This window comes from Hypanus sabinus, chromosome 8 (genome assembly GCF_030144855.1).
Source record: "Hypanus sabinus isolate sHypSab1 chromosome 8, sHypSab1.hap1, whole genome shotgun sequence".
NCBI classification, from domain to species: Eukaryota; Metazoa; Chordata; class Chondrichthyes; order Myliobatiformes; family Dasyatidae; genus Hypanus; species Hypanus sabinus.
The window spans coordinates 41,061,873-41,133,961 of NC_082713.1; the positions used below are offsets into that span (position 1 = coordinate 41,061,873).

Genomic DNA, 72,089 nt, shown 5'->3' on the forward strand with positions numbered 1-72,089 from the left:
CTGTCCAACACGCTCAGCTTTGTCTGAATTTGTTCACGCACTGAACAATTCTCCAACGTCACCACTGAATCAGACGCTATTGACGCTCGTTTGAATCGAAATGCTGCCTGCCTTGACTAGGGACACGTGGAAGTGTTTCTTTCAAGTCAACACTTTTTCCTGCATACGGATGACTACATTGATGCTGCCACCTACTCACACAGATTCATCAGTTCAGTTTTATTTTTCAGTTTGTCATCGATGAGGAATATAAACTATTCTTGTTTTCATTTCTTCAGTGAAGGGTCTGGGATGACCTGGTGAAACTGCTCTGCATTTCACTACTCCCACATCCTTTTCCCCAGTTTTTTTTTTGTCTGTGTAATCTCCCTTTTAATGTCCACGTTCCCTCATTATCAGATAACCGTATTTACGTCTTATCCCCATGGTAACCCAGGTTTTTTTGATCCGATCAGAAAAACACAACCAGCAGCTTCGCATGCTTCCTTTTGTCTCCGATCTGAAAAGCTGTGCTTTCCTTTCCTTTCCTCGCACAGCATTGTTCTGGACAGCTAATTATAGAGTATTATTTTGCGCACGTTTGTAGTCCTCAGTAAAACATTCCTGAGTTTTCTGAGGGAACACGGATCATCTACCGCCCACAGTAAACACAAACACCGTTCCAGCCATGTCGCTCCGTCACGGACGCGCGTTCAATGACGCACCTGCGGGCCTCACGGTGATTGGGTGCCATCGGTTGTCGCGAGGATGACGTTGCCTGTGGCCTCCACGTCAGCGGGGCTTAAAATGGCCGAGGCGGAGAGTGAATCTAAACAACCGCTGGTGAGTGAGTGATCAAGCGAAATATTTAAAGGGCCAGCGGAGGAATGAAGCCAGGTAGATTGCCCGATGTCTGGGATGGATGTAACTAGGGTGGACGATGGTCCGCAGGCCCTCAGGGACCTGTCTCGCCCACCCCCGGAGGCGCTGGCTGTTGCCGGGTTACCCTTTCCATGGCTGCACCCGCTGCAGCTCCCACCGGCGGGTTTATCGCGACAGTGAGATTGCAGAGCTCGGCCTCAGTGCTCCCCACTGTTCTTTCCAGCAGGAGTTTTGGGAAAGTGAACAGAGATCCCAGTGACTCCTCTCAGCCCCACGCTGTGAATTGCCACGGCACCTGCCCAAAAGTTGACTGTCAGGTCTGTTCCGTGAATAGTGCGTTTTGGTATTCAGGATTCAAGATTGTGTAATGTCATTTCCTGTACACAAGTGTAAAAATAACAAAATAGTTGTTATTCCAGATGCAACGCAGCACAAAACCACAAAAGATAAAGAACTCCATAATAACAAACATGCAATAAATATAAGTACATGAGATAGCTTATATACATAGAGAGATTGTATGTTCATAAAGTTACGCTAGGCTGTACATAAGGTGACTGACAGGAAATAGTAAAATAATGCTGGAAGTGAGTGGAGGTGTTGTTCAGTCTTACTGCTTGGGAGAAGTATCTGTTTTTGAGTCTGCTGGTCCTGGTGTGGATGCTACATAGCCTCCTTCCTGATGGAGTGGGACAAACAGTCCATTCTCAGAATGTGTGGGATCTTCCAAGATTTTACTGGCCCTTTTCTGTATATATGTCCTTGATGGTGGGTGGGTCGATCCCAGTGATGTATTGGGCAGTTTTGATTATTCATTGTAGAGCCTTCCTGCCCACCACAGTGCAGTTTTTATACTGAGCAATAATGCAGTCTGTTAGAGTGCTGTCTATTGTGCATCTGTAGAATGATGTGAAAATGGATGTACAAAGTCCAGCTCTCTTCAGCCTCCTCGGAAAGTAGAGATGTTGGTGAGCTTTCTTGACTGTGTGGGATGTACCTGAGTTCTGTTCTTTAGGAAGTTGCACAGTTGTGTTTTCAGACTGAGGAGTAGGAGTTTCTTCATCAAGGTCTGTTGGGCAATAATGTTGAAATCCAGAAAGAGCATTCTGTCATGTGTGTTAGGGCCGGCTATGGTAGAGAGGTTCTGTTGGTCAAGTAGACAAGGATGTGACTTTAAAAACAGCGATGCAGCTCCAGCGTATTGCTGGGGCATGCTGCGGAGGTAAACTTTGAATTAAGGTGTAGGATAAAATATAATTAAATAGTTTATTTATTTATTGAGGTACAGTCCTTCGAGCCACATCGCCCAGTAATCCCGCAATTTAATCCTAGCCAAATCATGGTCTTTAGACTGTGGGAGGAATCTGGAGCACCGAGAGGAAACCCATGTGGTCACGGTGAGAATGTACAATCTCCTTACAGGCAGTGGCGGGAATTGAATGCAGATCACCTGTATTGCAGAGTGTTGTGCTAACCATATCCCATAGGATATGAGAGAGAAACTTTATGTTTGGAGAATTCAGAGCAAGGATTGTTATCATCAGCAAGAATAAATGACACATGACCAAACACAATCTTAATGTGGACAAATTTGATAACTAACTTAAAAGATCTTCTGTTAAAATAGGAATGCTCTGTCTGTGTATGCACTACTATTCAGTTGGTTGGTGGAGGGGAGAGGGGAGTGGGGATGAGGGTTGGGGGTGACTGGGTTAAGCAGTCAAAATGTAATCGGCAACTGGTTGTATTGAATGTAATCTGTTGGTGTTGCAATAAAAATTAGTGATTAAAAAAAAGAACAAGGAATGTTCAGGTGTGATGTTTTCCTTCTCACAAAATGATGCAGTTGCTTGAGCAATTCCAATTTTAGTGAGACGTTGATGGTAAATACTACAAAACCTGTGCTGGGTGGATGAATAGAAATGAGATGCTAACCAACAATGACTAGCCGTAAATAATTTTGGGGTTGATAGATTGCTTCTTGTTATATATCTATCATTAAAGTCTGGATGCGCCGAGGCATCTCCACAGCGCCCTAGCTAAGATAAGTGTTGCAAACTCAATACAGGTTAAAAATTATGCAAATTCCTACACCATTTTTATGTCCAGTGTACCATTTGGATTAACATAAGATAAGCACAGTAGGCTTATCTTTTAGTTCTTGTTATTTTCAGTTATTCGGGAAGGATGAGTGTGAGGGCAGGTTGTTGTTCTCAGCGTCGGATGTGGGAGATCCTGGACGTCCACATCTGCACCAGGTGCACCGAACTGCTGCTCCTGAGGGACCGAGTTAGGGAACTGGAGCTGCAGATCGATGACCTTCGCCTGGTCAGGGAGAGTGAGGAGGTGATAGAGAGGAGTTACAGGCAGGTGATCACTCTGGGGCCATGGGAGGCAGATAGGTGGGTCACGGTCAGGAAGGGGAAGAGGCAGGTACTAGAGAGTACCCCGGTGGCTGTACCCCTTGACAATAAGTACTCATGTTTGAGTACTGTTGGGGGGGACAGCCTACCTGGTGGAAGTGACAGTGGCTGGGTCTCCGGCACAGAGGACGGCCCTGTAGCTCAGAAGGGTAGGGATAGAAGAAAGAGGACCATAGTAATAGGGGACTCAATAGTCAGGGGTTCAGACAGGCGGTTCTGTGGAGGTGATCGGGAGTCCCGGATGGTAATTTGCCTCCCTGGTGCCAGGGTTCGGGACGTTTCTGATTGCGTCCAAGATATCCTGAAGTGGGAGGGTGAGGAGCCAGAGGTCGTGGTACATGTAGGTACCAATGACATAGGTAGGAAAGGGGAAGAGGTCCTGAAACGAGAGTATAGGGAGTTAGGAAGGCAGTTAAGAAGAAGGACTGCAAAGGTAGTAATCTCGGGACTGCCACGCGACAGTGAGAGTAGGAATGAAATTAGGTGGAGGATGAATGCGTGGCTGTGGGATTGGAGCAGGGGGCAGGGATTCAAGTTTCTGGATCATTGGGACCTCTTCTGGGGCAGGCGTGACCTGTTCAAGAAGGATGGGTTACACTTGAATCCTGGGGGGACCAATATCCTAGTGGGGAGGTTTGCTAGGGCTACAGGGCAGACTTTAAACTAGTAAGATGGGGGGGGGGGAATCAATTTGAGGAAACTATGGGAGAGGAGGTTAGTTCACCAGTAGAGCAAGTAAATAGACAGTGTGTAGGGAGGAAAGGCGGGTGATGGAGAAGGGATGCGCTCAGCCCGAAGATGTAGGGGAGAAGAAAGAAAAGAATAAATTTGAATGCATTGTTAGGGATGAAGAGAGAGGAGGAGGTGGAGAGTATCTTAAATGTATCTATTTTAATGCTAGGAGCATTGTAAGAAAGGAGGATGAGCTTAAAGCGTGGATTGATACCTGGAATTATGATGTTGTAGCTATTAGTGAAACATGGTTGCAGGAAGGGTGTGATTGGCAACTAAGTATTCCTGGATTTAGTTGCTTCAGGTGTGATAGAGTAGGAGGGGTCAGAGGAGGAGGTGTTGCATTGCTTGTCCGAGAAAATCTTATGGTGGTGCTTTGGAAGGATAGATTAGAGAGCTCCTCTAGGGAGGCTATTTGGGTGGAGTTGAGGAATGGGAAAGGTGTAGTAACACTGATAGGAGTGTATTATAGGCCACCTAATGGGGAGCGTGAGTTGGAAGAGCAATTGTGTAAGGAGATAGCAGATATTTGTAGTAAACACAAGGTGGTGATTGTGGGAGATTTTAATTTTCCACACGTAGACTGGGAAGCTCATTCTGTAAAAGGGCTGGATGGTTTAGAGTTTGTGAAATGTGTGCAGGATAGTTTTTTGCAACAATACATAGAAGTACCGACTAGAGATGGGGCAGTGTTGGATCTCCTGTTAGGGAATGCGATAGGTCAGCTGACAGATGTATGTGTTGGGGAGCATTTCGGGTCCAGTGATCACAATAGCATTAGCTTCAATATAATTATGGAGAAGGACAGGACAGGACCTAGAGTTGAGATTTTTGATTGGAGAAAGGCTAACTTTGAGGAGATGCGAAGGGATTTAGAGAGAGTGGATTGGGTCAAGTTGTTTTATGGGAAGGATGTAATAGAGAAATGGAGGTCATTTAAGGGTGAAATTATGAGGGTACAGAATCTTTATGTTCCTGTTAGGTTGAAAGGAAAGGTTAAAGGTTTGAAAGCACCATGGTTTTCAAGGGATATTAGAAATTTGGTTCGGAAAAAGTGGGATGTCTACAATAGATATAGGCAGCATGGAGTAAAGGAATTGCTCGAGGAATATAAAGAATGTAAAAGGAATCTTAAGAAAGAGATTAGAAAAGCTAAAAGAAGATACGAGGTTGGTTTGGCAAATAAGGTGAAAGTAAATCCGAAAGGTTTCTACAGTTATATTAAACGCAAGAGGATAGTGAGGGATAAAATTGGCCCCTTAGAGAATCAGAGTGGTCAGCTATGTGTGTAGCCGAGGGAGATGGGAGAGATTTTGAACGATTTCTTCTCTTCGGTATTCACTAAGGAGAAGGATATTGAATTGTGTAAGGTGTGGGAAACAAGTAAGGAAGTTATGGAACCTATGACAAATAAAGAGGTGGAAGTACTGGCACTTTTAAGAAATTTAAAAGTGGATAAATCTCCGGGTCCTGACAGGATATTCCCCAGGACCTTGAGGGAAGTTTGTGTAGAAATAGCAGGAGCTCTGACGGAGATCTTTACGGTGTCATTAGAAACGGATATTGTGCAGGAGGATTGGCGTATTGCTCATGTGGTTCCGTTGTTTAAAAAGGGTTCTAGAAGTAAGCCTAGCAATTATAGACCTGTCAGTTTGACAGGTAAATTAATGGAAAGTATTCTTAGAGATAGTATTAATAATTATCTGGATAGACAGGATCTGATTAGGAGTAGCCAGCATGGATTTGTGCGTGGAAGGTCATGTTTGACAAACCTTATTGAATTTTTTGAAGAAGTTACGAGGAATGTTGACGAGGGTAAGGTAGTGGATGTAGTCTATATGGACCTCAGCAAAGCCTTTGACAAAGTTCCACATGGAAGGTTAGTTAAGAAGGTTCAGTCGTTAGGTATTAATGCTGGAGTAATAAAATGGATTCAACAGTGGCTAGATGGGAGATGCCAGAGAGTAGTGGTGGATAATTGTTTATCAGGATGGAGGCCGGTGACTAGCGGGGTGCCTCAGGGATCTGTTTTGGGCCCAATGTTGTTTGTAATATACATAAATGATCTGGATGATGGGGTGGTAAATTGGATTAGTAAGTATGCAGATGATATTAAGATAGGAGGTGTTGTGGATAATGAGGTGGGTTTTCAAAGCTTGCAGGGAGATTTATGCTAGTTAGAAGAATGGGCTGAACGTTGGCAGATGGAGTTTAATGCTGAGAAGTGTGAGGTTCTACATTTTGGCAGGAATAATCCAAATAGAACATACAGGATAAATGGTAGGGCATTGAGGAATGCAGAGGAACAAAGAGATCTAGGAATAACAGTGCATAGTTCCCTGAAGGTGGAGTCTCATGTAGGTAGGGTGGTGAAGAAGGCTTTTGGAACGCTGGCCTTTATAAATCAAAGCATTGAGTACAGAAGTTGGGATGTAATGTTAAAATTGTACAAGGCATTGGTAAGGCCAAATTTGGAATATTGTGTGCAGTTCTGGTCACCGAATTATAGGAAAGATATCAATAAATTAGAAAGAGTGCAGAGACGATTTACTAGGATGTTACCTGGGTTTCAGCACTTAAGTTACACAGAAAGGTTGAACAAGTTAGGTCTCTATTCATTGGAGCGTAGAAGGTTGAGGGGGAATTTGATCGAGGTATTTAAAATTTTGAGAGGGATAGATAGAGTTGACGTGAATAGGCTGTTTCCATTGAGAGTAGGGGAGATTCAAACGAGAGGACATGATTTGAGAGTTAGGGGGCAGAAGTTTAAGGGAAACACGAGGGGGTATTTCTTTACTCAGAGAGTGATAGCTGTGTGGAATGAGCTTCCTGTAGAAGTAGTAGAGGCCAGTTCAGTTGTGTCATTTAAGGTTAAATTGGATAGGTATATGGACAGGAAAGGAGTGGAGGGTTATGGGCTGAGTGCGGGTAGGTGGGACTAGGTGAGATTAAGAGTTCGGCACGGACTAGGAGGGCCGAGATGGCCTGTTTCCGTGCTGTGATTGTTATATGTTATATGTTACTGGGGCACTTCAAATAAATATTAATTCACTCTCTTGACCTCAGAAGTTCAGGTCCAGTGCCATAAGTAGTTGTCAAAAGCTGGGGTCTTCCTTGGTTGCATTGAATAGCCATGACTTCTTCTGTGCCTTATCATGCCATTTGTTCTCCCCGAAGAGTCGCAGAACCTGCCTTCTTTGCTGTGGAATCTCACTGTTGATCTTATCCATCCAGTCCACCAGACCTGACTTCATATGTTAGGATAGGCATGTCCCTATTTCTTCTGGGTATGAGGTCTACTGGCTACCCTCACCTCAGTTAGGTTGCCGATTGAAGCTGCTGTTGCATGCAAACAGCTACCTGGAGCTGCGGGTGAGAGCTGTGTCTAGTTGTGCCCAAAAATGAGTGAGCTGCCATAGCATTGTCACGACAAGCTCCTTCGCCAGAAGTGATACCCCTTGTGGAAACCAGATGTATTCCTCCATCAATAGCTACTAGGAACTAATATACAGTTTTATAGTACTGTAGTAGCGTTGGTAATGTTCTGATTTGTTTTGTAAACAGTAGTTTGCCTTTTTATACCTTTTTAAAGATTTCTATGAAATTTCAACTAATTGTGGCAGCTGCTTTATTGGGCCAAAATATACTGGTCCCAATGAATCCCAATTAATCGGAATCCACTGAATTAGGGATATGCTGTGGTATGTTGCTCAGTAAAGCTTTGTGTTAAACTGTAGAATCTTTTATAGCCATGGCAGCTGGTTTTCCTTTTGCTTTTCTCTGTTAAATTCTTTGTTTTCAGACTTTTTTTGGTGGAGTGATGGTCCTGTTCTTCAAAATTCTAGTAACAGCAATTATTCAGAGGAAAACAGAACTCTCATTGTAGATTGCATTTGTATCTCCATCCATTGTTGGTCTGTTAACAAATCTTGAATTATGTAAAGTGAATTATAGAATTTTGAAGTCTTGGGCTGTACTTGGAATTGTGTTTATGTTGGTGTAATTCATCAGAAAAGCATGAATCAAGGAGGTAACCTAATTGCTTCTATGCTGGCATAGGAATGGATTTGGGAAATAGGGAATTAAAAACCGATTAATGGGTTGTAAATAAATAATATGAAGTTAACCTAATTCTGGTACTACAGTTTTCAGATTTGGCTGATGTGTCAATATCAAATGATGTCCCAGTGGAGGGGCAAATCACAGTTCCTGTTAATTCCCAGTCACAGGAAGACGACTATTCTACTCTGGATGAACCAGTCAAGGAAACAATTGTAAGTATAATTTCACTTCTTTTACTGATAATGGTAACTTATGCTTGGATATTGCTTCGTCTTGTTCAAGTGACCACATAAGAGCAGCCATTTAGCTATGGGGAATATTTAAAATATATCCACCCTTCACACACACAGAAAAATACAGCAAGCATCATTGGGAAATGGTCATTTACAATAGGTCTTGCTTTTTTCCCCCCCTCTATTCTTATCCAAAGATCCCATTTGTGAATTTGCAATTGGCATTGTTGTTGTGGTTAGCTAATTCATCACAGACAACAGTAGAAAAAGTGTTACACTCCGCACTGCTCTTGTCAGTATTTGAGAGTTAACACTTTCTGCACAAGTTTTATTATCAGCTGTGTTCTCAATAAAGTGCAAGCAGACTTCTTCCACTGAGGTTGGGTGGGACTACAGTTAGAGGTCATGGGTTAAGGGTAGCAGGTTGAAAGTTTCAGGGGAACCTGCAGGTAAACTTCTTCACTCAGAGGGTTGTGAGAGCATGGGATGAGCTGCCAACACAAATGGTGCATGCGAGCTTGATTTCAATGCTTTAAGAGAAGTTTGGATAGAAACATGGATGTAAGGGTATGGAGGGCTATGGTCGCGGTGCAGGAGTATGCGGTTTAAATTGTTTGGTATGAACTAGATGGGCCAAAGGGCCTACTTCTGTGCTGTACTCTTCTATGACTCTATGACTATAACTGGTCTTTTATTTTTTATGAAGTGTCTCCAAATATTTTTTCCAAACATAATTAATAAAAAAAAATTACAGTAATGATTCTGTTTGTAGAAAATTTCAGTTGTTTGTAAATAGTGCTAGCTTTCATTTATTTGTCCCATCTGCCGTTTTCACCCCTAAAACTCAGTCAACTAGAATAAAGAGTTTTTTGGGCATGTGATATAAGTTTAATATAAGTTATATTTCTATGCTTTTGGTTTTCCTAGTGCTATAACTAATAGCCGGCCCCTGTTGATTGGGGTTGACCATGGATGTTGTGTCCTAGCTGTCTATGCAAGCCGAGGCTGTACGATATAAAGAGCAAACTGTCACCCATTTAGCAGGCTCCTACTCTCCAAGCAGCTGATGAACCCAAAGGAACATAGTTCTGCACCAGCAATGTGGCAGGAGTTGCCAGTCAGCTTTGAACTCAACATAGCACGGCCTTAGGGACACCAGCTCTGAATTTTTTCTTCGGGTTTACTCCCGAAGCCTACCCCGTAAGTGGGTGTAGCTGCAAGGTATCGAAGGAGGTGAAGAATCAGCATACAGAAGGGAGATTGAAAACTTGGCTGAGTGGTGTAATAACAACAACCTCTCACTCAATGTCAATAAGACCAAGGATCTGATTGTAGACTTAAGGAGAGGGAAACCAGAGGCCTATAAGCCAGTAATCACTGGAGGGTCAGAGGTGGAGTGGGGTGGGGGTCAGTAATTTTAAATTCCTTGTTGTCTCTATCTCAGAGGACCTATTCTGGACCCATCATATAAATATTATTATGAAGAAAACACAACAGCGCCTCTACTTCCTCAGAGATCTGCAGAGGTTTGGCATGTCATCGAAAACCTTGGTGAACTTCTATAGATGTGTGGTGTAACGTGTGTTGACTGGCTGCATTCCAGTCTGGTACGGGAACACCAATGCCTTTGAGCAGAAAATCCTGCAAGTGGTAGTGGATTTGGCCCTGTACATCACAGTGTAAACCCTCCCAACCTTTGAGCACATCTATATGAAATGATGCTGTACAAAAGCAGCATCCATCATCAAAGATCCTCGCCACCCAAGCCATGCTCTTTTCCTGCTGCTGCCATCATGTTAGAAGGTACGTGAGCCTCAGGACTTGCACCACCAGGTTCAATACCAGTCACTGCTGTTATGAATGATGAGCAACTCTGATGGGCAGAATCGCAAAATCACTATTATTTCGGGTCTGATACCCAGGAAATGAGAGAGATAAACAGCTCATGTCAGTAATGAGAGAGAGACAACGCAGGGATACACAAAGGTGGAATGTCTCCTCCTAACAAAAGCGGAACGGAACCACTGATTACTGCTATTGTCTCTTGGAGAAGGAATTGTGTATTGAGTACTGTTCTATTCATTGAAGCCCCTCAGGGGGCAACCAGAGTGGGCTGGTTTGATGGGTTACATCATCCCAACCTGATTGACACCTGAGACCCCGTGAGTGAGGATAAATGTAGGGTCTGGGGAACACCCCTCAGACACACCAGGAGAGACGCTACGAGACCGTTGGGGGCTTGTGTGTGTGGCCACCCTTGCCTGGGTGATGAGTCCTCCATTGAACGGTCTAGCTAAAGGACGGAGGGGTCATACGTGAATGGCCACAACAACGACGGATCAAGATCGTAAAAGGAAAGTCGGCAAATCAATAGCTGTTACACTCTCTCTCTCCCTCCACAATTGCAACACAGTGATCAACAACTACCGCAGCCTGCATGAACTGAACTGAACTTTATATTTCCATCGGACAATTCATTATCCCCTAGACAACGATAGAGCTTATTTCTTATTGATTATTATTATACCCGCACTTTTAGGTTTAGTATTGATGACTTATATTATCTGTATATTTGCATTGATATTATTTTTGTGTATTTTTACTAATAAATACTGTTAAAAATAGTATCATCAAATTTCAACGGATACTCCTATCTTTGCTGGTAAGATACCCAGTTACGGGGTTCGTAACACTACTCCCAACCAACAGGCTCTTGAACAAAAGGCAATAGCTGCACTTATTTAAGGACTCTGTTATATTGTTATTTTATGCTTGTTATTTATTACTATTTATTTATATCTGCATTTGCAGTTTGTTTACAGTTAACAATTCTTGATGTTTACAGTTACTGTTTTATGGATTTGCTAAGTATGCCCACAGAAAAGAATCTTGGCATTGCATGTAGTGACATGTATGTACTCTGATAATAAATTGTACTTCTAACTTTTGAACTTGAAGGTAGCGGAGGTTTGAGATCAGAATTTTTCTTCTCCAAGATGAGTTGCCAACCATTGTTGATGAGCCCCATTTGCCCAAAATGATTAGCTTTAAGGCAGTAGTAACCCGTCTTTGCCTCTTCTGTCAATAGAAACAGTTCTGCTGGGCTTAGTACTTAAGCCATCCGTGAAGGGCAGGAGCTGGACTTGGTTGTCAGAGGTTATTTGAGACTCACACCGCTAGGAGCATCTAATAGGGAGCAGGAGCTTATCCCCACTACATTCCCCAGCTATGACAACCTTAAGACAAGTATAACTAATAGACAACAGGATTTTACTTTGATATGCCATGGTAATTAAAGGATTACTAATTTGATCAATTTGATTTTTAAATACTGGATTCCCTACACGACAGAAATGATAATTTTTTTCCATGAATCTTGGTAGTTGAAATTCCTTTAAATCCTACAGTTAAAGATAGTGCAAATGGGTTTTGAAATGAAATTGGATGGAGCTCAGCTTCCTGTGTGGAGGCATTTAGGTAGATTATTTATCTGAAGTAGTAGAAACCCAGAAATGACTTGGGAGCTGATATTAAAAAAAAAAGATTCATACACAATAAGTCTAAATTAAATTTATAAACTACATTATTAATTTATCAGAAAGTTAACTGCTTATGTTGTATATTATTGTCACATGAAATAATCTTTAATGTTTTGCAAAAATTGTTCTGGTTGATTGGGGGGAACAGACAAATGTACCTTCAAATATTTTCTCAGGTTTTGCTATTGGAAAGAGAAGTTAAATTGTCTTTCTTCCTGTGTAGTGGAGAAAGTAAGAGTATTGGGATAAACTGTGATGCTGGAACTCAAGTATTGCATGGAGCCTCTGGGAGGTACTTGATGCTTATTAAGCACAGGAAGTGACTACAGCTAGGTGAGCTCCATTTTGGGAGATTAAAAACTGAACAGGATTTTGAAGGATATGTACCCTGAAAATGTTAAGTATGGATTTGGATAATTAGGGAGCTGATGCTGTACTGAATGGGCCAAAAATATGAGGAATGTGATATATTTTTAAAAGGCATCTTTATTAAGCTGGAAATTAAGTGGTACACCACCAGCTGAGAACTGAAAGAAGTGCCTGTGAAGTTGATGTGGTATTGCTGGAGACTTGTTGCTAAGAATCTACTGGTATTATTTCCATTTCAGCCCTGTAAAGGCATTGGAGACTATTACTCGTTCAGGATTGTGTATGGAAAATAATTTTGGAATCAGGTGAGGTAGAGTTGATTGGTAAATGATGATTTGAGCAAGAGAAACCATACATCCAAATTCTGTAATCACCTATAAATTTGTACTGATTGTTAAAATTCCGTTCTTTAAAAAAAAGAGCAGCTAGCATCTCACTGATGTTTCTCAGCTAGTTTGTTTGAGATGTGTGTTTCTTGCATTATGTCATTTCCAAAGCCCTTCATTGGCTGTAAACACTTTATGAAACCAAGGAGCCAAAATATATGCAAAACTTTATTTTCCTGTTTAAGGAAATGTATTTAAGTATTGAATAGTTTCACTATGAGTTTATATGATATCTTGTATTGTTAGAATTGCACTGTAGGTTTTTAATGTTGGAATTACAGTATGTTATTAACTTCAAATCAAATTGCTCTGGCTAAGGCAGGATAAAATCTAGGCTATTTTCTTTAGCAGAGAGGTCAGTAATTGGGGTAGATTTGTTAATTGGTGGAAGAATAAGAGGTAGTGTTTGCTTGGCAAGTGATGAGGGCCTTGGAACTCATTGTTGGAAAGTTTGTTGGAGGCAGAAATCCTCACTACATTTTAAAAAGTACCTGGATATGTAGCTGAGAAGCCATAACCTCTGGATCAAAAGCTGCCAAGTTGCTGAATAGATAAAAGCAATGCCCATTTTTAGCTTGGTGGGCGAAATGGCTACTTCATATTTCAATAGTCTTTATGATTGTACCTTTTCTTTTACTAATATAAAAATAGATTTTACTTTTTATGGATTTTTAAAAAAAATGTAAGCCATTTTGTAATGAACATGTTTTTCTTAGACGTAGCTATGTTTGACTTATACAGTATGTATTGGTATGATTCCAAATATTCCTTGAATTAAATATTCTGTTTTCTTATGTTTCTCAGATGAGAGATCTGAAGGCTGTTGGGAAGAAATTTGTTCATGTCATGTATCCTAGAAAGAGTAGTACTCTCCTTAGAGACTGTGAGTACATTTGAACAAAATCATCTGAATACATTGGGGTATGTTCAGGGGAAAGGAAACTTCTGCACTGATTGTGTGGGTAAATGTAATGTCCAATCATACACACAAAGTTTACTTCCTTCTGAAAGGATGTTACATTGATGTTACTGACTTTGTGCTGAGTGGGTTTGGGTAAGGGGGAATATAATGGGTGAGTGGAGGTTGATTAGCATCAATAATATTTAGTGCTTTTTGGAAAGCAACACCATGGAATATGCAGTGCAGTAGTCATCCAGCTCAAAGAAACTGGATGTGAAAAGGAGCTATGAAAGCTGCGTTTATGGGTAAGCTAGGTAACTTAAGGGAGAAGGGAATATATTATTACGCCAATAGTATTGGATGAAAATTAATGTGGTAGTACTTAGTGGAGCATAAACATCATTGAACATATTTTGGCCCAATGTCTTTTTCTGTACATTCTATAAAATTATATGAGTTAATGTGGTGCACATTATTATTGAGACCAACATGCATAATTGTGTGAAAACTTCAAGCATTTGTATAGCTGGATTACTTAATACTTTTGTATTTATTTTATCTCAATGGCTGTCTGGAATCTGTATTGTGTGAATTAATTAGTAGAAATTGGGTAACAGGAGAATGCAGATAGTTTGAAATTTGCTCAAAGAAGTTATAGAGCTAATTTTGTATGAATCTCTAGAATGAGAATTTACTGGGTATTTGGCTCCAAACTAATCAGCTAAGTTAAATAAAAAGAAAACATGTTTTGGATATGGAAATGTTTGGGATCAGAAGTAAAATATTTATCTAGGTATCATCAATTTGTTGTTGGATTGGCTCCTTGTGTTTGAAAACAGAGTTTGGAATCTTTCCAATGACGAAATAGGCGATATCTTTAATATCTAAGTTGTCAGAGAGATGATTTTGATTTTGACTAGTTTATTAAATTGCTGATTTTATAGAAACGATATATGATTTTGAGTAACTCTTCTGTTTCTTCATTACAGGGGATCTATGGGGTCCTCTCATACTATGTGTTTTGTTAGCAATGTAAGTACTACACTGGTATAAGTCTTTGGATAATATATTAAATGTAGACTCTGTCACATTGGAACATGGATTGGCAGCAGGAGTGGGCTGTGGGCACTTTACCTGTTCCACCCTTCAAAATGGTCAGCCCCAGGTCTCAACACTTTTGTGCCAATTTTTCAAATCCCTCAATTCTGTGCTTTTAAAAATTATCTACTTCCTCTTCAAAAACCCCCAATGATTTAGCAATCACAGCCATGTGCAGTAGAGAATTCCAGAGGTGCAATACCTCCTACAAAAAGATATTCCTGTTCAACTCAGTTTTAAATATCAATTCCTATAAACACAGCTCCTTATTTGAGATTCTGCCATTACAGGAAAGATCTTAGCACTTACCTTATTTTTCTCCCTCAGGCTTTATATGTTTTAGTGTCACTCCTCATTCTTCTAAACTCTAAATAATATAATTTCCTTAACCTTCTCATCTCAGGAATTAGCCAAGTGAATCACTTTTGGACTGTCTCCAGTACTAGTTCTTGTTTCTTAAATAAAGGCATCAAAACATACATATTACTCAAGCTGTGGCCTCGCCAGTGAACTGTACAGTTGCAACAATACTACCCTATTTCTGCAATCTTATCCTCTTGTGGGGGCTAAAGGCCAAAAGGAAATGTGCAGGTTCTAGGAAGCTGAGTTCAGACAGGGCTTTTGAGAAATATAAAGAAAACAGGAAAGAGTGTACAGGGAATCAGGTGGGCTAAACAGGAACACAGAATCATTCTGGTGAGTAGGAATAAAGAGATTCCCAAGGTATTTTATACATATTTTAAAAACAAGATGATAACTAAGAAGAGGGTAGGACCACACAAGGATGAAAGAGGGAACTTTTGTCTAGATCCAGAGGAAATTGGCGAGGTCCTAAACAAATTTGCATTGGTATTTACCAAGCAGAAGGATGTAGAGGATAGTAAAATCAGTATGCCTATATCCTAGGGGTTATTAATATCAAGAAGCTGTTAGATCTCTTGAAGAGTATTAAGATGGATAAGAGCCAGTACCTGAAGGGAGCTATCTCAGGTTATTGAGAAAGGGTAGAAAGGAGATTTCTGGGACCTTGACAGAAATCTTTATATTCTCTTTAGGCACAAACAAGGTCTCAGGTGACTGAAGAATGGCTAATGTTGTCCTCTGTTTAAGAAGGACAAATCAGGAAACTATGGCTAGTGAGCTTTACATCTGTCGTAGAAAAGCTATTGGAGCTGCTTCTCGGAGATAGGATCTACTAACATTTAGAAAAGCATAGACTTTCCTGGGATAGTCAGCATGGCTTTGTGTGATTACAAACTTGGTTGAAGTTTTATCAGGAGGTGACAAAGATGATTGTTGAGGGTAGGGTATTGGTTATTGTATATATAGACTTCAGTAAAACTTTTAGCATGGTCCCTCATGGTAACCTGATCCAGAAGATCTAGGCAAAAAAGGACACATGGAAGCTTGGTACATTGGATTTAAAATTGGTATGGCCGTAGAATTCAGAAGGTGTTGGTGGAGGGGTATTATTTTGAATGAAAGTCTATGACCAGTAGTGTTCTATGAGGATTGATGCTGGTACTTTGTTTTTGGGTGAAGGTGTACTTGGGCTGATTGATAAGTCTGCAGACAACTTGGAAATTGGCAGAGTTGGAGATAGTGAAGAAAGTTATCAAAGGGTATATAGACCAATTATTAATGTGGACAATGAAATAGCAGATGGAGCTTAATCAGACAAGTATAAACCGTTGCTCTTTGGGAGGTCAAATTTAAGAAGAAAGTATACAATAAATGGCAGAATTTCTAGGAGTATTGAAAAGGGTTTAGTGGTGCAATTCCTTAACTTCATGAAAGTGGCAAAAAATTAGAGTGGTAAAGAAAATGTATGATCAACTTGCCTTCATCTGTTGAGATGCTGGATATAAAAGTTGCTAAGTTATGTTGCAGCTGGATAAAACTTTAGCTAGGCCACATTTGGACAACTGTATGGAGTTGCTTTACGATAAGGACATGGAGTCTTTGGAGAAGGCGCAGACAAGGTTCACCAGGATGTTACCTGGATTATAGAGTATCAGCTATAAGGAGAAGATGGGCAAATTTGGATTATTTTCTCTGGAGAGTTGGCAGAATCAGTGTAGTCAGTTGGAGTGCTTCTTTCCTTAGAATGGAAATGTCAGATACTAAAGAACTTAGCTTTAAGGTCGGGGGCGGGGGTGGAGTTTAAAGAAGATTTTACATGTCCTTTTTTTTAAAAATCATGGCGTGTTAGATAGGGGCAATGCACTACCAGGGAGGTGGTGGAACAATGTATAATTGCATAAGTATTCACCCTTTTCAAGTCAGTATTAAATAGATGCACCTTTGGCAGTAATTACAGCCTTGAGTCTTTGTGAATAAGTCTCTATCAGCTTTGCACATCTGGACACTGCAATTTTTTCCCCATTCTTCTTCACAAAATTACTCACACTCTGTCAGATTGCATGGGGATCATGAGTGAATGGCTCTTTTTAAGCCCAGCCACAAGTTCTCAATTGGATTGAGGTCTGGCCTGTGACTAGGCCATTCCAGGTCACTAACTTTATTGTTTTTAAGCCATTCCTATACAGCTTTGTCTTTACGCTTGTGGTCATTGTCTTGCTGGAAAACAAACCTTCTCCTAAGTCGCAGTTCTCTTGCAGACCGCATCAGGTTTTCTTCCAGGATATCTTTGTATTTTGCTGCATTAATTTTACCCTCTACCTTCATAAGGCTGCTGCAAAGATATATCCCCACAGCATGATGCAGCTATCACCATGCTTCATGGTGTGCTTTTGGTGACGTGCGATGTTTGACTTGTGTCAAATGTAGCACTTAGTTTTGATGGCCAGAAAGCTCAATTTTGGTTTCATCAGACCATAGAATCTTCTTCCAGCTGACTTCAGGGTCTCCCACATGCCTTCTGGCAAATAGCTGAAATTTCATGTGAGTTTTAGTTAACAATGGCTTTCTCATTGCCACTCTTCCATAAAGTTGCGAATGGTGAAGCACTTCGGCAACAGATCTTGTAAGTGCAGTCTCTCCAATCTCAGCCACTGAAGTTTGCAACTCCTCCAGAGTTGCCATAGGTCTCTTGGTGGCCTCCATTACTAGTTCCCTTCTTTCATGGTCACTCAGTTTTTCAGGATGGCCTGCTGTAGGCAGATTTACAGCTGTGCATGTTCTTTCCATTTCTTGATGATTGACTTAACAATACTCCAAGGGATATTCAGTGACTTGTAAATTTTTTTGTACCCATCTTTTGACTTATGGTTTTCATTGACCTTTTCATGGAGATGCTTGGTGTGTTCTTTTGTCTTCATGGTGTAGTTTTTGCCAGGATACTGACTCACCAGCAATTGGACCTTCCAGACGCAAGTATATTTTTACTACAAACAACAGAAAGTCTGCAGATGCTGGAAATCCGAGCTACACACACAAATTTCTGGAGGGACTCAGCAGGCCAGGCAGCATCTATGGAAAAAAGTACAGTCAATGTTTTGGGCCGAAATCCTTCGGCACAACATGAGAACAAAAAGCAGAGGAGTAGATTTGAAAGGTGGGAGGAGGGGAGAGAGAGAAATGCTAGGCAATAGGTGAAAGTTGGAGAGAGAGGGATGAAGCAAAGAGCTTGGAAGCTGATTGGTGAAAGAGACAGAAGGCTATGGAAGAAAGAGGAAAGGTGGTGGAGCAGCACCAGTGGGAGGTGATGGGCGGGCAAGGAAATAACATGAGAGAGGGACAAGGTGAAGGGGGTGGGTGGGTGGAGGCATTACTGGAAGTCTGAGAAATCGATGTTCATGCCATTAGGTTGGAGGCTGCCCAAACAGAATATAAGGAGGTGTTCCTTCAATTTTTTTTTACTACATTCAGTTGAAATAACTTGACTGCACACAGGTTTCCAAAAACAAATCGCCATTTATCTTATTGTGTGACTTCTGAAACCAGAAACCAATTGGCTGCACCAGTGATGATTTGGAGAGTCACATTAAAGGGGGCGAATACCTATTCAATCAATTATTTTGTGTTTTATATTTGTAATTAATTTAGATCACTTTGTAGAGATCTGATTTCACTTTTTGACATGAAAGTGTATTTCTGTTGATCAGTGTCAAAAAAAATCCAAATTAAATCTGCTGTGATTCAGTGTTGTAAAGCAATAAAACATAAAGACTTCCAAGGGGGTGAATACTTTTTCTGGGCATTGTACATAGTTTATTGAGGTCGAACAAGTTAAAGCAATAGCAGTGCAGAATGAAGTGTAAAAGCTGCAGAGAAAGTGCAGCATCAGTAAACAATAACTTGCAAGATCATAACATGGTAGGTTGTGTGAGATCACGAGTCCATTTTATTGGGTAAGGGGTCCATTCAAGGGTCTGATAACAGTGGTATAGAAGCTCTCCTCGCTTGGTGGTGCAAGCTTTCAAACTTTTGTAACTTCTCCCCAGTGTTGTTTTCAAAGTCCAAATATCCTCACTGCAAGATGCCCCCTACGTATTTTCACATATCAATAAATTTCAATACCTTACGTATTATGTGCTTTTCTGGGTGATTATTATAAATTGTAATTAATTGAAGGACAAAACTGTATCCTTGAGGCTCTCCTCTGTTTTGTTTATCACCCTCCCTGCAGCTTTTTTGTATATGCAGCTGAATTTGTTGTCTGACCTGTTCTGTGTCAAGTATTTGTGTTCTGCATGTGTCATCTGCGTGCCTCTCTAGTTTAGCTTATCATTTCTGCCTTGCGCAGGTGCTGTTTATATCTCCAACTATTGAACTCCTTCCAGGGAAAATTTCCTTCTACATTTCAATTCTATGGCTGCTACGTCAATTATGTCAGCATTGCTATTAATTGCATTCAGTTGCTTGCTTGAAAAGCTGCAGGATGCTTGTGGGTCCTCTGTTTTAATTAACTCTTAACCACATCCATGATTTACAAAAACTCTTTGATTTCTAAAGGTGCAACTGGGGCTGTATTGTGATCTCTTATCTCTCTTGCAGGTTGTTACAGGGGAGCTCTGTTGAAAATAAATATGATGGAGGCCCACAGTTTGCTGAAGTGTTTGTCATTGTCTGGTTTGGTGCAGTCATCATTACATTGAACTCCAAGCTGCTTGGTGGCACAATGTGAGTTTTTTTCCTCCAGGTTTTCTAATCTTTTATAAAATTGCCAAATGTCACTTGACTGCTGTTCCACACGCACCAACACTTCTCAAGTAGTCAAATAGTTGTTCTTTTGGTTCTTGGGAATGGAGATTTTGGATATGATTTCCCCCCCACCCATCCACATACCCTCTAAGAGCATTGAGGTTCAGAAGTATCATCTGCACTGTATCACCCTAAGTGCTGATTAGGGATTCATTCTTTGATTTTTTAAATCTGTATTGCACAATAACACAACAGGGTGAATGCTAATTTATAGGGGTATCCTACATTATTAATTCCATGTTTTTATTTTGGTATGACACTATTTCAATGACTTATTTTCTGATCTTTTACTGTTTTAAAAAGTGAAATTTTATGGGTTTTTCATTTATTTGTAATGGCTTGGGTACCATTTAAAATATCACATTAAGCCTTTGTTTTTTGCTGCAGTAAGACTCAGTATTTTTGTAGTTCCTTTTTTTTTGTGGCTGAACTATGACAAGGAGGAGCATGTGCTTTTCCAAAGCAAGCAGGATTTCAAATGAATGCTCTTGTGCATCTGAGAATTACCTTTGTACAGGCCTTGCTTGCCAGTTCTTGCAGTATATGAGTTGGTATAGGAGATCAGCCTCAAAATAGGGAATAAATTACTTGGGGCAGAGTTATCTAAGCCCTCAAGAAAATATTTCTGCTCTGTTTTTCCTGTCACTATTGAAACATTTTTATCACATCGGGATTTTATTTCTTCATCTCTTCCTTACTGATCTCACATCCTTTACTTTCTATAATCACAGCTTATCCAAATATAAATCTTGAACATTTTCTATACCTACAATCTGATTCTCATCATCGGTGAATTTAAAACCTACTCTTTGATTTCTAAATTTATTTACAGCCATACATTGTTTTCTTTCTCCACCAATTCCTCAAGCTCCATTTGATCATCTGATTCAGATGCATCCTTTCCAGCCTTTTCCATAGTTGGGCGAGCTTGCCATCCTGATCTGAAATGCCTTTTTGTAGCTGCTCTACTTCTTGATCCTCCACTTCTTGTTTCTGATCAATTTGGAGTACTGTCTCTGAATGCTTTCTTTGTTAAAGGTGTTTCTGTTTTGTTGCATTCACTGGTTCAGAGCATCTACCAGTGCCATTAATGTCAACAAGGTTCATATATCCCAGACTGGCAAGCTGCTCTTCCTTTGAGTAGTTAACTGAGCAAGATCTGGAAGTGTTCTAGTTGAAGGTTAGATGTACATATACTTTTAATTAGTGATCTATATAATAGGGAAAAGAGTGTTAATGGATGATGGTACTTCTGCAGGAAAGATAGAAAAACAAAAGATGTCAATTAGTGTTATAAGTTGATGTTATCCCATAATGTTTGTGTCAGTAATAAAGTGAGTATGCACAGTTCTGATTTGTACATTATTTCATGACATAACATTAGTAGATAATACGTATTGATTCAAGATTGGATTCAGCCCCAAGTGATCCGCTTAAGGGTTTAGACAGTAGTGTGAATATAAGCACATAATCTAGGTTACTTAGGTCTGGTCCTGAGGGTGTGCTGCATTGTCAACTTTGGTTAGCATAACACCTTACAGCACAGGTAACCCAAGCTCAATTCCTGCCGCTGCCTGTAAGGAGCTTGTACGTTCTCCCTGTAATTGTGTTTCCTCTAGGTGCTCCGGTTTCCTCCCACAGGCCAAAGGCGTACCAGTTGGTAGGTTAATTAGTATATTGTAATTGTCCCAAGATTAGGCTAGGAATAAACTGAGAGTTTGCTGGGCAGCTGGCTCAGAGGACCAGGAGGGCATATTCCCTGCTGCTCCTCAGTCAGTAAGTAAATATCTTATAAATGAAACTTTAAAATCAGTCATGTTAGATGATAAGAAAGAAACTACCAGAGTTTTGTACTCTGCTTGTAATTTTATTCCATTAATGTTGATATTGTGTCTGAGGATGAAATTCTGGTTGTATGGTCCCTTTGTTCAGATTATCCTGTGATTGATTATTGATTGATTAGCTCTATTTGCCGCATGTATATTGAAACATCAACAAAGTACAGTAAAATGCTTTGTGTCAAATCAAATCAGCGAGGATTGTTACTGGTAGCCTACAAGTGTCGCCCCACTTCTGGCACCAACATAGCATGCTCACAACTTACTTACCCAGTTTCTTTGGAATGTGGGGAGAAGCTGGAGCATTCAGAGGAAACCCACGCGACTACAGAGAGAATGCACAAACTCCTTACAGACAGCAGTGTGAATTGAACCCAATTGATTATTGCTGGCATTGTAAGGCGATGTGCTGTCTACTTTGTTGACCTACCCCCAACTAATTGCCTTAACCAATATTACTGAAATTCATCATCTGATCACTTTGTCTTGAGATGTACACTCAGTGGCCACTTTATTAGGTACACCTGTAAACCTGCTCATTTCTGCAATGTCTAAAAAGCCAATTGTGGAAGCAACTCAATGCATAAAAGCATGCAGACATGGTCAAGTGGTTAAGTTGTTCAGACCATACATCAGAATAGGAAAGAAATGTGACCTTTGAATGTGGAATGATTGGTGGTCCCAGACAGAGTGGCTTGAGTATCTCAGAAACTTTTGATCTCATGAGATTTTCACACACAACATTCTCTAGAGTTCATAGAGAATGGTGCGATAAACTAAAAACATCCAGCAAGTGGAAGTTCTGTGGGCGAGAACACCTTATGAATGAGAGAGGTCAGGAGAGAATGGCCAGAGTGGTTCAAGCTGACAGGAACATGACAGTAATTCAGATAACCACGCGTTACAGCAGTGGTGTGCAGAAGAGCATTTATGAGCACACAACACATTGAACTTCCAAGTGGATGGGCCACATTAGCAGAAGACAACGACTATGCACTCAATAGCCACTTTTATTAGGTACCTAATAAAGTGGCCACTGTATGTCTGTTTGGAGACTGTGGGTTAAATTGTGTACACTGCCACAGTGTGGCTATAAGTAGGTACTGTACCATACAACTTTTTTTTTATTCTGCTTTCTACTGCCACCAATCGGCATTAGCATAAAACTACCCTAGCCATATTGTCTGTATCTTTTTTTTGTTTTTTTCTTCCAGTAGCAAACATCTTTGAGCAAACATCAATTCATCATCGCAGTAATCTTAAAAGATTTCTTCTACTTGATAAATGGGCGTGCAGCACATAAATACATGGAAGTTGGATAGATGAACAAAATGTGGTACAGTGTGGTGAAAGTAATGATACATGGAGATACTGGCAGATACGTAGCAGATGAAATCTAATGCAGAGCAGTGCTAAATTAATTTTGGGTAATGATAAAGGATACACTCTTAAAGTTGGTAGAGAAATGGAGAAATATGTATGAAGGTAGGAGGGCATTTTAAATAAAACACCTGGGTTTCTGGATTTTGTAAAGTTAGACCGAGTACGAAGGGGAGGCGATTACAATGAACCTTTTTTAGTATGGAAGTTTAGTCACAAATTGGGTTCAGCCACTGCAGTTTAGGGAAGATAGGAAGGATTTTGAAATATTTACTTGACTGGCTCCAAAAGCTTGGTTCATGTTTTAGAGTACAATTGGAGAAGCTGGATTGTTCTTGTTACATAAAAGTTGAGAAGAGATGTGAAAGCAGTGATATTGAATAATGAAGAATTTTGATAAGAGAAGTTGATCCTTTTGGTGGAAGACTTGTAAAAACCAGAGATTACTTATTTAAAATGTTTAGCAAAAAATGGCACTGTGAAGAAGAAAAGCATTTTTATGCAATGTTGGAATGCTTTGACAGATTGGTAAAGGCAAGTTCAGAAAGGGATTTTAAGAGTCAATAATTGAAAAAAGATGGCAGGATTATGGGGAAAGGGCAGAGAAATTGGATTACCTGTGTTGGTATTGCTGAAGGTTTAATAATTTCCCAAGCTGTTATCATTGTTATGATTCTTCAGTCAGGAACTAGTGTTTTTGCTGTGTGTTCCCATCCCAATTTCCACTGCCTTTTATAATCAAAAGTATTCCAATGCCAAGATTGGAGAGATAATTTAAAAATTGATCTTATAATTTTAAATGAATGAAAAGACTCTTGGTAAAAATGTAATGGATACTCTGAAAAAGGTTGAGAGTGGAGTTCTAATAAGCTTATTGTTCTTAACTTCCTAGCTCTTTCTTTCAAAGTCTCTGTGTGCTGGGCTATTGCATATTACCACTCACAGTAGCTTTGATAATCTGCTCTCTCATTCGGCTGGCTCCGCACTCAAGTACATCAGAAATCCCAATATCAGTGGTCATAATTCGCTTTATTGTTGTGCTGGCTGCTTTTGGCTGGTCAACATTTGGTAAGTACTTGCCTTTAAGTACCTGGACATTATAAAAAGTTAACAGATATATTGAGCTTTGCTAAATAAGCTTCAAAGTGGGAAATCAGTCCTGATTTGACTCTCTGTGGGCGTGTATTTTGTTATGGTTGCATCACACAACATAGAATCAGGTCTGATTTCCCACTTTGATGCTTTTTTCCCCACCTTGACAGGGTTCCCAGCAGTTGTGTTATTTTGGGGAGGGGAAGATAAAGATCATAAGTAAACTAAAGAAAATAACTACTATCAAAATTTATTGTATTTTAACTGGTTTCTTCTATCAAAACTACAATGTTTAGTCTGGAAAGCTTGGAATGGATGATGGATTTAAAACTGATGAATAAAAATTTGTCATTCAAACCCCAATTTAATGTGCAGTGAGGGAAAAGAAATTTACAATAAATCAATAATCCAGTTGAATTATCAAAACATTCCAAAAAAGATTAGATTTTAAATTATGGAAAGTAACTACCACATTTTTGGCATTTGGACTAAAAGTTTAATTTGAGAAGGAAATAATTAAATAATAAAACTGTTCCTTTCACAGAATGAAATGCAGAATTGACTTTAAATTTAATTCTGATTCTTACAAAATAGAAATGTATCGGGACTGAGAGCGGAAAGGTGAGATAGCCAGTATGGGGGTGGGGGGGGAGGGGGTGGGGAGTGCCAAGAAAGGAATCCGAGGTGATTGATGGAAGGGTGTGAGATGACAAGTAGATAGTGCCAGGTAGGGAAGGTAAGTTGGAATATTGTAAGAGGTGAATGACGATGGAGGCAAAGAAAGAGACAGAAAAAAGAGGGAGGAGATGATGTGAAAGTAGGAGATGGGAGACCAATCAACTTGGAGTCCTTGCTTGCCACTCCAGTTTTTTATCTCTATACTTGTCATCTGGCCTCTTCACTTTCAGTGCTATAATATCAGCAATTTATTTTCTTCCACTAATGCTACTCAGCTTGCTGAGTACTCCGAGAAGGTCATGTGTTGCGCCTGACTACACTTAAAGGAAAGTGTTAACTTGTTATATGTTGGAATGTTGCAGTGCTTGTGATACTTTCCCAGCAGTTGATCCATCATTTGAAGACAGTTCAGTAAAGTGATAGATTTGAGGAAAAAGATGAAATGTATTAAAGAAATAAATAATAATATTAGGTATACAGAAAAATTATATGGCAAATAAAACACAAGCTATTTACTTCACTGCCAGGACTAAAACTTGGACATTTACCATTTGCTATCTCTGGGCACCATGGTAGCATAGTGGTTAGTGCAATGTTATTACAGAGTTCAGAGTTCAATTACAGTGCTGTCTGTAAGGTGTTTGTATATTCTCCCTGAAAACTGGGTGGGTTTCCTCAAGATGCTCTCATTTCCTCCCACATTTCAAAGACACACTAGTTCGTAGGATACTTGGTCATTGCAAATTGTTCTGTGATTAGGCTAGGATTAAATAGGCAGGTTGCTGAGTGGTGCAGTTCATTGGATCAAAAGGGCCTGTTCTGCACTGTATTTCTCAATAAATAAACAAATCTTATCATTTTTTGCATGGTTTATCTCTTGATAGGGCTTTTTGGTTAAGGTTCAATAAAAATAAAATTAGTTATCGCTTTTTTCATTAATATGTATGTTCTCATTTCTCTTCTTTTCTCTTCTAGCCTCAACAGCATTTCTAGCTGATAGCCAGCCACCTAATCGCAAGGCCCTTGCTGTTTACCCGATATTTCTTTTCTACTTTGTGATCAGTTGGATGATCATCTCCAATGCATCTGCATGAGAGGCAGTTATCTTGAAAGTGAGGACGATGAAATATAAGTGATTTCAAATCATTTCTCTATGGTTTTTGGAGACTGGTTATTTGAGAGGCAGCTCGCTATGCAGCAAGGAGATCAAGAATCATTGATATTTAGTTTGTATATTATTGAATGTACAGTGATTCTTACAATCTTTAAAAGAGGTGATTAACTGAACTCTTGTGGACTCTTGGGGAAATTTATTAATTGAAGCTGTGGAATTGAACTGCAGTTAGAGACTCCTAGAGATCAGAATTATATTATTCTTTTGGTTCTATGCATATTATCTTTTTCCTCAGATGTGAAGGAATTTAACATGATTTGAAATCTAGCCCCAAAGCATTTTAATTTATTGTGTTAATTGAAGGTGTATTTAAAAAGATTGATTTAAATTTTCTGTAGGAATTTTCTTGGAGATTTCCCAAAATACGTTACAAGTTAAACATAAAGATAATTAAGATACAAGTTTCCATCGTGATCCAAACTAAGGTAACTAACTGACTGCAGCTGATATACCAGTATGTAGTATTATTGGCCTTGCAGTGAATAACTAAATAGTGGGAAGTCGTCCATAATTAGTTTAACATCTAGTGATATCAATGATCTAAGTGTTGGGATAGGGTTTGAAAAGTGATAAATCTGGTAAGCATTACTACCTTAGTTCATACACAGAATGGAAATTTTTACAATGAGTTGGAGGATCTTGGTTGCACATGTTATATCCTGTGAATATTTGGTGCCTTCTAAGGATGGATAAATGGAGAATGGAGCTTTTCATTTGGAGGTGCCATTGTGGATGGGATGGGAGCAAGGATGAAAAAGTATGAACTTTTCCTGGATACAGAGCCAGGTTAAATAATTGGAATGGAGGTTTTATTCAACACCAATGGAATAGAAATTGGAAAATTTCATCATCCTTGCCTTCATGGATTGGAATTTTTAAAAATCTGTACAATTTTAGACATACAATTTAATTGTCATCTCTTCTGAATCAAGTGAAAGTTCTCTCAGATGAGAACCTTGAATAATATAGAGCAAAACCTACTCCACTGGTCCAATAAAACCATTTTGTTGGCATTTTTTAAGACAGTTGTGCTGGTTTAGAAAAGAAATCACTGAAAGTTTTTCCTTTCACTTATGGGGTCACAGTGAAGAACTGAGTAACACACCCATCATGCATTAATGGTTTACAAGTCACGTCTTCTTGTTGCAAGGATCAATGTTTAATTAGTATTGGGGTGCCAATTCAGTATCTCAACTTCATGAGTAAAGCACAATGCTAATCTAACTTTGAAGTTGGAACTTCGTCAGAGATTTTGGGAATGAGAGAAATGCCACACAGATACAAGACATCTCTGAACTGTGTTGTTAGAGCAGAACAAGTCTGATGTAGGAGATTCTAAGATATGAAATGGAAGTTTTATCACTTCCTTCATTAGTGTACAAAATGGGCCATATGTTAACATTCCTAACTATTTTCTAGAACATACACTACATGTTTTGATTGTATGCATTGATTTATTTTGTCAGTTGTTTCAGTATTCTATAGGCACTAAATAGCAATGTCTTGTTAATTACTAATATCAGAATAATTTGGAACGGGGAAGCTTGGTGAGTAATGTAGGGATTGTTAAATTTTCTTGCAGCTGAACTACTGAAGGATGTAGAAATGGCAAACTCCTAATAGAAAGGAACATACCATATAAGGACACAATTAAAAAATGTTTAAAAGTACATCACGGTTGTTAAATAAACAAATTATTTGTTTTCATTCTGCCATTGTATGTTGAAACATAAAAAAACTGTGCTCTAAATGTATTAGTAAATCCTCAACTGAAGTATAGACAACTGGAATATGGACACTCCAGACAGGAATAATATGAAGGCCTTTGAAGGGATACAGAGGAATATATCTGGATGTTTCCAAAGAATAAATGATTTAACCCGTGGGAAGTTGGAAACCTTAAGGCAGGCAAAGTTACAAGACAGCCTATTAAATGTTTTTTAAGATGATCTCTGTTTTGATGGAATTAGTGGAGGAAAAAAATGGTTAGGATGTCAAAGATTAAAATTCAATGCCAAAATGTCTAGAGGGGATTAGGAAGGACATGTTATTTGGATCTCGAATACTTTATGTAAAATGATAATAGATCTTACTTCTAAAATATGTTTTAAGAAGTGTTAGTTAGCTACTTGGTAATGAGGAAATAAGGTAAAGATCAAAAACGGCTGTTGGAATAAGCATGATGCTTCTTCAACAGTCCACTGGCACGTCTCCTTTCTACATAATTCCATAATCTCTAAATTTGTATAGATCTAACTTTAGAACAGAGACATGGCAACATAGGAAGAAAGCTCATAACTAGAGTTACATTCCTTTGGAGGGTATAAAACCTCTATTCCCTGAAACCTGTCAATGTGTGGAAAACAGCTAATTGAATGTATGTTGTTAATCAAGAGCTTGGAAACTAGAAAGGTCCATTACATCAATTTTTTTTAACTTGATGAACTCCAAATTAATTAACATTCTTGTTTAGCAGAACTCTGACCTTCATCTTCAATAGTTCAACAGTATTTTTTAGGAGAGAGATCCAGATATCCCCTTTGCTTTACATGGGAGAAAGAAACAGCTTTCTTAGTTCAATCCAAATCTAATGTCTTTTTTTACCATATTGGAATTTTAAATGAAACTTAAAGGTAAATTTCAATATTTTCCTGGTTACATGGCAGAAAAGCCTACACTTTAATAGTCCAAGCCCAACTGAATAGTAATAAAATGTATTTAAAAAGGAAGTTCTCATGAAGTAACCCCTTAATTTGATATAATTTTGATGGGTGTACATTCCTGGAAGCTCATATCTGCTTGCTCCTTAAGAGTTTTTAATTTCACTCATCTAAAATATCTTCGTTGTCTCTTGGCTCCAGTTATAAATGTTTTTGAATTACAAAGTTTTGCTTAGTGGAAATCAGGATTTCTCTCCCTAAAAACCCCTACTGAATTGTTAAAGATGAAGGTCAGCAAAGCTTTGTTAACCGAGAATGTTAACTGTGTCACTGAATATTTGTGATCACAATGATGTTAAAGACTTAGAATTGACGGTAAATAATAAAATATTTTTGCTCTTAATGCCATTGAATGTTGGAATTACACTTCCCTTCATCAGTCATATGTTTGATAATTTTTCAGCTAAATAGCAGTTGTGACCAAGTTGCTTTCTAGTGGAAGAAAAATCTGGGAAAAGAATTGCATATATTTGGTGACTTGGACAAAAGCATATATGCAGATAATTTTCTTCATCAAACCAGACCAAGTTATCATAGAGTACAAGGAGTTATTCTTACAACACAGTTTCCAAGATGTACATATTACACATAACCTTATATTGCAAGTCACCCAATTTATCAATAATTGGGAATATGTTCAATAAAATTATGGTGTGTAATATTCTTAACTAGTGACACTTGAACTTCGAAGAGCCAGTCCATTCATTTGCAGCCAGTGAGATTTTTGAACTATTATGTCATATTATTGGATGGACTAGTTTATACTTTTTGTTTTGGTGCTGGTAAGTTATGAGTATGAGCATATTGATATCAGTATGCTGGGGACAATATTGTGGATGAAAACTGAGGACAGCCAATAAAGTTGATGAGTGAGGTGGCATGTGACAGGGTTGGTTTAAATTTCCAGACATTCTATGTTATTTTTCCTTCTATATTTTCCCAAGGAGGAGGGATAGTTAGGGATCAGGACTTTGCTTTATACAAATACAGAATCAACATAAGAATCTATGAGTTGTATAACAAATGGGGAAGATGCCCCTGGTATTTGTAGAGAATCTTTTTGAATATCTGAAGCCTTAATGCAACTTGACATTTTTGTTGTAAATACTTGCACATTGTGTGTTTATAAATTTACTAAACCAAGATGGAAAAAAATTTCCTCCATCTTATTTGTCTGCTTTTGCTGTAATGATTGCTTTTAACAAGATTGAATCTTGGAATTTTCTTTTTTTGGCGGGGGGGGACTGCTTGCACTTGTGTTTGGAAAAAACATACAACTGCTTTAATACAGACAGAAATGAGAAAAGAAGCTTGCTGTTTTCCATTGCAATACATCCGCAAGAAATTCGAAATCGTGCCATCTGGATGTGCACAGCACATAAAAGACTGTTCACTTTCACTCCCAGTTCCCACTGATGGTTCATTTGCATAATATAATGTTTAAAATGATATTAGATGATGCAGATGGAGAAGAATTCTCAGTGTTCAGTTAAGTAGATTTAATTTGGCACATATGTTATCTTCTTGTCACTGGTTAAGGAGGGGAAAATTAATTCCTGCTACTGTTCTATATCTATTCATACTGACTGTGAACACAAATAATGTGTTTGTTTGGTGTAGGAAGGATCAGGTTTAGCTCTGGTGCTCTGCATGAATCAGAATCCGGTTTATTATCACTGGCATGTGACGTGTAATTTGTTAACAGCAGCAATTCGCAATTCAATGCAATACATATCCAGCAGAGAGAAAAAAAGAATAAATAAAATAAAAATAATAAATAAAAAAGTAAATCAATTATGCATATTGAATAGATTTTTAAAAATATGTAAAAACAGAAATTCTGTATATTTTTTAAAAAAGTGAGGTAGTATCCAAAGATTCAATGTCCATTTAGGAATCGGCAGAGGGGAAGAATCTGTTCCTGATATACTGAGTTTGTGCCTTCAGGCTTCTGTACCTCCTACCTGATGGTAAAATCAGAGAGGAAGTGGGTCTTCTGGTTTCTTGGCTAACTCCACTGTTCATGGTTGATCTGATAATAGCCTCAATTCCACTTTCTTGTTTTCCATCAACTTTGATCCTTCCATGTTCTGCAAATCTATCATAAGCTGAAATTTTTAATGGCTTGGCAACCACAGCTTTCAGTCTAGAGAAGTTTGAAGATTCACACCTTCTGAAAGAAATTACTCTCATCTCTTATCTTAAAAGGTTTTAACTGCCTTTTCTGAAATATTTCAGCATCTTTGTTGTCAATCTTGGTCAGGATCCCACATGTTTTTACTCAGATTATGCCTAATTCTTTGTATAGGCATAACCCACTCAAACTTCCCTCATGAGACAATAGCTTCCTGCCGGTACTCAACTTAGTGAATGTTCTCTGAATTGTTTTAAATACAAGTGCACCTTCCTTAAATATGGAGATCCATGCAAAATCCCAGGAAGATCATCAGTTCCCTGTATAGTTAGCAACAGTATGTTAAGCTTATGTATTCAGCCCCTTTAAAATAAAAGGCAATGTTCCTTTTGCTGGCTAAATTGCTTGTATTTGCATGTAAGTTTTACTTCACCTATGAGGACAACCAGATCCAACTATACTGCAACATTTAAAACAATATTTTACTTTGCCGTCCTTCCTATCAAAGTGGATAATCTATTTTTTAAAATGCTTTACACTGCAGCTACCAAACTTTTGTTCACTCACTTCACCTTTCTGTAAACTTTTTGAAAACTGTGACCTCCTCACATTTTGCTTCCCTTCACTTATGCCAATTAAACTTTCAGTAATTATCTAGCCTCAATGTAAAGAATGCTTGTTTGATGAAGCACTAGAAATTTTCTGCACCACTAATCAATAGATTTGTACTGATGGGAGACGTGACCAAGTTGGGGAAAACTGACTTGGCTTGGAAGCCAAGGAATTGGTGAAGGTGTTGGAAGTGATTTACTAAAAGGCCACTGGATTGAATGGTAAACTATGTATAATCTTGGAAAAATATGGGTGGTGGTTCTTAGAGAGGAGAGAATAGAGAAGAGTGATGGAAGGATAGAAAACCAGATGGAGTAGGTTTAACACAATTAAAAGTAGTAGTGATGGCATGAGGGAAAATGTAGAGAACAGGTTGTTGTGATTTTAAAGGCTCTGCTTAAAAGTATAGGGGAAACAGATTTAATAATAAAAGCAATTTTGAAAAATGCTGGGCTGGATAAATTGGAGAAGCATAATGTAAAATCATATGAGTGGTACAGAATCAAATTTTCAAATTGGCTAAATTATCTCTCTCATACAGTACGTGCCACTCATTAGCCAAATCTAGTGGGTCTGTATGAAGTACAAATTCAGATTGTGGTTGAACATTCAGAGTAGGAACTCATAATATTTCTCAGAAACCAGTTGGAGGAGAGAAGAAGTACTTATGACATAGATCTAATTTTTACAATGAATTAAAAAAAGATGTCATTTAGCTAATGTGGAAATGCAATGGAAGTGCACTTTCTACTTTGATTAGAACATGAGCAATAAAAATAATTTTCCCTCTGAATCCAAACCAGATTGAAGGAGTTTAAAAATGGATTGAAAGGTAAGGGACATGGCATTTTGCTTCTTGATTGGACTATATCGATATAAAACATTATTAGCAAAGAAATGCAGACACTGACTTATAACTACCACAGTGCAGTCAGTCACCCATTTATGGATTGTGTTGTGTCCTTGGTTAAAATGAAACAAAAAAACGCTCATCGCTGAGATGATGGTGTAATTTTGGAAAAACAATACAATTTTAAAATTTTGATTTTCCTTTTCAGCTTTAGTTAGAAAGGACACTCAGGATGTGTGATACAACCTTAACATGACAAATTATTTAAATTGTAATAAGATTTATTGAGTAAAATGGAATAAAAATCCAGAGCACTAAAATTCCAAATCCTACTCTATTCCATCCATTCCTGTCACCTGCTGAAAATATTTCCTTTAATCTATTGTACTGAGATTTAGTAATCTAGTGTTTTGCCAATGATTAAAAATGAAAGATTAGATTTATTTGTCATGTATATCAAAGCATCAAAACATACAGTGAAATACATCATTTGCATCAATGATTACACACAGTCTGAATTTTCTATATATTTAATGATATGTTTTTCTTTTAAGAGAAATGCTGGAAATTTGAATTTCTGATGGAAAAACTTATGACTGAAAATATTAACTATTTTCCCTTCCTCAGACTCATTGACTTGTCCAGGGAGCTTTTAATTTTATGGCTTGAAGTAATGAGCCTTTGAGTGTATTACACACCAGACCTTAGAAATTGAGCAACTCTCACAAAATGTTGGATGAACTCAGCAGGCCAGGCAGCATCTATGGAAAAAGTACAGTCAACGTTTCAGGCTGAAGTTCTTTGATGGGATGTAGAAATTGAACTTGTTATATACTTAACCCCTATGTTTTAAACCTATTTCTGGCAGGTTGATTTCTTTCCATTATGCATTATGTAACAGACCTCCTGATGTGGTTTGAAACCATATGTTGGAAATAGTGAATAGTGGATAGAGTTGGAGAGCAATTCATTTTACTTGTGATTGGTCCATCTTTTGAACTGAAAATCTCCATCACAACTTTCAATATTTAAAGGATTAATATCTGCAGCCCAACAGAAGTAGGGAGAGGGCAGGACTCAGAATTGGGTTGTAATTTTGTACACAGTTGGAAAGCTATCATGTAAAAAGCAGTTACTCTATGACAATATACTTGGGTGGGGGGGTGGTGGGGATAAGGTGTGGAGAGATGACCCTTTCATTAGATCAAAGCTAAGAAAAAAATAAACAATTGAGCTGCTACTCAAAAAAGAAGCTGGCACATTGAAATCAGTCTGTAATACAGCCTGAACAACTTGCAGTCTCATTTCTTGGTCTGAAAACTTTAATTTGGTTTCATGTCCATAGCCTTATAAGGGGCAGCCAGTGTTCTATCAACCCATTGTCATTTTGTGTGTGTAGAAAACAGTCTTCCATGCCACAGATGCCTTGCATTTCTTTTTAAGTATTTGCTTGGGATCAAGGATGACATGGCTTCCCTCTGATTGTGTGTGTCTTCCCTGAGTTTTCCCCAGATGTTGTAAATTAAGCTCAAGTAACGAATAAGTGGGTCGCTTGTCAGGTGGTTCAATCCTTCATTTTGTGCTCCTGACCCACAGTCACAAGGTTCTCAGTTTTACTGAATTGAGCTAAAATGCTTTTTCAGAAGAGTAATTTGAAGAAGATGGAGCCTGTGGGACTAGAACTGTTAGATCTGTCACTGGACTGACTGTAGCTGCCCAACTAACTGTTGTCCTTTACATGTCTCGGGTTGAAACTGCCCATTGCTTTCTCAAAGTAAATAAGGCAAGTAGTCTGATGTGGAGTGTAGGATAATTCCCAGAACTCTGGATTTTTGCTCGCAAGAAGTCAACCCTCCCAGGAAAGTCAGGGAGAAAACTGGAAAAATACAAGACTTACCACTCAGTCATCAGATTTAGATAGGTTGTAAATTGAGAATGAAGATTGGATATCTTAATCTTTTTGTTCTCTTATGATGAAGCCAGTTTCATTCAATTACTCTTGTTTTGGCACACTTTGAAACAGTTTAATTGTCAACTGGACTGGATCATTATAATCTTTGAGACTTCTGGTCCCAGAAAAAGTACTTTTTTTTACTTTTGACTGACAATCATTTGGCAATGATCAATGGGTAGGCCTGAGAGATATGATGATCCTTGTATTTTTTTTTTGCTGATCTACAACAAGAAAAACTGTTCTTTAATATGAGTAAGTGGAAATCACACCTCTCCCCCTTGCTGCCCATGCACTACTGGGAATTGTTTAAACTACCTGCACAGACAAAATCATTGTACTATTTCTGGTAAAAAAAAATTCTGACAGTGATTTTCCTGTAACATGTATACATTTATAGGTCACACAATCTATTTGTAAATTGTTGTGAATAGGATTTTATGAGCTTTCCCCAGAAATGAGGTGGACCATAGGGACAGCAAGTATTTTCTGAAATTATTGCCCATTCATGGCTAAATTACAAACTAACTGGGTCACAGATAGTTTTCTTGCATGAAGCATCAATATAAAGACTTACCAAAGATTTAATTTGTTCAGCAATAGGAAGTCCTTGTAGAAAAGTAGTGTTTTTTTGTCTCTGGTTTTTTGGTAGCTTAGAATGAATATAACTTAAAAATAGCAATAGCAAACAATATGTCCTGGAAGTTAATTTGCATTTGGCCAAACATCTGATTGATGGAGTATTGGAACAACCAAGAGATCTTTTTATTAAATATTTCACAGAGGGAACTGTCAGCTGAATTTGTCAAATTAATACTACGTCATTTTAGTTCTTGTGGTGTCCGATGAAAGATCTTTGACCCGAAATATGGACTGAATTTTAATGTGGGTTTGGGAATGTGTAGGCGAGTTTGAAACCAGGGAAACCTGGGATAGAATCATAGAAAACCTACAGGCCCTTTGGCTCATAATGCTGTGCCGAACATGTCCTTACCTTAAAAATTACCTAGGGTTACCCATAGCCCTCTATTTTTCTAAGTTCCATGTACCTATCCAGGAGACTCTTAAAAGATCCTATCATATCTACCTCCACCACCGTTGGCCGACAGCCCATTCCATGCATTTGCCATTGGATGTTTTAGAAGGGTGGCTTCAAACACATATTTCCACATTTGACAGTAACATGCTAAGCTGCATGCAAACAGCTCTCTCAGGAAAAGTGTTTTGCCAATTCTAATATGTAAATATCACAGACTTCCCTGTAATTGTGCTTTGCATTGGATCTACACATTAAGTATTGATCAGTGAGAGCAGCATAGGTATTTTCACTTTGGTTTATGCGATACAGAGTACGATGACTGCTAATAACACCAACAATAGGACCTGCATCCACTTGCTTCTCACAGAAGCATTTGATAGAGCTGTGGAATTTCCAGCAGGCCAGGATCTACAGATGAAGGATAAGCTTCCTCAATACACCAGAACATTGATGCCCTTTGAGGCTGAAGGTCCTGCAGATTTTAGCTGACTCTTGGGCTTTGTGCCCATTGTTTACTAGTAGTTTACAAAGACACCACCACTCTTCACCTCCTTAACATACAATTCTTCCAGCAGGTGACCCATGAATGCATATGACACGTGATTATTCTGCCAGGATAGGCACCATGCACTTTTCCCATGATGACTCTCATGATTAGGATTGAGATGCACTTTTGGGAATCTGATTGGGCTTCCCACAGGTGTACTATGCTAACAGATCATGAAGAGTGCTCCTCATCCAACTAAAGGCTTCCACCCCATCACCCTTCAACAATTGGGCAACCAGAAGAGATCATTTCTAAATATGATTCATGGGCATCAGTTGTTAAGCTTTAATCCAGTGGAATATACTGTTCACTTAGGTTTCACCATCTGACATGCAAATCTAAGTATTTAATTCCTGCTGTTCTGCCCCTAACACCAAGGAGTCCTGAAAGTAGTCAATACCTCTAAAGACCATATTGCTTCATGTCAGTTCCTGTTTCATTATTCATAAGGCAATGTGGCAAAGTACCACAACAATTTTTACAAGTTCAATGATTGCCATCTCTGTAGAGTCCATTCCTTGCTGAATAGCTCTGAAAGAATTTGTACGGTTTCTCCTGAGTCCCAACATGCTTACCTCCAGTAGCACCCAGCCTACCCCAACTTGTGTAGACCTCCATCATCGAGATGGAACTCCATTCCTTCCTGTAAGCTCTATTTCATTCTCTATCAATGCTACCTGATCAGCTGAGGGTTTTCCAGCATTTTGTTTCAATTGTTCAGTATTGGCAGATAGCATCTTACATTGCTTCCAAGTGGATGGTTGGCCTGAGATTATGTCTGTTGCTTTGCCAAAGTACACTGCAATGTAACTGTAGTTGTTTTTGCATTAAGCAAAACTCACTTGTCAGAACAGGTCCTGGAAAAAAGTTTGCTGTTAAAAAGCAAGTACTAAATCATATGAACTATGAGTGGGACTCATAGGGAAAAAGAACTGAAGGTGATGAAATCTCAGCCACAAAGAAACTGATCACCTAGAAAGGTGGTGTTTGTTGCATAAAAATATGAAATGAATGGGAAATAATGGATCCTAGGCCAATTCTTAACTTTGCTTTGTCTCACTCCTTTGGTTGTCAGCATAGAATTCAAACCTGCTGGCAACCTGTATGTGGGGTCAAACTAACAAAAGACCAATTAATTGTCTTACTTCTGCAACCAAAATTGTGCATTTGAACCACTGACTTAAATAAATCGTCTAGCTGCATACTTCAATGTCTTGTTGATAATTCACTATTTTTGTAGTGAAGGAAGTTATTAATATTGAATAAGCTGTTAAACTTAACTCATGCTCTAAATGCTTGATAATTACATTACACCAGTGATTACTTAGCAAAATTCATAGGACTTTTAAATAACATTCTGTGTGGGAAGCTTGAACAGCCTTGAACATGTCAAAGAATACTCATTTGGCTAAATTCTTTCTGATCTGATAATGATCATTCTCTTATATTTTATGGTGATCTATGTCTCATAGCTTTTCAAGCATCCCTGATAGAATTGTGGGTGACGCTGTTAGGCTTAACTTGGGTTTCTTAATCATAAAAAGCATTGTCCAGTCTGACTCTTCAATACAGAGAGCCATAAGGTTACAATGTTAATTCTCTATCATTGGTCATTGTCTCACTACTATTTCATTTAGGATCAATGCCTGAGGCCATGAGATTGACTAGTCAACTGTCTGGAGTGTTCACTGATATCTTTAACCTCAATTCGGCAGTTTGAGGTTCCCACTTACCTGCATTAAGCAGGCTTCGATTATACCAGTGCCAAACAAAAACGTGATAAACCTGCCTCAATGACTATTATCCAGTAGTACTTGCATCCACTGCAATGAAGTGCTTTCAGAGGTTGGTGATGAAACAGATCAACTACTGTCTGAGAAGTGACTTTTCTCTCCAATTTGCCTACCCTCACAACAGATCAACAGCAGATACCATTTCATTGGCTCTTCACTCAATCCTGAAACATCTGGACAGCGAAGACACATGCATCAGGATACTCTTCATTGTCTAGAGCTTTGCATTCAATACTATCATCCCCTCAAAACTAATCAATAAGCTTCAAGTCTGAGGCCTCAATACCTCCTTGTGCAACAGGATCCTCATTTCCTCACTTGCTGATTCAGTCAGTTTGGACTGGTAACAACATTTCCTCCATAATCTCCCTTAGCACATGTGCACTACATGGCTGTGTGCTCAGCTCCCACTCTACTTGCTTTATACTTGTGACTGTGAGGCTAAACACAGTTGCAATGCCATATTTATGTATGCTGATATCATCACCGTCGTCGGCCAAATCAAAGGTCATGACAAATTGGCATACAGGAGGGAGATTGAAAATCTGGCTGAGTGGTAATACAGCAGCAATCTCTCACTCATTGTCAGAAAGACCAAGGAGATAATTATTGACTTCAGGAGAAGGAAGCTATAGGTTCATAAGTCAGTCCTCCTCAAATGATCAGCTTCTGGTTCAAGAGACTGATGATTGAGGGGTAATAATTATTCTTGAACTGTTCCCCTATCTCCCGCTTTCCCTCCTTCCCCCTTCCCTCCCTACCTCCCTCCTTCACCCCACTGGTTGTTGTCCATCCTGTTTGATGTGGTCTTTCATTGATTCTATTGTGTTTCTTGTATTTACTGTGATTGCCCGCAGGGAAACAAATCTCAGGAATGTATAAGGTGACATATATGTACTTTGATAATAGATGTATTTTGAACTTTATTCAGATAAGAGTCCTTTTCTTAAATGTGTAGATATTAGATATTGAATTGATCAGGATTAGCTTTAAGATATCTTAACCAATTAAATGTTTTCTGACAATTCTGTGATATGTTTGTGTGTGTATACATTTAAAAGCTTGGTGGATCATGCACTATGACTTTGCATATGTTGTCATATCTGTTTGTTAAGTAATGTTTGCCATCAGTGAAGGATGCTTAAAGTCATAGAACACTACAGTACAGAAGCAGGCCCTTTGGCCCACCATTAATCTGCCTGGTCCTATCGACCTGCATCCAGAACAAAGCCCATCCATGTAACTCTCCAAATTTCTCTCAAATGTTGAAATACAACCTGCACCAACCACTTCTGCTGGTAGCTTGTTCCACATTCTCACCACCCTGAGTGAAGAAGTCCCCCTTAAACATTGCACTTTTCAACATTAACCCATGACCTCTAGTTCTAGTCTCATCCAACCTAGTTGGAAAAAGCCTGCTTGCATTTACCTTATCCATGTTCCTCATAATTTTGTACACCTGTATCAAGTTTCCCCTCATTCTCCTACACTCCAGGGAATAAAGTCCTAACCTATTCAACTTTTACCCATAACTCATGTTCTCCTTGTAAGTTTTCTCTGCAATCTTTCAATCTTACTGTTATCTTTCTGTAGGTAGATGACCAGAATTGCACACAGTTCTCACCTGTATCTTATATAACTTCAACATAGCATCCAAACTCCTGTACTTAGTGTTAATTCATGAAGGCCGTCGTGCCAAAAGCTCTCTTTATGACCTTATCTACCGGTGATGCCACACGCAAGGAAGTATTGATCTGTATTTCCAGATTCTTCTGTTCTACCACACTTCTCAGTGCCCAACTGCTCACAGATAAGGCCTATCTGGTTTGTCCTTCCGAAGTGCAACATCCCACACTTGCCTGCATTAAATTCCATCTCCCATATTTTTAGCCTTTTTTTCCAGCTGGTCTAGATCCTGCCGCAAGTTTTGATCATCTTCCTTACTGTCCAATATGCCTCCAATCTTAGTGTCATCTGCAAATTTGCTGATCTAGTTTACTACATCATCATCCAGTTCATTGATATTGGTGACAAACATCAATGGACCCAGCACCGATCCTTGTGGCATATCATTAGCCATAGGCTTCCAGTCAGAGAAGCAATCATCTACTACCTCTCTTTGGCTTCACCCGTGAACCAATACCTAATCCAATTTACTACCTCATTCTGAATGCCGAGCGACCGAACCTTCTTGACCAGCCTCCCACATGGGACCTTGTCAAAGTCCACATAGACAACATCCACTGCCTTCATCAGCTTTCCTCGGTAAAAACTATAACATTGATTAGATATACCCTACCATGCACAAAGCCAAATTGACTGTCTCCAATCAGTGCCTGTCTATCCAAATGCTTATACACCTGTTCTCTTATAATACCTTCCAATAACTTACTGACTACTGATGTCAGGCTCACCAACCTATAATTTCTTGGCTTATTTTGTTGGTGCTTGATTTGGATCTCTGTCCTGTTACTTGTATGATCAAACAGAAATACAGAAGAGAACTCATAGAGGCTACAATTCCCATCTGAATTTGTAAGACTTTAAATATTCTTCACCTGTCTCAGTTAGACTGCAATTCTCTCATCTTAGTCATTCCAAGGCCTTAAATGCACCTTCAACACTGCACTGAATTGTTGCCAATGCCACTGTATCTATAAATCCATACCCTATAGGCACTCTACAGGTAAGGCTGGGAGAAGTTGTTGAAAGTGACACGTAGGTGAGACATGTGGAATCAAGATGGTTAATTTCTGTATTAGTTCTGCTTCCACTGTATTTGCTACAAAGATATTTTGGTTTCAAAATTTAGCAGCAACCCTGGCAAGATTTGCAGTTGCAATCATACTTTTAAAAGTATTAAAGCCTGTAAAAAATTGGCAGAGGAAAGGTTAATGTTTGATTTTATTACTGCTTGTATCCATCCTAACCACTTTTCCCCCTGCTCTGATCAACTCAGGACACATATCAGCAAACAGGTGTGTGCCTGGTGATGTCACATTAGAAACTATTTGACACCCATGAACATGTGAATGCACTGCTTTCAAAGAGACAACATTTTGGGCAGTTGGCCTGTGATACGTGTGGACCTAGTTTGAGCAGGCAGAAGAAACCGTACTGGGAATGATGGTGCTTTGTAAAAGTACTCAGCCCCTAACCCTTTGTTCACAAAACCCAGGGATTTTGATCAATTTAACTGAGAATGTTTATTTATGTGTCACATGCTCAATTCCCCCCCCCCCTCCACACAGCAGAACCCAAAAACTCAGGGAAAATTAAAGCATGAAAAACTAAAAATTCAAAAACTGAAATGTCAGCAGTTCCAAACTACCCATCCCCATTTACTCATTAATTAATTGAACCACCTCTCGCAATTATTGCAGCCAGTAGTCTTCTTGGATAAGCCTATTAGTCTGCATAATGTGATGGAGCAAGATTTGCCCATTCCTCCTTGTGGAATTGCTCATGCTGCTCCAGGTTAAGAGTGGACAGCAACCTTGAGATTCTGCCAGAGGTGTTCGATCGAGTTAAGGCCAGGACTCTGACTGGGCCTCTCAAGGACACCAATCTTATTCATCTGAAGCCACTCCATGGTTGCTCCGGCAGTGTGCTGTGACTTGTTGTTTTGCTGAAAGATGAACTTCCTCCGCAGTTTAAGCTTTCTGGCAGAGACTCGCAGGTTTATATCCAGGAGCTCTGTGTACTTAGCAACATTCAACTTCCCACCAGTCCTGACCAGATTTCCAGTCCTTGCTGCAAAGCACCCCCATAACATGATGCTACCTCCACCATACTTAACAGTAGGGATGGTGTTACTTGGCTGATGCACAGTATTAGATTTATGCCACACACAGCGCTTAGTGTTGAGGCCAAAAAGTTTTACTTGAGTCTCATTTGACCACAAGACCTTTTTCCACATCTTTGCAGTATCTTCTAAGCGATGCTTTGCAATGTCTTTACGGGCAAGGATATGCTATTTTTTTTAGCCAGGGCTGCTTCCTTGCCACTCTTTCATAGATACTGTTTTTGTGCAAGGCCTTAGAGATTGTGAAGCCATGAATTTCACCTCCAGTTGCATCCACTGACTTCTGTCGCTCACTAGAATGACTGTGGGCAACAGAGTAACCTCTCCCACAAGTGCCATTCTTCTCATTTCATTTTTCAATTTTTTTTATTGATTTCCAAATAAAGAATATACAAATCGGAAGAGGAGTTTAACAAGTAGATAATATAAAAGACATATAAACAGCAATAGTAAAAATAGAAAGTATATAATGTCAAAATCAAATAGGTAAAATATTATGCTGTTATATATACAATGGTCAAAAAGTAACTACAACTCCTCATAGCAATCATAAAAAAAAGATTGGAAATGTTATTGATAAAGAAAAAAAACCCATTAACTAAACTGAAACAAAAAAAAAGAAAGAAAAAGGAAAGAAGAAGAAAGATTGGGGAGTCCAATTGAGGATAAAATTTAAAAAAAGTGAGAGAGAAAAAAACACATCCTTCCAGTCATCTCCAAGCCTTCGTGGATAAGGATTTCCCCCAGAGAATAAAGAAAAATACATAAATAAAGATAAATTAAATCATGTGACAATATTGAATAAAGGGTCGCCAGACTTGTTCAAAATTAAAGGATGTATCAAAAGTCTGGCTTCTAATTTTCTCCAAGCTTAGACATGACATGATGGAGGAGAGCCAATAGAAAACAGTAGGTGGATTAGATTCTTTCCAATATAGCAAAATAGCTCTCCTAGCCAGTAAAGTTGAAAAAGCTGTCACATGTTGGGCGGAAGCAAACACTTTGCGTGCTTCCTCTGGAAAAATCCCAAAAATTGCTGTAAGTGGATTAGGTTGAACATCCATATCTATAACTTTAGATAATATTCCAAACACATCCCTCCAAAGATTATTTAAACTTACACATGACCAAAACATATGGGTTAGAGTAGCCACTTCTGCATTACATCTATCACAAATAGGGCTTATATTAGGAAAAATATGTGCCAATTTATTTTTGGACATATGGGCCCTGTGTACTATCTTAAACTGAATTAAAAAAATGGTGTGCACAGATAGATGAATTATTGACTAAATAATAAATTTTACTCCATTGATTATCTGAAAGAGAATGTTGAAGTTCTACTTCCCAGGTGCCTTGAACCCTATCATTAGGCGACATGCAAGCATTCATTAACTGTTTATAAATGATAGCTATTAATCGTTTTTGAAAAGGTTTAAACTGAAAAATAACATAAGCCAAATTTAAAGAGCAGGCCAATTCAATGACATCAACAAAGGTGACCATTTAGTAAGCGCCTGTTGAGTATACACAACTAAAGGGAAGAAATTATACCTATATAGGGTCTTTAAAATTTTTTGTAATTTTGATACCAAGGTAAGTAAAATGGTTTTTGGCAATATTAAAAAGTATTTGATCATTATAATCAAAATAATTATTAATAGGAAATAATTCACTTTTATGTAAATTAGTTTACATCCAGAAAAAGTACCAAATTCCATAAATATAGATAACATAAAAGGAATAAAGGAATTCTTCTTCAGTGACTAAGTTTAGAAGGGCAGCCCAACAAAGGCAGTGTGGCTATGATTTCATATTTTTTCCACTTTTTCCTGATGGACTGCAATATATTCAATACCTTTTGAGGTGAACTTGTACCCTTCCTCAGATTTGTTCTTTTCTATTATCATTTGCCTGACTCGCTTTGAGTGCTCTTTTTTCCTCTTTTTGGTTTCTCTGTTAGAAAACTACTGTACTGTTGGATCTTACAGAGAGATAGGGTATTTATTCAGATGATCCTCCAATTTTTCACATCAACAAATTGGGTGAGTTAGTAAGATAATATATAGTATTGTACCAGAGAAAAGTTAGCATTGTAATTACAAAAGGGATGAATACTTCTTCAGCCTCACAACTTTGGTTTTTAATTTTTAGTAAATTGTTGATAAGGTTTGGAATTTTTCTTTTGATTTAACACAATGCACAATGTTCTGTAAATTATCTCACAAAAAGCCCACTTCAATGTATTTTAAATTTAAAAAAATGAGACAGTAAATGTGAAAGTAGAAGTGGGGGCTGAATACTTCTGCAAGGCATTGCACATCAAGCTGAGTTTTGTCAAATGAATATGTGTTATTCGGGTTCTGCTTTAGCTATTAACGTAAATATTTTTTTTTATTTATTGAGAAACAGTGTGGAATAGGGCCATTTGGCCCTTCGATCTACACCACCCAGCAAACCCCGATTTAACCCTAGCCTAATTACAGGGCAACTTACAATGATCAATTCACCACAAACTGGTATATCTTTGGACTGTGGGAGGAATCTGGACCACCTGGAGGAAATGAATGTGGTCATGGGGAGAACTTACAAACTCCTTACAGACTGTGATGGGTATTGAACCCAGGTCACTGGTACTGTAAAGCCTTGTGCTAACAATTATGCTACCATGCCTTCATTTGAATGCCTGTTTAATTGACTAGATTATGTTCAAATGATAGTGAAAAAATTGCTCATGGCCAGTGTGTGTAAATGGATTGCATTGCTGATGATTGAAGTGGCAGTTTGCTGTGTTTAATTTCGTCTTAATGTCGTAATGTTTAACTGGCTGGGTAGCATTTCACAATAGTTTCCATGTTTATGTAAGCACAAATAATCAAGTTGTAACTGGCCTGCTTAAGAATGTAACACAAAGAAGCAATGTGCGTTAATCATTTAACCTATCAATGTCTGGCCTCAAATCTAGATAGTCACTGATTTTTGTTGAGTTACAGGTCCGCACTTATTGGCAGCCTAGTTGATCAGAGGTAGCATCAGAGCAGAGCTCATTCCATGCTTTATCTGTTATCTGATGTCGCCTGTATATGAGTTAAAAACAGTCAGGAATATCTTCACCTTTGAAGTTGATCAAAGATACTCAACTCTGAGGGCACATTCTTTATAGAGTAATGCAAACCATAGGCAAATGGGGGAAACAATTTCACCAACTTGGTTCTAAAGACCTTGGAATGTTAGATTGTGTGGAAGAAATTTCTTCTAGATCTAATATGCTCTGTTACTGTTGAGTGAGTCATTTCCTTAAAACAGTAGGGTTTATGATTAATTGTCATCTACATTGCTTGAAAATGAAAGTTAAAATGCAATAAGAAAGTTCCTCAAATGTATTCTTGTTCAGGTACAAATGCCTTTAATTTAACTGGTTTAACAGCTCAGTTTGAATACGACGTTGACAGGTAAATTTTGTCATTCTGTCTGTTTGGCAGACATAAATGTAGTAAAAAAATGCAATAAGCCTGCTTGCACAAAGTTGATGGATTTTTCTTGAGATTATGAATTGATTTCTGCTTCTGCACAACTATTGTATTATCCAATTGAAGCTTTCTGCATCCATTCCAAATAAAAAACTTCCTTCCGATTTGGAACTCATGCACAGCACTTCAGTTAGGATAATACAATATGAGTCAATGTTTGCTGTATCAGATAGGGTTATGCATTTGCAAGAACGTGATTAAATAGATTGAAATAGTAGTCAATCACAATGGCAGTCTCAATTTGCATAGATGATTAAAGGGCTGTTATCCAGGAGAGCTTTATGTTTGGATGGCACAGCTCAAATTATGCAGCAACACACACAAAATGCTGGTGGAACGCAGCAGGCCAGGCAGCATCTGTAGGGAGAAGCACTGTCGACGTTTCGAGCCGAGACCCTTCGTCAGGACTAACTGAAAGAAAAGATAGCAAGAGATTTGAAAGTAGGAAGGGGAGGAGGAAATCTGAAATGATAGAAGTCAGGGGTGTGAGGGGTGAAGCTAAGAGCTGGAAAGATGGGTACAGAGCTGCAGAAGGGAGAGGTTCATGGGATGGGAGGCCTAGGGAGAAAGAAAGAGAGAGGGGAGCACCAGAGAGAGATGGAGAGCAGGCAAAGACTGATTGTGAGAGGAGCAGAGAGAGAGAAAAAGGTGGTGGAACAAATAAATAAATAAGGGATGAGGTAAGAAGGGGATGGGCGGCATTAACGGAAATTTAGAGAGATCAATGTTCATGCCATCAGGTTGGAGGCTACCCAGTCAGAATATAAGGTGTTGTTCCTCCAACCTGAGTGTGGCTTCGTCTTGACAGAGGAGTAGAGGAGTAGAGGAGGCCATGGATAGGCGTAACAGAATGGGACTGGGACGTAGAATTAAGATGTGTGGCTACTGGGTATGCAGGTATATTTTGGTTGAACACTATTGTACCTAATATGTTTGGACAGCAAAGTGAGTTCATTATCCTAGTAAAGAATGATTAACATTGATTTGACTTCAATGCAATGTTCAACTGACATGCTGATAAAGGGTGGGGCAAAAAAAAAACATCACATTCTCAAGTATTAACAATCTTTGACCAGACAAACAGAATTGTGTTTGTGAAGATTTATTGCACCTTGAAGCAGCACTAATGATAGAAAATGTGTTCATGGCCAACCTCTAAGTATTGAAATTTCAAGAATTTAAAAAAAGCTGAATGCATGAAATCCTTTATCTCTCTTTTGGCCTTTGGCATAATTACTGTGGATAACAAAGGGTTTTTGTGGCAAGTTAGGGAAGTAGATTACCAGGCCTTTCTTTCATGCAGATACTGCTGCTGCCTAGTTTGGAACCCAGCCAGTTTTAAACTCAGAACCAACCAGCTGAAAGTGCCACCACACCATCTGCCAGTTCACTTATTTCTGAGCTCCTTTGCCATGAGGAGGTGGTAAACAGCTGCTTTCTTGAACCACTGCAGTCCTTCTCATAAATATATTTCTACAGTGCTTCTGAGTAGGGCGTTCCTGGATTTAAACCCAGTGAAAAAATGCCAAAACGATTTCAAGGTCAGGATGGTCTGTAGGGAGTGGTGTTCCTATGTGCCTGCTGCTCAGTGTGTTTGTGGTGCAGGGTGGTGGTGGTGCCAGTTAAGTGGGCAATGCCAGTGAAGTTCTGGATCACGTCACATTCCTCCCATGTATTTGAAGCTGAAGTCATCAAAGGAAATAAAGAGCGTTGCATTATGCCCTTAACTTGTTCCTTGCAGCTGGTGCAAATGCTTTGTGTTGTCAGGACCCAAGTAACTTGCTGTAGGATACTCAACCTCTGACTTGCATTTATTCCCACGTTGGCTGTCCAGTTGAGTTTCTAGTCAATGTGCCCTCAGGGTGTTAATGGTGGGTCCTTAGGAAGGGTGACAACAATGAATGTAAAAGGCAGATGATTACGTTCTTTTTGTTGATGGTCTCTACGTTAGCATGCTTCTATAGTGGTCCGTGTTTGATGAGACGGGCTGTTGAGTAGAGGCTACTGATGAATGAATGCCATTATGAACCCTACTTTCCAGCACTTCACTGATGATTGCGAGTTAATGATGATTAGTCAATACTAAATGGATTGCAAGCAGGAATTATCTGGGCAATTTTCTGCATTACTAATCAAATGCCATTCTATTAATTATGATAGTCTGGAGTGCAGATCACCCCTAAGAATGTTGAAAAAGATAGCAGACCTGGCCGAACGTAGGTTGAGAAACAAAGTTATCATTTCATGTTACAGGGTTTGCGACCCAGATCTTCCTTGGCCTACTGCAAAATATCACATTGGACCAAGTGAATTAGTGAATCACTACAACCAGCAATCAAACTGCTTGCTTTTATACTGGTAGGGAAATATGATATTTGGTAAATGCAGCTTTGGAAAAAATGTAATCAAATCTTTTTAGAAAGTCATAATTTCCAGTCTAGGTGCCACTGAAAATTACGTTCTGAAATATATAGAGCTGGGTTCTGGGGTGTGTCTTCTCCTGAACTGGACAGGATATTGCAGGTTTAACCTCATTGAACTGATGAAACGATTCACCAAGAATAAATAAAACAACATTTTCTCTTTGAAGTATACTCATATTGCCATCATATAAGCCCTTGAATATCTGTGAGATGCTGCTGATAAAGAAAGCTATTAAAAGGGAGAAGGTGAATATTCAAAAAACAAACATATTAACAAGCAGGAAACTGGAGCAAGAGTAATTTCTTTCCAGTTGGATTACTTGTACCAGTTATGACAAATTTGATGACTTGAGAAGAATTTTCCATAATATGATTGTTCCTGAAATGTTTCAATGCTTAGTCATCTGGTGCAAAAAAATTTTACACCCTTTTCCTTACCTAAGTGACTTGCTGGAAATTTTCTCACTCAAAAAAACATTGAAACTGCATATTTTATTTTCAGTCATTTAAGTAACACACACAATGGGTCTAACAATGACAGAAAATATTCTGTAGAATGAAAGTTAGGATGCCTATGTCCTTATGTGTTCCCTTTATGTATCAAAAAGATATAGGACTGTAGCTCTTATGCAAATTACATTCTGCTTGACTGACATTAGTTTACAGGAAGACAAAGTAATTCAATCAGTATGCCTGGCCTGCTGTGTTCCACCAGCATTTTGTGTGTGTTACTTGAATCTCCAGCATCTGCAGATTTCCTAGTGTGTGCTCAATCAGTATTTATTTCTCCTTTTGGTAATTAAATAATTACATTAACCTGCTGATGGGAAATGTATTTGACCTCTTACATTTCATACCAGGCTTCCAAAATTAGCTTTGCAACAATAAAATTTATTTAACCTCGTGATTGACTTGGAACTCAAGGAGAAGTGTTCTCATGTAGCTTCGATCTTTCTCACTGTTGCAACTGCCTGTGCCCAACGATAGATCTTAGTGCTGCACACATCGGAAATCAGAAGGGGGGAGTAATCACATTCACTCCAGTGCATTTCCTGCGTTCTACCCCATGTTGGTAAATTATTACTTCGACTGAAATAAACAAAGCAGAAATAATGCTCAAATATATAGAAAACCAGGCAGCATCTTTGGGAAGAGAAATAGCAACCTGAGAAAGATGAGGGGACTTTGATCTGAATCATTAATTCTTGTTTGTTCCCAGGAGTACTGCCTCACCTGCTGAGTTAGTTCCAGTGTTTTGAATTTTATTTCGGGAGTCCAGCATCTGCAATTTTAAATTTACCATTATACAACTGAATATTTGATGAGAAAAATTGTGTTAATTGTCACCAGTAAGATAAACTAATACATTATTTGGTTCTATATAATTCTTTCTAAAACAAATTTATTTATTTTGTTATTTTCCAAGTTCTCAGGTGATGAAAAAATATGCAGGCATCGCATATAGTCATGAGGTTCAATTACAGAATGTTTGTTGTTGACTAGCCGTGTATGCACAGGTGACAGAACAACTTAAAATGTCTTTAATCAATGAACAATCCTTGATCAGTCTACATCACATAAGAGTTCACAGGATAGAAGATTGCATTTTGGTTCAAAGTTCCATTTTCATATTTATATAGTGTACATGAACTTTCTACAACCTACCTTCTAACCCCATCAATGTACTTTCCCTTCCTCCCTCCCGTTCTTATTTTGTAAATACTTTCCTCTTAAATGTGGTATCTTTCTTCCACTTAAGTGCCTTTACTCTATCCACCTCAGACTGTGGTAGTGAGTTCTATTTTAACCATTCTATTGGTAAAGATAATCTTCATGAATTTGCTGTCAAGTTTATTATTGACTTTCCCACATTTGCAGGCATTGTTCTAGTCTGGTGACTTCGAATTTGACATTGTGAGGAAGGCAGGGACTTGTCTGTTTGCCATTTAAGGTTTGTCTGTGTTCTTTGCAAATGATAAATACAAGCTCATGCAAGTGCATGCACTACTCCTTTCAATGTCAAAGTCTTGGACACCTTTGCTCTTCGAAGCACTGATTTAGGATTCTTATAGCTTGTGCCTGATAAATGATATACGGGACATTCTGTTCTTCACTTCACCATTACATAGCTAAACCAGCAAAGTGGAGACTCTTCAAATTCTAGTCAAGGCAACTTTTGCATTCAGCTTTGGAAGGGGCATTTGGGTCCACTGCAATGCTGTCTTTCACGAAGGCACTCGTACTTTTTAAAATAACATCTGACAATTTCCATCTCCTATACATACAGTTCTTAGGAAGTTTGTGCAGGTTAATCATTCCCTCCACTCCACCCCCACTGAGGACTCTGCCACTGATCCCCCGTCATTCATTCAGTCAATCTGTGTCAGTGCTCCATTGCTTAGCAGAAACCAAAACTGCTCCTGTTGTCTTCTAGTGAGATCTTTTGTATGTTACTTCCTGAGGTCACAACTGTGGTGAAAGTTGGAGAAGATGTTTTTGGTGGGACCTCTTTATCTGATAGCTTTTTCCTGTTTTGTTTGCACTTTATTTTAGCCGCAGGTCTGATCTGATGAATAGAACCACCCTTTGAAGCATTTCTTCTTGCAATTTAAACTATCTTAGTTTTGAGGAAAAATTGAAACTGCTTGGGAGTATGATGTCTGAGATCCAATTTTGCTTGAAATTTTTTTAACGCAGTGCCTTGTGCAACAACCTTTCTCTCAATGTCAGCAAAACAAAAAAGTTGTCATTGACATGAGGAAGGGGACTGAGCACATGCTCTTGTCTACATCAACGGTGAGGAGTTTCAAGTTCTTAGGAGGGAACATCGCCCACAGCCTGACCCGGTGTAGTGAACTACATATACCTGCCTGGACAAGCCCCTCTGCTGACTGCTCCCACAGACCCCTGTATAAAGGCGATTGGAGGCACTGCTCCTCCCTCAGTCTCCAGGATGTTGTCTGGTGGTCTCTTGCTGCTTATCGTGGTCTCTTGTAGATAATAAAAGCCTATCGTTCGCCTCCCGTCTTCAAGAGTTGTTGATGGTGCATCAATTTTATTAGCTGCAATTTTAAAACATGGAGAGCATTTTACGACCATATAAATTGGACGTTGATCCTCAATCTCCCGAAGCAGCCATTGCCTTTGAACTCCGGCTTGCATGCTTCCAATCGTACCTGGAAGAGATTTGCGTGACAGAGCCTGCTATCATGCACATAGTTCTCCTCTCCAGAGTCAGTCCGCGGGTCTACTCCCTAATCGGGGACCTGCTGACCTACCAAGGGCACTAGACGCCCTCAAAATACAGTACCTGTGACCGGTGAACACCGTCTATGCAAGACATTGCTTAGCAACACAGCGGCAGCGGGCCGGAGAGTCCAGCGCTGAGATTGTCTGGGCCCTACAGACACTTGTGCGGGCCTGCGACTGCAGGGGACTGATGGTGGAACAGCATGCGGATCTCCTGGTACGAGAAGGCTTTGTTACGGGGATCAGATCAGTGTATGTGCACCAGCGGCTGCTGGAAAATGCCGATCTTACCTTACAGTCGGCGATCGAGCTGGCCGACAGGCTGGAGGCTGCTCTGCACAACGCTGATGCTGTCAAGCCACGTGATCTCCCGCCGGTCCCATGGACGCTGCAGACCCCGCCACCCGCCGGCGAAACAACCACAGCTGCTGCCACTCGCGAGTCCGTGAACTCCCTGCAACCCTCCGGTGAATCGACCACGGCTGCTGCCAGTTGCGAGCCCGTGAAGTCCCCGCAATCGACCACAGCTCCTGCCAGTCGCAAGTCCGTGCAGTGTTACTTCTGGGGACTCAAAAAGCACCCCCGAAAACACTGACCAGCCCGAGAAGCTACCTGCTCCAGCTGTGGAAAGAAGGGCCACTTCGCCAAGGCCTGTAAGTCTAAACCACGAGAGGGGTTGAGCAGCGCCACGTGGGGTCGCCATCTTGGTTGCCGCCATCTTGCCTGCCCGCCTCGTGCGAGGCATGGGGGCGGCCATCTTTGTCAGTGCCACCTTGCCCCGCCTCCGACCCACGGGTGCTTACCGGGCACCAAGACGGCGATTCAACTCTGCCCTCCGTGACCCTCAAACAACACGCTCCACACCAGCTTGCGAGGTCAATGATGGACATCCTGGTGGAGGGGCACAGGACTCGCTGCTTGTTTGGCACGGGCAGCACTGAGAGTTTTATTCACCTGGACTCCGTGCAGCTCTGTGGACTCTTGCCACAGCCGGTAAGCCAGAGGGTCACCATGGCTTCTGGGTTGCATTCCACAGACATCCGGGGGGTGGGGGGGGGGGGTTGTGTAGCGACATTGGTGGTGCAGGGCACAGAATATCAGGACTTTGCGATACTGGTCATGCCTCAACTGTGTGCCCCTGTGCTATTGGGGCTCGACTTCCAGAGCCACCTGAAAAGTGTGACAATGGAGTATGACAGGCCCCTCCCACCAATCACTGTCAGAAATCCTCAGTTTTGTGGGACTTCATCATATACCCTGCTACTGACCACACACACACACCGACCCACGCATCCCACCCAGCACCATGCCGACAGCCACGCTACTGGCACCACTTGCAGCCCCTCCACCCTCAAGATCCCTCCCCCACCGCTGTTCGCCAACCTGACCCCCGACTGTAAACCTGTGGCAACTAAAAGCAGGAGGTACAGCGTGGGGGACGGCCTTCATTCAGTCGGAGGTGCAGCAGCTGCTCAGGGAGGGGATCATTGAGCCAAGCACAAGCCCTTGGAGGGCCCAGGTGGTCGTGGTTCGGAAAGGGCAGGAAAATAGGATGGTCGTGGACTATAGTCAAACCATCAATAGGTTCATGCAGCTTGACGCGTACCCCCACCCCGCATCGCGGATATGGTCAACCAGATAGCTCAGTACAAGGTGTACTCAACCATAGACTTGAAATCCGCTTACCATCAGCTCCCCATCCACCCGGAGGACCACCCCTACACCGCCTTCGAGGCGGGCGGCAGGCTCTATCACTTCCTGCGCGTCCCCTTCGGTGTCACGAATGGTGTCTCTGTGCCAACTGAAGGCCACGTTCCCATATCTGGATAACATCACCATCTGCAGTCACGACTGGCAGGATCACAACACCAACCTCCAACGATTTTTCCAAGCAGCCAAAGCTCTTAACCTCACCTATAACAGGGACAAGTGTGTGTTTGGAACCACCCGACTCACTATTCTTGGGTATGTCGTGGAGAACGGGGTCATTGGCCCTGACCCTGACCGTATGCACCCCCTATTAGAACTCCCTCTTCCCACCACTCTCAGAGCCCTCAAACGGTGCCTGGGCTTCTTTTCCTATTACGCCCAATGGGTCCCCCATTACGCAGACAAGGCCCGCCCCCTGGTCAAGTCCACCACATTTCCCCTCTCAGCCAAGGCCCGCGTGGCCTTCAGCCGCATTAAGGGGGACATTGCCAAAGCAATGATGCATGCGGTGGACGAGACCATTCCCTTCCAAGTAGACAGTGACGCCTCCGACTTCGCGCTGGCTGCTACCCTCAATCAGGCAGGCGGGCCAGTAGCATTCTTCTCTCGTACCCTTCAAAGCCCTGAAATTCGGCACTCCGCAGTGGAGAAAGAAGCCCAGGCCATAGTGGAAGCTATTAGGCACTGGAGGCACTATCTTGCTGGCAAAAGGTTCACCTTGCTGACCAACCAGCGCTCAGTTGCGTTCATGTTTAGTAACCAACAGTGGGGCAAAATCAAAAATGATAAAATCGTGCAGTGGAGAATAGAACTCTCCACCTACAACTATGATATCCTCTACCGGCCTGGAAGGCTCAATGAGCCCCCTGATGCCCTATCCCGGGGAGCGTGTGCTAGCGCACAGCTCGACTGGCTATACGCCCTCCATGCAGATCTTTGCCACCCGGGGGTCACCCGATTTTACCATTTCGTGAAAGCCCGGAACCTGCCTTACTCCCTTGAGGACATCAGGACGATGACCAAGGACTGCCAAGTCTGCGCTGAGTGCAAACCGCATTTCTACCATCCTGAAAAGGCATAACTTATCAAGGCCACTCGCCCCTTTGAGCGACTGAGTGTTGACTTTAAAGGCCCCCTTCCCTCCACCGACTGCAATGTCTACTTTCTCAACATAATCGACGAGTACTAGCGGTTCCCCTTTGCCATCCCCTGCCCCGATACCACTGCCACGTCCGTCATAAAAGCCCTGCGCCATCTCTTCACTCTGTTCGGATATCCCTGCTATATCCACAGTGATAGAGGGCCCTCCTTTATGAGTGACGAGCTGCACCAGTACCTGCTGGCTAGGGGCTTTGCTACTAGTAGGACCACGAGCTATAATCCCCGGGGAAATGGACAGGTGGAGAGAGAGAGAATGCCACAGTGTGGAAGGCCACACTTTTAGCCCTTAAGTCAAAAGGGATTGCTGGTCTCTCGCTGGCAGGAGGTCCTCCCCGAGGCACTCCACTCTATCCGCTCCCTGTTATACACGTCCACCAATGCCACCCCTCATGAGCGACTCTTTTCTTTTCCCAGGAAGTCTGTCACTGGGACCACCCTACCAGTTTGGCTGACGTCCCCAGGGCCAGTGCTGCTCCGGAAACGTGAGGAGCAATAAATACTCCCCGATGGTCGAGAGGGTTCACCTACTTCATGCGAACCCCCAGTATGCTTACGTGGTCTTAACTGATGGGCGGGAGGACACGATCTCCGCCTGTAACTTGGCACCCGCAGGAGCACCAGACCCCTACCCTGAACACTTCACGGTGACAATGAACCCCGTACCCACCGAGGTGTACACCGTGGTCACCAAGCCCTACACAGACTCCTCACGACACTCCCATACCGGGCGTCTCGCACACACATGAGGGATTACTGACACCTAATGGGCTGACACCTCAAGTCAGGCTGGAACCAGCACAACCACCTTCACCAGTGCCATCACCACCGGCACTGGTGCAAACACCACTGGTGCTACGTAGATCGCAGCAACAGACTCGACCACCTGATAGACTTAACCTGTAAGTATACTTGTAAGAAACTTCGCCCTGTGGGGACTGTCTTTTAAAACAAAGGGGAATGTGGTGAACTACATATACTTGTCTGGACACGCCCCCTGCTGACTGCTCCTGTGGTTCCTCCCATAGACCCCTGTGTAAAGGCGATTGGAGGCATTGCTCCTCCCTCTGTCTCCAGGATGTTGTGTGGTGGTCTCTTGCTGCTAATTATGGTCTCTTGCAGCTAATAAAAGCCTATCGTTCGCTTCCCGTCTCCGAGAGTTGTTGATGGTGCATCACCTGGACCAGCCATCTAGCTGTCCCAGTCAATATGTCTCACCAAAGCGTCTACTTCCTCAGAAAGTTAATGAATTTAGGCATGTCCTCATTGTGCCTTACTAGTTTTTATTGATGCACCATAGAAAGCATTCTATCTTGATGCATAATGGCTTGGTATGGCAACTGCTTTGCACTTGATAGCAAGAAACTATAGAGAGTTGTGAACATAGCTCAGCACGTCACAGACACCAGCTTCCTCTTTATGGACCCAGTCTATGCTTCTTGCTCCCTCAGTAAAACAGCCAGCATACTCAAAGACCCCACCCATCTGTCTCCTTTCCTCTTCCATCAGGCAGAAGATACAAAACCTAAAACTACGTACCACCGGACTCAAAGACAACTTGGACCCAGCTGTTATCGGACTACTGAATAGTTCCCTAGTGCCGTAAGATGGATGCTTGACCTCACAGTCTACCTTGTTTTATTGCACTCTATTGTTTATGTGCACTGTACTTTCTCTGTAGCTGTTATACCTTATTCTGCATTCTATTATTGTTTTACCTCAATGTACTTTGTAATGAATTGGTTTGTATAAACAGTATTCAAGACCAGCTTTTCTCAGTTTCTTGGTACCAGTGACAATAGTAAACCAATTCCACTCTCCCAGTGACTACAGGAGAGAGGTACCTGAGCCTCCACAAAAGGCGTTCACTTTGATTCTTCTGAGTTGTTTCTTATTTATAACCACGTGATTGAAAAATATCTCCGGGTGAGCTGTGGGTAATGTTGTAACAGCGCTTTCATTTGAGTGTGCTGGATTATCACAAACAATGTGATCTGTTTTACAAAATTCTTGGACATGAACTACACAACGGTGATGACTGTTATCACTTCTCCCATCAATACTCAGAAAATAGATATATGCAACATCAAAGTGATTTATGCCTGTGCATCGTGATTGTGTGTGCCCAGAACTGGCCACATTTCTTCAGAAGTAATCTAATCAAAAGAATCTTGTTCTAATCTGAAATTTAATAAAAACATAAAATTCTGGAAACAGCTCATCAGGAAGTATCTGTGAAAGGAGAACGGGAGTTAACATTTGAGATTCAGAGTTTGACAAAGGTTCTTGGACTCTCCTAGTTGTCCACAGATGCTGCCTGATATACTGAATGTTTCTAGCATTTTCCGTGATCTAATCAAGGTTCTATACAAGCTTAACATGCCATTGTTTTTCAGTTCTTTGTGTGCTTCTTTGCAGAGCCATGTAGATACTTCAGTGATTTTTGTAATGGTGCCCGCAATTTCTCTGTGCATTCATCTAATGGAAAATTGGCCTGGAGTTTGCTGAGTTGGGCCTTTTCACTTGTAATTACTGCTAAACCTTGCTGGTAACTCCCACTTACTTAGACTGACTCTGGAATTCTGAATGTTAGGGGGTTTGGGTGCTAAAAGACAGGACCTAGTGCAATGTCACTGGGCTCCCTAAGCAAATACCATCCACAGAATCTCTCTGAGAAGATTTGAACATATAGGGAATGGAGGAGATGCAGGTGAGGGCAGCATTAATAGTAGTGGAGGGGAAAGCCTGATTTCTGGAAAAGGGGACATCTCAGATATCTTGGGATAGAAAGCTTTGTCACAAGAATAGATGTAGTGGAGATGGAGGAACTGAGAGAAAGGGAATAGCTTCCTTGAAAGTCAAAAGGTGGGAAGTGGTGTAGTCAAAGTAGCTGTGGGAGTCAACAGGTTTGTTAAAGATGTCAGTGGATAATCTTTCTCAGCAGACCTAATGAAATTGAGCTCCACCTGGGTGCAGGAAGCAGCAACAGTATCATCATTAATGTGGAGAAGAAGCTGGGGAACATCACCAATGTAGGTTTGGAACATGGAATGTTCTATGTAGCCAAAGAAAAGGCAGTACAGCTAGCGGCACTCACCATTTGAGTGTACCTGGATATACCTTTGGTCTAGATCAGGGGTTCTCAACAGTTTTATGCCATGGACCAAAACCATTAAGCAAGCAAGTCAATGGGATCCAGGATGGTGACCCCTGATTTGATAAAGTGGGAGGAACTGAAAGAGTAGTTGTAGCAACTAAGTACCAGTATGCCAGATGGAAGAGGGTAGTGGTGGAGGAGAGCTGTTTAGATCTGTTACCAGAAAAGAAGCAGGGACCCTTGAGGCCTTCCTAATGGAGGTAGAAAGGTACAATGATTGGCTGTCCTTGAGGAAAATGAGGCAGTTATTTGGTGAACTGCAGTGTTGGTGAGCATGCAAAATGTCGTGGATGTACCGCAGGCGGGAAGGGAGTGAACCAATGAAACAAGGTGGAGTCAAGATATGAGGATTGAGCGTCATATGTGAAACCTGACTTACAATTTACATTGGTTCATTTTTCTTGGTGCATTTCAATAGTTCGTTCACAGACGCTTCAACAATCTGCCAGCACACACCATTCCTATCTGTACAAATAGTATTCTACTCTGAGATGGTGATCATCAAATTAACATTTCAAATGCTCTGTCCCTTTAACCAGAGATTGACCCAATTGCTTTTTGTATCAGTCTGTGACAAAGATAGAGATCAGTAAAAATGATTGATGTCCTCTGGACATCCTAATATTCTCAAATGTATCTGGAGCCCTGCTTCATCCAACAAACTGGCAGATGATTTGCGTTCAGCAAGGTTCTGCCAGCTATTCTGTGTTTGCTGTTCTTGATTAAAGGTTTTATTGGTTGCCACTGGAAGAACTTTATCTTGTTTCTATGTAGTAAATCTGTTTCCAGACCACATCATTGAAGTGCCAGTCTGGACTCTGTACTTTGGAAATACAACCGAGCTGAACACTTTGGTTGCTAATTTAGGGATGTGTATTTTCATTTTAATCAAGGCTGACATTTGGCAACGGATGAGCAATTTACAAGTAGCAATTTCATCACAGTACCTGGAAATCATTTAAGCATTGCTTTATGACCACATTTTAAAAATAAAACAACAACAAATAAGTGACAGGTAGGATGAAAATTCTAATTTTGGTGAGGTATGTCATTGTCCACACATTCACAAAGTGCTGATATGTAGGGAGTTCCAGGATTTTGACTCATTGATGAAGGAACTGTGATCAATTTCTAAATAAAAGACAATGTGAGACCTGGAGGGGTACTTGATGCTTTCTGCCACCCCCACCCCCCACCTTCAGGTTGATGGAAGTTGTGAGTCTGGGAGCAACTCCTGGGAAACGTGCTGTGCATCTAATACAAGGTGCACGTTCAGTTTAAAGGAACCTGTGTTATGACGGTGAATGGAATACCAATCAAACAGTTATTTTGACCTATGGTAGATCTGGATTATTCCAGACAAGTAATAGTGGTAAAAGCTTTGGGGGATTATCACAGAATATTTGACCTGCATCTGTGTGACTGTGTGGTATTTATGTTAATTGCTGCTATTTGTGATCCATGGTGGCTTTCAGCTATAGAAAGCATAAGATAATAATGCCATGGGGATATAGACTCCCTAGATATGCATTTCAAGGATCCAAATATAACATTTATTAGCACAAATCTTAATTCTGCCCAGGTCAAGCTACATAAGTGCTTGGGCATCTTTATTATCTGAGGAATTAGTTATGGAACTATGCTGCTGAACCATCAGCAAATATTTCCACATCAGATGGAGGGTCAGCTGGTGGTAATGTGGCTGGAGATGATTGCGCCTAAGCTATTGCTCTGAGGAACCTCTACAGAAGATTAGATTTCAACAACCCGTCACTTCCTGCAGATAACATAAAAAGAAAGAAACTGTTGGAGAGTGCATATCAGAGGTCGGCAACCCGCGGCTCCGGAGCCGCATGCGGCTCTTTCATCTCTGTGCTGCGGCTCCCCGTGGTTTGTTAGTTTTTGAAATGTAATTCAAAATTTGAAGATTATGGTGATCTTGTACAATCTAAAAACTTTGTGGAGACCCCATTTCCTGGCACATCCGAACCGGCTCACAATTAGCCACTGTTCCGGCTAAGGGAGATAACCTACGGGGGTTTGTGAGTACGTGTCTTTTGGAGCATCTGCGCCTACGGGGACGGGTTGAGGGAGGCTTTAAAGCAAGGCAGTTTAGTTCGAATAAAGCTACCTCTGACTGCAGTGTCTTTATTTTAGCGCTGCGTGTAGCACACCGCTACAACGTGTTTTTTATCGCTATTAATATACATCACCACTGCCAATGCCTGACACCCGCCAGTGCGCGCTTTCTTTTAATTCTTCGATCCAAGGTAGGCTAACTATGGAGTAACCTTCAACCCAACATCTTTTTTTCGGAGTTCAAAATGTTTTTGTTGCATGCAGAAATGTAATTTCGTTTTCTCTGCAGGAGTTCTTCAATTTCATAAATGCAACACATTATAGTTTGTTTATACATAGCATAAAGGCAAAAAAAACCCATTGTGTGCAGTGTTATTTCATTTTAAATGTCAAATGGGTTTTGTGGCTCCCAGTGTTTTCTTTTCTGTGGGAAATGGGTCCATATTGGCTCTTTCAGTGGTAGACGTTGCCGACCCCTGCATTAGGGCATATAATGCTGCTGCAAGTAAGCTTGTCGTTCAGCTGTGCATGACAATAGCCCACCTTTGACTTTAACTTTGATTTTCTTCCCCATGAGGCTTGTGCTGGGCTAGAGTATTTTGTTCTGTTTGAAGAAAAGTATCCCCAGCCTTTGAAATGCTACACCATGGACCAGAAACTTTCTGATAGGCTTCTCGGTTTTAAAACCCAGGCATTCTTATGTCCTAAACTGTGGATGTACATAGAACAGTCAATCAGGTGGGTCCATCATCAAAATCCAGCCTGATCTCGACTTCCTGGTAAAGGGGTCTGAATCACTGCAGGATAGTGCCGAATCTGTGATGACACTTGTGGGTGACTCCGGCACACCCTCCGAATTGGCTGGTTGTTATACCAAATGATGCACTTCACTGTATGTTTTTTTTGTAATTTATTTTTTTATTGAAGTTCATCAAATAAACATTTCCATAAGATGTATTTCAGACATTGTACATATACATCATATAATCATATACATCACAAAATCTCCACAAAGTATTTATCTGGAGTATACACTTATAGAAAAGAGTGGAAAGAAAAAACAAGCAAAAGGAAATAACTATGTACAAGTAGGGAGTGATCTTCTTTTTACAACAGATTCATTGATTTGTGAGAATAAAATCAGGCCTATGAGGCATTATGTAGTTAAACCATTTTTCCCAGTATGAATCAAATTGTTCCAGCTTATGATTAACAGATGCTGTTATCTTCTCCATTTTGTAAATGTCCATATATACACACACACATAAATATATACATATGCATACACATATACACACATATATACATATACATACATACACATACCTACATATATATATATATATATATAGATATATATACACACACAGACACACACACGCACATATATACACACACATTGCACACATACACATATATGCATACACACATATATATATTCTCATTTTGGTGGTGAAAAAGGAGTAAGTGAGCGAATAAAGAATAACAACTAAGTAATATAAAATCCACATTATAATAAGTATTTCTCGAGATAGGTATATCACTGTGTACTTTTGCTTCTGTTTAGCTTCTCAGCATTTTTAAAGTTAGCCAAACCTTATGGCTCTCCTGAAGGGGGTGAGGACTGTCTTTGGGAAACTCCCGGTCCCTTCCTGATATGTTTCTCTTGGCCTCCTCCCGTCTCCTGCCTTCTCGATTCTCGCACTATTTCCCAAGCCGAGTGAGACAATTCCTCAGTCAGGCTTTCTTTCGTTTTGGTCATGCTGATGGGCAACCCTCTGGCCTTCATGTCTGTAGTCGCCTCTTCCACTGTCTGGTACAACTACGTCCCGTTGTCATTAAACACTCAAAGTTTAGTGGGGTACGGAGTTTGAAATCTAATCTTATTTTGCTTTAGTACTCGCTTTACTTCAGAGTATTCTTTGCATTTCTGGAGGACTGTTGGTGGAGGGGGGTAATCTTGGTCAAAATATATTAATTTATCCTCTAAAAACCCTCTCTTCTTACCCCAGGCCCTTCGTAGAATCTCCGCCTTGGTGCTGTACCGAAGGAATTTAATTATAATTGATCGTGGCTTTGTATCCTGGGTAGGTTTTGGAACTAGCACGCGGTGCATTCTCTCGATTTCCAGCTTCATAGCTGGGGGAAGCTCCAGCGCGTCCCGCAGTAACTTTCCGACAAACTCCGTTATAGACGGGCCCTCTGCTCCTTCGGGAACATTGTAGAATCTGATATTTTTCCGCTGTGATCTTCCCTCCATATCAAGCAGTTTACCTTCTTGGTGATGTATGATTTTTATTGTCTTGCTCAGTATCCATTCCACATTTTGAACACGATCTTCCACCTTCTCAATTTGCGTCTCTGCCACCGCTATTTTTTGATTAACGCTGGTGAGCTCTGCCTTAATATCACAGAGCTGCTGCTTTATATCTTTCTGGACCTCCATTATTTCTTTCAGGATTTCAAAGACATTCGCCGCTTCGATTGAACGAGGCCCGACGGCCGCCTCACTCACACGCGGTCAGGTCGGAGAGCCGCTTGCTGCACTCCTCTCGGACGCAGGCTCCGCAGTGTCGCTTTTTTTATTTCCATTTCTTCTCCCCATTCTTGCCCCTCTTTCCAGTTCAAATATTTTTCAAAGAATATTATATTTGACAGGTTAATGGGGCTTTTTCCAGAGGAGCTAGTGACTTAAGCTGCCATTCTCGACAATGCCTTCACCGGAACTTCACTGTATGTTTCAATGTATATTTGAATAATAAATAAATCTAAATTAATCTTTAAAAAAGGTTACCCTAAATGCAGAATTTCTGAAATAAAATAGGTCAGGTAGTATCTGGAGAAAGAAACAACATTCAAATCAGATTCGTATCAGATTTTTAACCAGAAAATACAGGAAGTGCCTAGCAGGTCAGGTAGTACCTGCGGTGAGAGTTAGCATTTCAAGTTACAAACAAAAACGACCAGAGATATTAACGCTCTTTCTTTCCCCACAGGTATTACATGATTTTTTGGAGTATTTTCAGTATTGTCTTTTTAAAATTTTGGTATATTTCCCAGTGGCCAACCATTTTAATTCCTATTCCTATTCCCACTCCCATTCTGACATGTCAGTCCATGGCCTTCTCTTTTGCCACAATGAGGCTATTCTTAGACTGAAGAAGCAACATATTTTGTCCAGGTAGCTTCCAATCTGACAGTATGAACATCAATTTCTTCTTTCAGTGATGTTTTCTCTACTTCGGCCTCCTACCTCTTCACCTCAGTTTCCTGTCACCTCCCCCTGGTGCCCCTTTCTCCCATGGTCCACTCACCTCTCCTATCAGATTCCTTCTTCTCCAGCCAGTTATCTTACCCACCCACCTGGTTTCAGCTATCACTTTCTAGTTAGTCCTCCTTGCCCTACCCCAACATTTTTATTCCGGTATCTTCCCCCTTCTTTTCCGGTCCTGGAGAGGGACCTTGGTCTGAAACTTTGATTATTCACATCCATAGATGCTGCCTGACCTGCTGAGTTCCTCTAGCATTTTGTGTGAGTTGGTCTAGATTTCCAGCACCTGCAAAATCTCTTGTGTTTCTGAACAACTCTGCTAACCTTAGTGAAATTATGTGTGGAATTACCGATTATGCTTTCCACGCCCACAGCTAAATCATTCGTGTATATTAAAAGCAGTATCAGTCTTTGTGGGAAATCACTAGTTACAGGAAGCCAAGAGCAAAACAACTTTCTTCTGTTGCCCCCTGTCTCCTTTTGCCATGCCAGTTTTGGATCTTGAGAATAATTGCACTGGTAAATATTTTTGTCATGCTAACTTTGAAGTGCATTGTTATTCTATAGGCATGACCCAGCTCCATGTAATACTTGATTTGTCCTCTGAATTTGTGTTCTCATCCTTGTGTTTCGAACGGTTAACAAATTTTAATGAATGCCAATGAAATTAAGGCCAGAAAACTTTTGAAGGTAATAAGTGGGGGTTACAAGTTAAATGTTACCATCTTCATTATTCTGTTCCCTTCTTTTAACCACTTATATGCTGAAATTCCTATCTTTGGTAATTTTGGTTAAAATTTATCAGGTTCATAAATTATTTGAGATCTTACAGATTGTGTTGCTACAATACACGGAAGATGATGGATATATGGAATAAAACTCTCCAGGGGAACTTTTTCTGATGAATATAATGATTGTTAAAATTGAGAGTTTGGCATTTTGTTTTGATCTTTGGGACATTTAAGAGGACAACAGTGCCATTTTATAATACATTCTTATATTCCCTGAAGTTCATTTTCTGCATTATTAACTCAGCACTTCAGTGACTGTTGAACTCCTAAAATTATTCTAAATTTGAATAAATTTCTACTATGTTACAGAACAGTGAAGAACAAAGAAGGCTTTCATGTTGTTTGGAGTCTTGTGCTGTTACTTTAATTTTTCCATCTGTGTAGTATAGACTTGTGGGGGAAAAAGTTGCTGCTGAATTTGTGAGCTATATAGTATCACTGATATGAAAAATACATCCTGTTGCCTCTGATAGTATCTGCACAGTCTGCAATTAGAAAACTAATGCAAGGCACTAAAGAGAAATATGCCTTCATGTTTCACTGTTAACTTCCTGATCTTTTGGCACTATGAGTTATCTCTTCATTTAGTAGCCAAGGAATATGTGAAGGAAAAGACTTTCAGTTCATTATTTGATACGTAATTAAGGTATTTGTCATATATATATATTTTACTAAAGTATTAAACCATTTGAAAAATCTTACCCAAAATCTTTCCTCTGCTTTCTTGATACATTGAGAAATTAAAGGTAGACTCTCTGCCTTATCCTTAAGTTAACTAATTCCAATCACCTTGGAATCTAAGAGAAGTTTTTTTCATTCAGTCCTGCCTCAAACCACACCAGGACTTGAGGACCAGAATTATGGGGAAAGGTTGAATAGGTTAGGACTTTATTCCCTGGAATGTAGATGATTGAGGGGAAATTTGAAAGAGGTGTACAAAAGTATGAGGGGTAGAGATAGGGTAAATGCAACCAGGTTTTGTACCACTGAGGCTACTTGACTCTACAGCTAGAGGTCATGGGTTAAGGGTGAAAGATGAAATGTTTAAGGGCATCATGAGGAGAAACTTCTTCACTCAGAGAGTGGTGAGAGTGTGGAATGAGCTGCCAGTGCAAGTGGTGGATGTGGTGTCACTTACAATGTTTAAAAGAAATTTGGATAGGACTAAGCAGATTAATGGTTCGGCATGGATTAGATGGGCCGAAGGACCTGTTCCTGTGATGTAGTGTTCCTTGACTCTTATGTTTTTAGAGCCCCTGGAAGTCAGATTCCAATGGTCAATCACATTTTATGTGAAGAGGTTCTCAATGTCAGTTGGACTATTTGGAATCAGCATTCTATGCACTACTGTGGTAATTGAACTTGAAAATGATATTCTCGATTTCTCTTTCCCATACTACTTATATCTGATATGCTTCTTGCAGTCACCTTAAAGTCTCCTTTCAAAGTGGAAAGCTGTAAAATATAGTAATTCATCTTAGAATAACACAAAATGGGCCCTATTTTATTAATTCCTTTACTTAATCTTGTGATTCTTGGCTTTACTGGAGTTGAATAGCAAGCAGAAGTAAAACAAGTGCCTGGTGTAATTATTGCCTAGGGTACTGGAGGAAGATTGGAAGGAGAGAAAGTGGGCAGGTGTTTACAGAGTTGAGTCATATCTGAAACTGGAATATTCACCATTCATACCATTGGGATGTAGAGTGCTTGGGCTGAATTTTGACTGCATTGTACATATATTTTCACATTTTGGGACTGTGTGAAAATTGAGAGCACTTTGTAAAACACCTGCACCTGCTATTGTGGTGGAGCCATTTTTTTTTTACAAGTGATATAGAGCCCAAACAATGCCTCTACATCATACTAGCATTGAGTGTAAGGTTGTTGCTGTGACACCACTTAACCTGCCGATCTGTCTCACTCCTCATCGTCACCATCTGAAATTCTGAAAATGATAGTTGTGTCACCGGCAAATTTACAGATGCCATTTGAGTTGTGGCTAGCCACACAATCTTGGGTTTAGAGAGCATGACAGTGGGCTAAGCACAAATCCTTAAGGTGCACAAATGTTGATTGTCAATGAGGAAGAGATTTTATTTTTAATCTGTACGTACTATGGTCTCCCAGTGAGGAAGTCAAGGATCCAGTTGCACAGAGGTACAGAAACCCAGGTTTTAGAGCTTGTTGAGTAGAAATGAGGTTACAATGAGGTATTGAGCACTGAGCTGTAGTCAATAAACAGCAGTGTGACATAGGTATTACTATAGTCCAGGTGATCCAAGGCCGAGTGAGGAGCGTGAGGTTGCATCTGTTGTATGGAGAGAGGCAAACTGCAGCAATTCTGGGTCCAGGCAGGAATTGTCACTGTGTTTTGCTTTCTAACCAGGATCAACCAAATTTCAAAAGATGATAATTGTTGGAAGACAAAGGCTGAGATAAATATGCCCATGAACTGGAAAACAACGAGAAGAAGGTAATCACTTTTTCCTTATAATTTAAATTCCTTTCTCTCCTGAAGATCATCCAATTACCTATTCTTCAATTAAGAAAAAAGAAAATCAATTTCTGTAGACGCTTCAACCATGGGAATGATGGGAACAGGAGGCAGAGAGCAGAGATTGTGCCTAGAGAATTAGTAAGTTTTATGTTAGCAAGATATTTTTATGTAAGAATTTCAGGGCTGACTTTCCTTGAATTTTCAAGATACTACTGGAAGTCAAGGTAGATAGAAGGACATTATTTCCACTGGTGTACACGAATGCACAATAAGCCTCTTTTCGAAGTCAGGCTAGGAAATGGAGAGGGTAGTAGACATTTAGATCAATTTTACACAAATGGTAATTGATTTCAGGTCGATTATTAGTTTGGCAGACTTTTATAGCCAAATGTAATAAGTGATATGAGGAGAAGACAGATAAGCAAAGTAAGATTGCTGATCGGTTATGATCTCAGTAAATGGTAGAACAGGCTCAGGAGACTAAATAGTCTACATCTACATTTATACTGAGACAGATTTTGTCTTTGTAAAGCATAGTTTAGTTGTTGTATTTTTCTTTCTCAGTAGATGGCAAAGATATACTTTGGAATGAAAATAAACAGGCTTGCTGAGAGGCTGTGGGAAAAGCTCTTTAAAAAAGCAAGCAAATGTTTCTCAAGAGATTCTGAGTTCATTAGGGTGAAAAAAATGAAGCTATTTGATTCGGTCATGATTTTCAGGGCCAGTTTATTAAGTTAGAATATCAAATCATATTGACCCATCATGTCATATTGACAAATTTGCTTTTGTCAGGGAGAGGCGTTGAGGTTAGTTCGGCTCTTGAAGATATTGATGAAAGATATTCCATTATTATACTTTCCAAAGATGGCATACTCAGTGATGAAGAAGATGTGCATGACTCCACATCAATTAAGGACTGTCAGTCTGCTCAGATGCTGGGCTCCAAAACAGAAACTCTGTCTTGACGCTATGTGAAAGTCATAAGCCACAGACCTAGTGTCATTTTCTTTTCCATAAGATGTCTTTTCCATAGCATGCCTTTTCTTCCTGAACGGCAACAATATCAATATCAATGTTTTATTTGTGGAAACCTTATGGAAGAAGGAAGATGCTCTGGGCCACGGGCCCATCCTACGATGGTGACAGAGTTTGTGAGTGAGTATGTTTCAGAAGTTCTTGGATGTCAGGATGTCTTGGGAGATGGAATTACAGTGTTAAAGTGCTGCCGAGCGTACTTCTTCAATTCAAGCCAAAGCAACTTCACCCCTGATAAAACTGCGTAAATTATCTCAATCTTGACTTTTCAACGACGATTAAATTGAGGGCTCTTAATGCTCATCAATGGGGAATTTGTTTAATATCTTGGCTTCCAGCATCAGAATGGAATATTCTGAAACAGTGTGGTGTGGGTTAGGTACAGAGCCAAGTTCAATCCAGTGTCCAGTCAAACACTCAAAACGGAGGCTTTCATTTATTCTCCTTCATTTCATCAGTCAATTCAAGTCAGTTACCACTGGATTACATTTAGCATAATCTGATTCCTGTTCGTGAACAGTATTGCAGGTGTTGGATTTGTCACCGCATGAACAGACTTCCGATACACAAAAAGGAAGTTGTTCACCTTCTGCTGGAGAGAACTGTCCTCCTTGTTCATCACTTTAATCGACTTCTTGAAGGTTTGATTAAACCTTTCAGCTAACCCATTCATTGCTGGGTGGTGTGGAGCTGACTTAAAATGTCTGATGCCATTTTACTTCATGAACAGTCGGAATTCTTCTGACATATATTGTGGTCCATTGTCACTCATGATTTGTTCTGGTAAGCCACTTCTGGTGAAAATAGTCCTCAGAGCAGAGGCAGTCTTTGCTGAGGTGGTTGACATCATAGGTATAAATTCCAGCCACTTTGAAATGAGCATCCACAGCAATCAAAAACATGGAGTCCATGAATGGCCCAGCAAAGTCACTATGCACTCTTTGCCACGGTGATGACGGCCACTCCCATGGGTGTAATGGTGCTCGTGCATTTTGAACATTTTGGCATCCCAAATAGCTTTTGGCCAAGTCTTCAATAAAACACTCACGACAGTTGGTTGGCGCAGGTTTTCAAAGCCCTACCACAAACACCATCAGGGCCAGATGCCTTCTGAGGGGTTTCTCTTGAAGGATGTTCTGACATTGGCTGCCAATACAGACGTCACAGGGTTATCAGATGCTGCAGGGATTTGCTCAGATGTCGTTTTATCCTCCCTTTCAAAGTGTGTGGAAAAGGCATTCAGCTCATCTGGGTGTGAAGCAAGACAGCCATACATGATTTTAGGTTTTGTTTTGTAGTAAGTAATGGCCTGCAAACCCTGCCAGACCTGACATGTATTTGATTCTGTCTCTAACTTCAACTAAAATTGCTTTTTTGCTCTTAAAATGGGTGGGGAGACACATGTAAGGGAACTTTGACAATGCCAAGGGCCCCTGTGTACGCAATGCTCCTGATAGGTGTCTCAGATGGGTGGAAGAGAGATCCTGGTGATCTTCTCAGCGGTCTGCACAATCCTTTGTAGGGTCTTTCAGTCCAATGCCTTGCTGTTCCTGTACCAGATGGTTAGCTATGCTTGGTATGGAAAAGGCACTGTGGCTGAGAGGTAGGCTCCACAATGGGTAGTCAAAGCTGCCCATTGCCTCACTGGCATCAGCCTACCCGCCATCAGGGATGCCAGAAAAGGTCTAGTAACATCGTAAAGTATCCCATACATCCTGTCCATGCACTGTTTGTCTCAGTCCCTTCAGAGAGGAGGCTATTTAGCAATCCCGCCAGGACCAGCAGGCTCAAAAAAACAGTTACTTTCCCCAAGTAGTAAAATGAATCAGCACCTCCACCCATCAACTCCACCACTACTTTATTATTTCCTGTCAGTCACCTTATGTACAGCCTGGGGACGTAAAATCAGTCTATGAATATGAGCTATATTTATTGTGTTTTGATATTATTATTGTGTCTTTATCTTGTGTGTTTTGTTCTGTGCTGCATCGGATCCAGAGTAACAAGTATTTTGTTTTCCCTTTACTCGTGTACAGGAAATGACACTGAACGGAGAATGGGGGAGGGGTGTGGGAACCTTGCTCACCTCAACCTCCTGAGGAAGTGGAGAAGCTGCGGTGCTTTCTTGACTAAAAGAGGTAGTGTTGAGGGACCAGGTGAGACTGTCCATTCTGTGGCCTTCCAGAAACTTGGTGCTCCTACCTCTCTTCACGGAGGAGCTGTGTACGTGCAGTGAGGAGGGGTCAGCCTGCACCTTCCTAAAGTCCAAAATCGTCTCTTCAGTCTTGCCCATGCTGAGACTCTCAGCTTGCACCACTCTACAAGCTCGTCTACCTCCTCTCTGTACTCCATTTTATCATCATTCATGACGCTGAGCACTGTCATGCTTCAATAGCGTCAACAGCAATGGGCTGAACACAAAATCCTAGGGGGTGCAGGTGTACAGTGCGACGGAGCCATAGATTTTGCTGCCAGCATAGACCGACTGTGGTCTTCATGTCAAGAAGTCCAAGATCCAGTCTGTAGAGAGAGGTGTTGAGATCCAACAAGGACAGTTACCCACTAGCTTCTGAGGGATAATCATATTAAACGTCGAGCTGAAGTTGATAAATAGAGTCCTGGTGTATGTGGCACCATTTTCCAGGTAGGACAGGGTGGAATGGAGGGCAGAAGCAAAACTGGGAAGGGCCCATTGTAGCAGGAAGATAGGATTTAATGCAATCCATAACCAGTTGCTCAAAGCACTTCATTATTGTTAAGGTCAGTGGCACTGGAATGTAGTTTACTGTTACTATAGGGGAGGTTACTGTTGCCCTCTTGGAACCAGGATGATGGTAGCTACCTAGATGCCTGCAGGGACAGTGGACTTTTCCAGAGAGATGTTGAAGATTGAACTTGGTAATTCATCTTATTTCTGTGGAGAACTCTCATAGATGTCCTCTCAATCTCCCTTATCCTCAGCCAGATCAATCTCTCTTCATAACTAAAATTCTTGCTGGATTAACCTATCTGATTTGAAACTTCTGCAATGCCATCACAATCTTCCTATATTCTAATGATCAGACATGCACAAAGTATCCTTGTTGTAGTCCAACTAATGTTTCATGCAGTTCCAACATAACCTCTCTTAATAGACACAGTTGCCAGATTAAGAGTTTACCTTCTAATTCCAGAAAGAGGGAAATGGGTTTTGAGGAACTTGTCTTTACAACCTTAGTTTTCAGAATCAGAATCAGGTTTATTATCACTGGCATGTGATGTGAAATTTGTTAACTTAGCAGCAGCAGTTCAATGCAATACATAATATAGAAAAGAAAAAAAACTAAGCAAGAAATAAATCTATGTCTACTGAATAGTTCAAAACAGAGAAATGCTGTATATTTAAAAAAGTGAGGTAGTGTCCAGGGGTTCAATGTCCATTTAGGAATCGGATGGCAGAGGGGAAGAAGCTGTTCCTGAATCGCTGAGTGTGTGCCTTTAGGCTTCTGTATCTCTTCCCTGATGGTAACAGTGAGAAAAGGGCACGCCCTGGGTGCTGGAGGTCCATAATAATGGACGCTGCCTTTCTGAGACACCATTTCCTGAAGACGCTCCGAGCATTCAGTAGGCCAGTACCCAAGATGGAGCCGTCCAAATTTACAATCCTCTGCAGCTTATTTTGGTCCTGTGCAGTAGCCCCTCCTCACCAGAGAGTGATGCAGCCTGTCAGAACACTCTCCACAATACATCGATAGAAGTTTTTGAGTGTATTTGTTGACATGCCAAATCTCTTCAAACTCCTAATAAAGAATTGTGGCGACCCACTTTCTGCGCAGGTGAACCGGCTCACAAATAGCCAACGCGCGGGGGGAGACTTTGGTAATGCACCTCCGACGTCATTTCCGCCTGGAGAGGGCGGGCGCTAGGGATTAAATGCCAGCGCCGTGAAGTTTGAATAAACTAGTCTCGAAACAACTTACTGACTGTGTGTCGTTATTTCAGCGCTGTGTGTAGCACATCGCTACATTGGTGACCCTGACGGTCCAAACGGGATTTGGACCAAAGATGACTGATTCTTTATCTGTTCATGCAGTTTCGCTAAAACTGCCAACTTTCTGGATGCTGCGACCACGTGTGTGGTTTAGCCAAGCAGAAGCTCAGTTCTAGATTCGGCAGATATCTTCTGATTCCACGTGTTACTACCACGTGATGAGCACCCTTGACCAGGAGACGGCCGCCCAGGTTGAGGATTTCATACAGTCGCCCCCGGAAGAAGGCAAATATGAAGCATTCAAAGCGCTGCTCATTGGGACCTTTGGCCTCTCACGGCGTGAGTGGGGTGCCCGCCTGCTTCACCTGGATGGTTTGGGAGACAGACTGTCGTCAGCATTGATGAACAAGATGCTGTCCCTGGCTGAGGGACACACAGGCCTCATGTTTGAGCAAGCGTTCCTGGAGCAACTGCCCGAGGACATACATCTGCTGCTGGCCGACGCAGATTTCAGTGACCCCCGGAAGGTGGCGGCCTGGACAGACATGCTGTGGAAAGCCAAGAGGGAGAGCGTGGCATCCGTTGGTCAGATTACCAGGCCTCGCGCCCAACAGCGGACCAGACCAGGCCCGGCAAGGGGCGCACACAATACAGAGGCAGGAGTGAGGAGGACAGTGAACAGTGGTGTTTCTACCACCAGCGGTGGAGCACAGAAGCCCGCCGTTGTTGCCCGCCCTGCAAGGGCCAGGGCCAGCTGCCGTTAATGACTATGACGGTTGGCCACCAGGACAGCCTCTTGTATGTCTGGGACAAACAGTCGGGATGCCGCTTCTTGGTCGACACCGGAGCGGAAATCAGCGTCTTGCCCCCGACGGGGTATGACACCCACAACAGGAAGCCAGGACCCACCCCGAGGGCCGCAAACAGCAGCACGATACGGACCTACGGCACCCGCACAGTGCAGCTGCAGTTCGGCTGGTTCACATGGGACTTCACACTGGCTGTGGTGGCCCAACCACTCCTGGGGGTGGACTTCTTGCGAGCTCACAGCCTGCTGGTCGACTTGCAAGGGAAAAGACTGGTACATGCCAAGACTTTCCAGACACCGACACATCTGCGGATTCCTGCGCCCGACCACTGATCGCAACCTGGGTAGCACGCTTCGGGGTACCGGCCCACATTACCTCCGACAGAGGCACCCAGTTCACCTCCAGCCTGTGGTCGGATGTGGCCAGCCTGTTGGGAACGCAGCTGCACCACACAACTGCCTAACACCCACAGTCGAACGGACTAGTGGAACGCTTCCACCGTCTCTTGAAGTTGGCTCTCATGGCCCACCTGAGAGGACCTAACTGGGTGGATGAGCTTCCCTGGGTCCTGCTTGGAATTCGCACAGTGCCCAAAGAGGATCTGCACGCCTCATCGGCTGAGTTGGTGTATGGTGCACCCCTGGCCATCCCGGGAGAGTTCATACCAGCCCCAAGGGGGCAAGAGGAAGAACCCGCAGCAGTCTTGGACAGACTACGCGAAAGGCTCGGCAGCCTGGCCCCCGTACCGACTTCACAGCACGGATGGACCCTGACCCATGTACCCAAAGACCTGCAGACCTGTAAGTTTGTGTTTGTACGAAGGGGCGGACACTGGGTACCGCTACAGCGGCCGTACGAGGGGACGTTCAAGGTGATCAACAACAACGGGTCCACATACATTCTGGACATTGGGGGGAGAAAGAGGAGGTTTTCACGGTGGACCGACTCAAACCAGCCCATATGGACTTGGCGCAGCTGGTCGAGATTCAGGCACTGCGGCACAGAGGCAGACCTCCCAAACAGAGGC

At 40.8% G+C, this 72,089-nt stretch overlaps 1 protein-coding gene and 1 long non-coding RNA gene across 3 annotated transcripts in view; one reads left to right on the top strand and one right to left on the bottom strand.

The window, feature by feature from the left end:
• The first annotated feature begins 691 nt into the window (after window positions 1-691).
• yipf6 (Yip1 domain family, member 6) lies at window positions 692-29,000 on the top strand. The gene is made up of 7 exons (XM_059977026.1): window positions 692-822; window positions 8,162-8,290; window positions 13,410-13,488; window positions 14,496-14,538; window positions 19,564-19,689; window positions 23,881-24,056; window positions 25,734-29,000. Exons 1-7 carry the CDS (start codon window positions 748-750, stop codon window positions 25,850-25,852), a joined length of 747 nt encoding a protein of 248 aa, XP_059833009.1. The 5' UTR covers window positions 692-747; the 3' UTR covers window positions 25,853-29,000.
• Window positions 29,001-70,748: 41,748 nt separating this feature from the next.
• LOC132398082 (uncharacterized) overlaps window positions 70,749-72,089 on the bottom strand; it is an 11,146-nt gene continuing 9,805 nt past the window's right edge. For both annotated transcript variants that reach the window (XR_009513541.1, XR_009513540.1), the window contains one exon: window positions 70,749-72,089. This exon is cut by the window's right edge and continues 947 nt beyond it. This is a non-coding gene — a long non-coding RNA (uncharacterized LOC132398082).

Excerpts from the sequence above, each read along its gene's own strand:
- yipf6 (XM_059977026.1), top strand. The coding sequence starts at position 748 with ATGACGTTGCCTGTGGCCTCCACGTCAGCGGGGCTTAAAATGGCCGAG. Across the intron at positions 823-8,161 it reads GTGAATCTAAACAACCGCTG|TTTTCAGATTTGGCTGATGT; the intron begins GTGAGTGAGTGA and ends CTGGTACTACAG. Across the intron at positions 13,489-14,495 it reads TAGTACTCTCCTTAGAGACT|GGGATCTATGGGGTCCTCTC; the intron begins GTGAGTACATTT and ends TCTTCATTACAG.